The sequence below is a fragment of the Gallinula chloropus genome (assembly GCF_964237585.1).
Source record: "Gallinula chloropus genome assembly, chromosome: 13".
Lineage (NCBI taxonomy): Eukaryota > Metazoa > Chordata > Aves > Gruiformes > Rallidae > Gallinula > Gallinula chloropus.
The window spans coordinates 21,311,205-21,379,166 of NC_140098.1; the positions used below are offsets into that span (position 1 = coordinate 21,311,205).

At 56.7% G+C, this 67,962-nt stretch overlaps 3 protein-coding genes across 5 annotated transcripts in view; 1 reads left to right on the plus strand and 2 right to left on the minus strand.

Annotated features, from left to right (window-relative positions):
- The first annotated feature begins 567 nt into the window (after positions 1-567).
- ATP6V0D1 (ATPase H+ transporting V0 subunit d1) lies at positions 568-32,371 on the plus strand. Its single transcript, XM_084269991.1, has 8 exons — positions 568-726; positions 10,384-10,555; positions 22,747-22,925; positions 25,900-25,979; positions 29,272-29,349; positions 29,980-30,156; positions 30,446-30,523; positions 30,995-32,371. The coding sequence occupies exons 1-8, from the start codon at positions 597-599 to the stop codon at positions 31,154-31,156; spliced, it is 1,056 nt and encodes a 351-aa protein (XP_084126117.1). The 5' UTR covers positions 568-596; the 3' UTR covers positions 31,157-32,371.
- Positions 32,372-32,656: 285 nt separating this feature from the next.
- Positions 32,657-48,518, minus strand: HSD11B2 (hydroxysteroid 11-beta dehydrogenase 2; the record flags this gene model as incomplete). The annotated part of the gene is made up of 5 exons (XM_084269988.1): positions 32,657-33,548; positions 33,885-34,034; positions 34,274-34,459; positions 34,701-34,913; positions 48,248-48,518. 5 exons carry the CDS (start codon positions 48,516-48,518, stop codon positions 33,193-33,195), a joined length of 1,176 nt encoding a protein of 391 aa, XP_084126114.1. The 3' UTR covers positions 32,657-33,192.
- Positions 48,519-55,856: 7,338 nt separating this feature from the next.
- FHOD1 (formin homology 2 domain containing 1) overlaps positions 55,857-67,962 on the minus strand; it is a 15,162-nt gene continuing 3,056 nt past the window's right edge. Inside the window, exons 2-25 of one of the 3 annotated variants that reach the window (XM_084269970.1) lie at positions 65,045-65,151; positions 64,794-64,858; positions 63,466-63,533; positions 63,263-63,368; positions 62,989-63,083; positions 62,574-62,685; positions 62,387-62,481; positions 62,155-62,298; positions 61,860-62,074; positions 61,687-61,788; positions 61,402-61,425; positions 60,878-60,931; positions 60,265-60,431; positions 59,924-60,039; positions 59,132-59,311; positions 58,693-58,845; positions 58,352-58,534; positions 57,960-58,079; positions 57,612-57,773; positions 57,321-57,511; positions 57,043-57,235; positions 56,805-56,958; positions 56,543-56,719; positions 55,857-56,285 (exon numbers count right to left, since the gene is read on the minus strand). In XM_084269970.1, coding sequence (XP_084126096.1) covers positions 56,203-56,285; positions 56,543-56,719; positions 56,805-56,958; positions 57,043-57,235; positions 57,321-57,511; positions 57,612-57,773; positions 57,960-58,079; positions 58,352-58,534; positions 58,693-58,845; positions 59,132-59,311; positions 59,924-60,039; positions 60,265-60,431; positions 60,878-60,931; positions 61,402-61,425; positions 61,687-61,788; positions 61,860-62,074; positions 62,155-62,298; positions 62,387-62,481; positions 62,574-62,685; positions 62,989-63,083; positions 63,263-63,368; positions 63,466-63,533; positions 64,794-64,858; positions 65,045-65,151 — 3,066 coding nt within the window. In that variant the 3' untranslated portion in view covers positions 55,857-56,202. Of the gene's footprint in view, positions 56,286-56,542; positions 56,720-56,804; positions 56,959-57,042; positions 57,236-57,320; positions 57,512-57,611; positions 57,774-57,959; positions 58,080-58,351; positions 58,535-58,692; positions 58,846-59,131; positions 60,040-60,264; positions 60,432-60,877; positions 60,932-61,401; positions 61,426-61,686; positions 61,789-61,859; positions 62,075-62,154; positions 62,299-62,386; positions 62,482-62,573; positions 62,686-62,988; positions 63,084-63,262; positions 63,369-63,465; positions 63,534-64,793; positions 64,859-65,044; positions 65,152-67,962 lie in introns of all 3 variants that reach the window. The other 2 variants (XM_084269968.1, XM_084269969.1) reach the window with 2 other exon arrangements.

Below are 67,962 nucleotides of genomic sequence, written 5' to 3' on the forward strand. Positions count from 1 at the left end.
AATGTCTCAGCAAAAGTGGTAATCCAGGAGGTGGGAGCTTTACTTGTGTCCTTCTGACAGTACCACCTGTGGTGACCCCAAGCTGCTTTTACACCCACGAGCTGTCACCTCCACGACCTGCATCCACCTCAAAACCTCCTCTGCCACTGTTACGCCACCAGGAGGTTAAAAAAAGCTCCGTGGAGACCATGAAAAACCCCTACAAACCCCACAGGCGGGGTGAAAGCCAACTCAGGCTGGGCAAGGGCACTGTGGGGGAGATGAGGGGAAGCATCACAGAGGAGTGCTGGGCTGGAGAAGCCAGCAACGGCGGGGAGGGGCGGTCCCGGGGGCGACGCAGGGGGAGTAGCGGCCGCGGCGGCCGCTACTCCCCCTGCGTCGCCCCCGGGACCGCCCCTCCCCGCCGTTGCCCACCGCCGCCATCCCACTCCCTCCATCCCTCGCCTCAGGCGGCTTTCCCGCCCTCGCAGTGCATGTCGGGAAGGGAAGGAAAAGGGCGGGAGCTAGCTGGTGTCACGTGAGGCGGCGGGGAAGGGGCGGGGCGGAGAGGGGAGTGGGGGGTGGAGTTGTTCGCTCGTTCGCCTCCGCCGGCCGCCATGTCGTCTTTCCCGGAGCTGTATTTTAACGTGGATAACGGTTACCTGGAAGGCTTGGTGCGTGGTTTTAAGGCGGGGGTGCTCCGGCAAGGCGACTACGTGAACTTGGTACAGTGTGAGAGCCTGGAGGGTGAGTGGCGGCGGGGCTGCGGGGCGGCCGGGTTCCCCCTCCCCTTCCTCCTCCTCCTCCCTCAGCGCTGAGGGGAGGACTCGCCTGACGTGAGGGTGGAGGGCAAGGCTGGGGGAGGCGAGGGGATGCGCGGTAGCAGGGGAACACAGAGCTGACAGCGGGGTCCCCTCGGCAGAGCAAGTACTTGATCCTTCCCCCCCCCTTCTCATATCCCCGGCTATTCCCGCCGAGCTCAGCTGACTCCGTTTCCCGGCCCTGTGATTACAACATCGGACACGGTGGTTTAGGGAAGCCGGAGCTCGCACTGCTTTCTGGAGGCTGCCCGTAGAGCTGCGGTGCGTGTCCTGCGGTTGTTGGGAGTCAGGCGGGTTTGTCAGGCGTTTGCTGGTGAGTCTTGGTCTGTGATTTCTCTTCCCCCCCCCCCCCCCCCTTCTCAAATGGCAGGCAGCGCAGGAAATCACTTTAAAGCGAGGTGCTGGGGGTAATCCAGCTGAATTCTTGGTCCCTGCGATCAGTTTTTGAGGAGATGGGGTGCCTAGGGACGTGCCAGCTGTTACTGCAGGCTTGCTAGTGGAAAAAGAGATCCAGCACAGATCTTCATAAATTCGCCGGTGGATTACCCACCACCTGTCATCTCAAATTCTCTTTGAGGCTAATTTCGACTTCCCAACTACTGTGGGGTTTTTTTACACAAACCCAGAGAGCCGTGTGGGGTTTGTTGTGTGGTTCTTGTCAACTTTGATCAGCTCGTATTCTTCGTTAGCCAGTGCTAAACTCTTCCCCAGTGCCAGTGACCCACCTAACAGTTTTCATTCCATCATGTCGAGGAATAATGACTAGCAAAACCAGATCTATATTGAAATAGGCTTGAAAAATATGCTGGTTGTTTTGCTCAGTGGGACTGTAATTACTGATTTGTTCTTTCATCTAATAATACTAGTTAAGCATCAGCTTTATAGTGATGGTCGTTGCTGAGCGATTGAAATGAATACTGACTGTCTAGAGGGATCTCTGGCCAGCTGAACCCTGGATGCATGTTACCTGGAGTTGCTCATACAGACATCAAACAACAGAATGGGAACAGAGTGCTGCAATGTGCCTCAGTATCTACCTCAAAAACACCCAGGATATTTTTGCTTAGGTCAGAAGCCTCTTGTCAGCCAGCCTTTTCTGCAGCTCTCCACTTGCAGCGGTCTCTGTCGTTCTTGTTATGGAGCCCAGGGCCTGAAAAAGGGCGGTGGGAGTTACTCCTGCTCATCACAAGTCTTGGAATGCCCCACACTATCACTTTATTACCTTCCCTGCAGATAACTTCTTTCAAGACTTTATGTATTTATAGCTTCTCTCTCTTTTTTTGTTTTTTTTCTCCCCTTTCCTTGCCTTCTGAACCAAGTTGCATAAACGTAGCTCTCCCACTGAGAGTTGGGAATGAGTCAGTTTGCAGTTCCCATATTGGTCTTGGTATCATTGCTGTCCCATCCCTGACAGCGGTGACAGCTGCTGCTTTGCTCTGTGTCAAACTTCATTTGGAGCTTGAAGGCTCTTCTAGGCTTACTGCGAATCTCATTCTTCCTCCACATGGCTTCCCGTGCCTCTCTCTAGTGTGCTCTTGTAGAAGGATTTTCCTTCAAAGGAGTGTGGCTCTTGATCACTTCCACAGGCCCTTGGCCAGGCCATTTCCTCCCTCTGTCCTTTTTACCTTTGATTTTCCCATTTCAGTGCCTCTTTTCTGTGCTCCACAGGCTTTTGTCATGTGCCCTTTCTCTCCCAGGTGCTCCTCTGCACTAAATCCGACACTGTCTAGTTTATCAGCAGCCATAATAAACACTTGGGTGTAAAAGAATCCTGTGTCCTTCCCTATTTCTGTTTTTTTTCTTCGCTACTGCCTCTTGTGTGTGAGTCTGGCTCTGCAGTTAGTCCCGGTCCTGGATCGAGTGATCACCTTGGCCTTGGAGAAGTCCTGAAGGAGCAGGGCTGTTCCGGGGCTGGCCCTGGGAGTCGGGTGTCTGGCTGGTCACTGGTACTGACGTGGCTTGGAGGATGTTGTGCTTCCAGGTGTGGAACGCTGCTCCCTCTTGTGTGCACTTGGATGCCTCTGGAAGCACAGAGGAATTGACTGCTCTGCCTCAGGACTTGTTAGTGCTGCGGGAAGAAGATCACACTTTTCTGAGCGGTTCTTTGTCCTCTCCCCTTGCCTGATCACTCACTAAGCCGATACGAGCTCTTGCTGCTTGGAGAGTCAGAAGCAGGCTCTCTGGATGCTCAGGCAGATGCTAGAGCTGGCTTTAAGAAGGGGCAGGAAAGCATGACCAGGGTGGAGGGTAGGGGAAAAGCGCTCTTTTAGCTAAGGTTTCCCTTGAAATCCTTGCCAATAATGCGATTAATCCCCCTTTTCAGCTCCAAAAGCGCCGGCGCGTCGGTTGTTTCCCACCCGGAAGCCCTTGTGTGCTGTACACCTGTGCCGGACGTTGCTTGGAACCTGCTCCGCCCTCTGCAGCCAGTTCCTGCTTCTGACACCAGGTGTCAGTGAAGGACTTGGAGCTGTTTGCATCTGTCTCGGTGGTGTGAGCACAGATCCGTTCTTGGGTAGCATCTGTCTTGGGACAGCCGAACTTAGGAGTCACACGGGTTTCTGCTGTCAAAAGGATGGCGAGCTGTCTCCAGCTCCTGAAAGCCGCGGTAGCCTCTTAGAGGTCTGGTGGTATCTCTGGAGAGTAAAGAGTTGTTGATCCAGTGATACAGCGATGCTGCTTTAAGGAGTTCAGTCTGGGACTGGAATGTAGGTTATCAGTAGGCTTTTCTGTCAGTCTGCAACGCTTCCTACTGCAAAACGTGTATGGAGCCTGCGAAGGGCACAAAAGCATCTTCTTTAGGAACAGGAATTTCTTTACCTTTGAGCCTCCTGTTGCTAATACTCCTCTTGCTTCCACAGCAGCAGTGTAGGAAGCAGATTTCTTTCTCTCCTACCAGTGTGATAAAGGCGATTGCTGTGGTGAAAATCAGCAGCAGGATGTGCCTCCTTCCAGCTGGGTGCTCAGGCTGTGAAGTGGCCCACTAAGTGGCCAGTAGCTGGCTCAAGTGTGGATGTCTTATTGGGAGGGGCTTTCCCAGTGGCTGTACGTTTCCACCACCAGCTCTCTGTGGGTGCTGGTGCTTCAGTCTCTGCAGTTGGCTTAGCTGGGGACTTATGGGAACAGTGGCATGCATGTGGAGGAGTGGGATCCATCGTGTCCTCAGCTTAAGCTGTGTGTGGAACTAGCCCTGTGCCTCCACAGGGGACTGTCAGGTTTTAGGTGTGCATCTCAGCCTCTGGTTTATCAGTCTGCTGTGCACTTGTCCTGGGAAAACTCTGGGGTTTTTCAGTCCTTGTAACCCCGAGGTGGTAGTGCCATGTCACATCAGCTTGGGGAAGAGCAGAGTAACCGTCTGAGCCCCAGAGATGCATTTGGGATGTGGAGAGTGGCTAGGAGAAGAAAATAAAACGAAAATCCTTTCTTGCTAAAAGAATCAAGACTGCAGTGTTCTTTCATCTCCTCAGTTTGGTCCCTGGGGACTCCATTTTTAGGATGCATGCATATCAGCTGTAAAATCAGAGAGCTTGAAGCAATGAGGTCACACTTGTCCTACATTGCCTGTCTCCACACCAGCTGCAGGGCAGGGTGGTCTGCCCGAAAGGTATCCTCACCCTTGCCAGAGCCCTGCGTCCTGTCAGATCCATCTGTAGCAGCACATAGCAAGCACTGAATTCTTCATGTAGGGTTGGGTGGTGTGGAATAAGCCAGGACTGGGCAGGCTGGTTGTTCTTGAGTGTTGAAGAGTATTTCCAGGGTTGCCCTGCATAGCCCTTGCCACCCAGAAGGGAAGTGCTGCTTTCAGTCAGCTCGGGAGTGGATTGCTAAATGCTTGCTGTCCTAAATGCCTCTTCAGTGCAAAGACCTCCAGTTCTCCCTCACTCTCTTCTCTTCTTTCTCTTTCCATGTCAGGGGAGACAATGAAATATGTGAGTGTGTCCTGAGCATGCAGTTGAGCTGCTGTGGGGTGAAGTGTGTCTGTCTTTCCACTGCCAAGCCACAGGTTGGCTGGATGCACTGAAGTGTTGGCCTGACACAGCTCTTGCCCCTGACAAATGGATGTTGGGAAGCGTCCCCTCTGTGCACCCTGCTTCTGCTGAGTGAGAGCTTTGGCTTTCATACTCCCAAGGACTGACTTATTTTTAACCTCCCCTGGAGGCTGCCTTTGCTTTATGGTGTTACATACTGAGTCTTTCCCACACCTCCTTTTGCTGAGAGAAGGGTGGGAGAAGCTGTGCTACCCTTCTCTCTTCCTCTTGGGTGTTTGGGCCCTAGAAGGCTGGAGCTGGGCTTTTCTTTCAGCTTACTGCACAGGCAGTGTGTCTCTTGTGCAGAGGTGCCGCGCTGCTGTCTGAGCTACAGGCTACTTCCAAAAGTGCTTTTGGCACTTCGGGCCGTGGTGGGGCCCACGGCGTTCTCCTGGGTGTGGGAGGAACAGGATAGATCTATTGCTGTACCACCAAGCGAGCAGAGGCCACTTTGGTTCTGAAATGTGGCTGTGCTGGGATGTACCTCGGATGGGGCTTGGCAGGGCACGTGGGAACGGCGAGGCTGCGTGGGGCTATAGACCGTTCCTGTCCCGTGAACGCCGGCTGCTCGTGCAGCAGCAGAGCGGTAGCCGGAAGGCTGTGCTGCTAATCTCTGTGCTTTGTCCTGTGTCCTCCAGTGTGACCGCTCGCTGCGGCTGGGTAATCAGCTGCCCTGTTAAAATAAGCTCAAGGAAAACATTATTTATTGGAAGAAAGATGGCACTTGCACGGCCTGCTAAATCATGGTGGCAAACAAACACTGTGGTCTCTGGCTTCCTGCAGGGTTCAGCAGAGGCTCTTTGCTGTTTGTTCTGGACTCCTTTACTGGGCAGAGACCTGCTTCATAGCTTCTCCTAGCTAAACTTCAAGCTGAGGTCAGCTTATTAGCACTGGTGTAGCTTCAGCTCTTGTTTGGGTCCTGCTCCTCGTTAGGAGATGCTGGTGTCTGGATTTCCTGGCAAGTATTCCCACTCGGCAGCCTGTCGGTGCTTTCGCCGTGTTGTTTTTCCTCTGCTGTCGGCTCCTGCAGTGTGAGACTCCCTTCTGCCGTTTTTCTCAGCTTCTGAATGATTTGTTGCCTCTCCCTTTAAACTGCTGTGCTGGGCCAGCGTCCTGTTAGTTTATGGACCTCTGAGGTTACAGCTGTGACTTAGCCCAGTGAAGCTAATTGGAGATACAGGCAGATTAGGAGGGGTTACCTTGCCTTTTGGAAGGAGCAGGAGAGGGCTGCTAAGGAAACAAGGCCTGTCTGGGAGTGAGTTCAACCCCGGGAAGGGCTGAGCTAGAAACACAGGCTGCTGTTTGGTGCTGAGGGCACCTCAAGCAGTTGTGAACAGCAGTTGTGGTGAGACTGGTGGGGGAACGGGCCAAAGATGACACTTCTGTGTGTCCAGCTGTGGCATGGAGGAATGTGACAGCAGAGGAAAAGTGGTATGTCATGGCTGGTGGTGTGCAATTACAGAAAAGGTCATAAATTCTGTGGGGAATGAAGGGTCTCTGGGTGCTTCTCAGGTGATGTTTCAGAGAGTCAGCTTCAGGAGCATGTGAGGTGGCTGCAGCAGATGGCAGCAAGCCAAAGGCTAATGACTGCAGCCTTCCGAGGGAGACATGGGCAATGTCACTGATCTGCAGACCACTGTGTAATGCCTCTGCTGCTTCACTGCCTCAGGCCTGAGAGATGGCAAACGCTATTTTAATTTTTATATATATGCAGTGACGGCCCTGGGTGCTCTGGAGTGAGATCACAGCAGATGATTGTGTGAAAACATCAGTTCAGCTCGGAAGCTGTGCAAGCTAATTGTATGTCCGTGGGCGAGAAGACAAATCGGTCTTTGGAAGTGCTTGAGCCCTTAACTTGATTCAGAGCTCTGCAGTGCAGCAACGGGAAGGTGCTGGAGATGGAAGGGCTGGAAACACGACCCAGTGGGGCTTACAGGGCAGGCTTTGATGACAGGCAGATGTCTGAAAGACTGAGTAACAGCCTGATTCCTTGCTATGACAAAGCAGGCTGGCAGGAGAGAGTGGTAATATTGCTGCAGATCTGAGGTGTCTCAGGAAAATGTCATCTGAAATGTCGAGGTGTGGTGTTGGCACAGCGGTGTGTTGAACTAAGCTTCAGCTGTGCTGATGCCTTGTGTACAGCCAGCTGCATCGAAACCAGAGGGCCTGATCCAAGAACTGAGAGGAGGTGGCTGTAAGTACATGTCATGATGATCTTGAGCGCTACCCTACTTGACTGCTCAGCAGAAAAAGCTGTCGTTTTTACAAGCTGTTGTGCTCTTGCACGAGGCAGCTTTCTGGGAACTGTGGCCTGGCCATAATTTACCAGCTTTTTTGCGGGGGAGAAAACAAAAAGCGTTGTGGTAATTGAAGTGCTCCCTTGCCAAGGGCTGGCTCAGTCTGTTCCTTAAAAGTGCGTGAACCGCCGGGGAGGATGCCGGAACAGGCAAATGTGCGTCTCGAAAGCAGTCGCTGGGCTGAGGCCCTGTGCTGCTGTTAGTCAGCATCTGGAGGAGCTCACTGGGCCCGGCTGGGCTCTGGGTGCCGGTCTCTCCGCCTTTCTGCAGGCGGCAGAAGATCGCAGCCAGCGTCTGGACCATGTGCAGTGTGTGGGATCTCTCACAGCTGTCCCTGCCGAGGCGTTGCTGCCCCTGCCCCTGCCAGAGGCCGACTCCAGCTCTGCCTCAACTTGTGTTAGGAAATAGGAGCTTGAGCTTTTGGAGAGCTTGGGGCTTGCTCAGCAATGGGGCCACTTATTAGTCACCGTGCTACTGGGACAGCGATTCTGGCAGGGGATTTGTGAAACCACGGGATTAGCCTGTTCTTGACTGAGAAGTTTGACACGTGAATAGTCCTCCTAAAAAACTCCCAAACCCGCTTGGCTGAGGCTCGGTGACCGGCCCAGTGGCTGGAGGAGGACAAGCTCACATAAGGCTCTGGTACGCTGTGGGATGCATTGAATCAGGGTTTAGAAATCTGGTCCAATTTTTAGAAAATATGTTCTGTTCTGTCTGCTTGGATGCTGAGAGATGCAGAAGTTTCGTTCCTGCAGTTTGTGGCTGGCCTTCTCTGTAAAAATTAATTCCAAGTGTTATATAAACATGGCCCTTATTCCAGTTGCAACATAATGTTGTGCTGGCTCTTGTGCTGTGGGGCTGGGGCGGGGGCAGCCCCCTCATTGAGCAGGACAAATGCTCTGGCCAGATGCCTCATGGGAGCATGCTCAGAGCTGTTGAGGCAGAGGCTGCAAGGCACAGCGTGCAGTTTGTGTGATTCTGGTCTGAATGCGATGCAGCTCCGATTTCCTGGAAGTGGATGGCACAGCAAGCTGTGTCATTGGGTCTCTGGCATCAAGACACATGGTATGTTTGAGGCTATAAGAAGCCACCTTGCTAAGAGCAGAGCTGCAGGCTGTGGTGACACCAAAAGGAATGGATGGGTTTGGAGTAGCAGGATTGGAGTTGAGGAAACTAGCTGAAACCTTTGGAAGCTTCCTTATTGAAGTAGGACATGGTAGGATATGCAATAGTTGCTTCCTGCCCTGGGTCCTGTAGAGCTGCAGAACAGCATCACATGCCTTTTTGGGCAGGTTTGGTTTCTGGTAGAGCTCCATACCCTTACAGAGAACTGAAAGCAGGAGGTGTATGGATGTGGCTACTGTAGTCCCCTGTGCCTTCCCTTGCAGCCTGGCTTTGAGTGTTCCTACCCTTGTATTCATTGAGCAGCTGCTCTATGCTTTCTCCAGCCTCTGCTAAAAACAAACTGGTAAAGCCCTTGTCTGCCAGGGGAACTTAATTTCCACCTGGACTCCAAAGCATGTTGTTCAGTAACTTTCAGAAGATGGACGGAAATGCATTGAAAACATCAGGACCATGTTCTCTCACCTGAAAGTATGAGCATAAGTTGATAATGTTTCAGTCAGATAAAACAGCTGCTTAGCTGCAGCATAGCCTGAGGACCATGGATCTAGGTGATGTTTCTGCTTTGCTTCAACCATGGTCTGTTATTGGGCAAGCAGCTTGCTGCTGCATCTGGGATACTTAACAAAAATTAAGAGTACCACCAAACCCTCCTGTAAACCACTGAGAAACATGACAGTCCCTGAGTGCTATTTACATCTCTGGCCTTCCACCCTCAACCACCATCTGTTTCCTGTGAGACTTAGCAGTGGTAATATTTTCATGACTGAAGAGTGCTGGGTCAAAAATATCTTTGCTAAGACCCCCTTGGAAACACCCAGAAGAGTGAAAGTCTTCTTGAAAGCTGTTTTTATGCTTCCAGCCCTTGGGCTAAGGGCAGTATTTCACATGTACAGGCTCAGTTTGGAGGCCAGTGCAGAGGATGCTCTCCAGCTCATGCCTGGGGTTTGGTGTAACGTCCAAAGGTCAGACTCCTCAAGCTAGGCTGAATCCTTGCTCTGACCTCATGCAGCGAATGCTTGTGCCATAATGCTGAGGACTGGGGTGGTTCAGTGGAAGGGAAAGGCAGTGTCAGTGCTCGTGCTGCAGAGAAGCCAGGGAGAAATGTCTAATTTTTGTTGTTTGCTTTGTTTGCTCTGGATGGTGTGTTCACATCTGCTTTGACTAAGCTCTTCCAGCTACTCTCCTTTCCCCATAAAGGTCTTCAATCCCTAGGAGGGTGCTTGCCTAACTGGTCCTCTGAGGTGAAGCCGAAGGGAGATGAACATTATGTACCACTGCAACTAGTAGAGTTGGATTATATGACATTCCTCAGTTCTGGATTCAGTTTTTCCATAGAGACATTTAAATGCTTTTGGATCAAGGAAGGCTTTTATCTTGACAGAGCTCAGCATGTTGTGGTTGCTTGTTGGCCAGGACTGCAGCTTGGTTGGGCACCTGACCTGCAGCAAGGGTAACAGAGGAAACAAAGGTTTCCTCTACTTGAAACTGGAGGAGGGAAATGCTTCTGAGCATGGTCCTCCATCCTGGGCACTGGTTGTCTGCCATACCAGATGGGCATTAAGAGGTAGAGAGGGGCTGGTGAGGAGTGAGGCCACGGAAATGTGACTTCTCTTTATCTATGCAATTAGCTGGGCAGACTTGATAATGTAATACCTACCTGCTGTATAATTTCAAGGTTGTTGTTCACAACTCTTTGACTTGGAAAGCTTTTCAGATGCTTCCACATCACTAGTATCTGAGAAGACTTGCTTGTGGGTGCAGAGGAGACTGCAACCAAAGCCCTTTTGGCTGGATGAAGTGCTGAAGCTTTGGGTTTTGTTAGAAAATGCATAACCTTCCAGGATGATCAAGCACAGTGGACAGCTGGCACAGTAACATAGTGTCACAGTTTCATCTTTAGTATGGGACAAGGCTGGTGTGGTGAAACACTCAACTCATACTGTGTTTGGATTGTCCATGAGCAGAGATACCAGGGTCTGACTTAACACATGGGTTTTGTCTAGGTGACCTTTCAGAGAGGAGAATGCCTGAAGAATTGCCAAGCAGCAAGTCTTGGGTGTGCTCAAAAAGCCCAAACAAAAACCAACCCAAACCCAACACAGACCCTCTAGAGTGGAATTGTTCTTTCTTTTTCAGACTTGAAGCTGCACCTCCAGAGCACAGACTATGGGAACTTCCTGGCCAACGAAGCCTCCCCGCTCACTGTCTCTGTCATAGATGACAAGCTGAAGGAGAAGATGGTGGTGGAGTTTCGTCACATGAGGAACCATGCATATGAACCCCTGGCAAGTTTTCTGGACTTCATCACGTGAGTACCAGCTGTTTGTGGACACCATCTGAAATGTTTGTGCTCTTCCAGACTTGAGGGCTTTCAGACCAGCTTTCCACACTCAGCCCTGTAGCTGCTGTGTTTTCTACAGCTTCTCAAATGGAACTCTTTTGGTTGTATCTGGAGGTCTTGAACCAGACATCCTGTGTTGTTAAAGGCTTCTGCTCACAGGGTGTGTGTGCTTCATTGGCACAGCTCCTTCTGCTGCCTTCCACTGCAGAATCAGAGCTCTCACCCTTGGGGATTTTAAAACAAAGAAAAGGTCCTTCTGTAAAACATATGTGCATGACAGCAGTTGCCTGCTAGTTGTAACCCACCAAAGGTGGTGGAGCTCTCTTGCAGAGCCTTTTGTGCACAGAGTCCAAGCGTTGTGTCTTGGTGTGGTTCTGCACTGATGGAGGGGTCTCCTCTGGGCCTGCACTCATCACACCAGTGGAGTGTCAGTGAAGTAAAGAAGGTGGTAGGAGCTTCAGCTGGTCCAAGGTGGGAGTTGCTCTCTGTATTAGAAGCCCAAATAACTTCTAGGGATGCTATAGACAAGTTAAAACAGAAGAATGAGGGTGCTTAAACACAGGGAGGTTGGAAAGGGTGCTGGTTTTGCCCAGTGGGTCTTAGTATCTTCTGTTGGTAATCCTAATGTTTTTAGTGACTGGGTTAGTAGGAAACAGGGTAGACTAGATGTGGCTTCTAGGGCAGCCTCTTGGGCTGCGTGTTGTTCCCTGAAACTGTCCTGTAGGTTGTAGTAGGCTTTTGCATTCCAAACAGTTGCAGCAGAGAACAGCTCTGTTCAGAGGCTGGCAGCACACGCCTGTGCCAGGAGCCTTCATCTCACCCAGGCTTGTGCGTAGGCAGCATTGTAGAAGTGTTCAGCCAGTGGATGTTGGCAGTGCTGGGGAGTTGTGCCTCTGCCCAGAGGTGCTGTGTCATCCTTCCTAGCTTGGGACAAGCCTCTGCCACTTGATCTTCCACTGTAGACACACAGATAGGTGTAATAGGGTGATTTATCTTTCCCTTTTGAACATGACTTATTTCCCACTCCTTTCGTTTAGGGTACTTAATGAAACTTGTGCAGGAAATGGTAACGACCTCTCTTGGTAAACAGCTCAGGGCAAGCAAGGCACCAGGTGGTCAGAGGAAGAAATTGTACCCAACTGAATCTGTCTCTGCTAAAACTACGGGCTGAAGTGGAATAGAAAATGGTAGAAAGATATGGAAAGTTTGAGCAGGGCTGGCTTCTGCAGGAGGAAAGCTTGAGTTCACTGGGGCTCTCAGGAGAGAGGCACTGGGCTGTAAACAGATTTTTAAAATTGAGTGGGATTGTAGGTGGTGTGTCTGGCTTAAAATGGAAGGAAGTGTTTTATAGCACATCCAGTTGAGCTCCGAAGCTTATTGCTGCCGGACGCCCTCATGTTTTTGGCCTTCTTAGAAATACTGGATCACCTCACACAAGAGAGGCCTATTGAGACCTGTTAAACTCTGCAGTACCACTCACTGAGACTGGCCAGGGTGCAGAAAGCTCGTGCCTGGAGGTGGATCCAAGCATTTAAAAAAAATCCCACCAAAAAAATCCCCAAACAATAATCAAGCTTTCTCTATCACAAACATCCTTCTGGACTCTGGGGTGGCTTTGAGTTGATCCTCAGGTGGCTATTGTGCTTGATTTGGAGGATGTTCAGACCTTGACCTGGGGCACACTGCTGAGAAGATCTAACAACTGTCTGATCTTGGGAGCAGCTGTAGCCCTTGCCCTTTTGTATTGCCAGAAGCCTACTTGGGGTCATTCTTCATGGTTTCTTTTGCCTCTTCTAAGCGGCCCACGAACTAGGTGAGGACGTGGGATGGAGAAGCAGCAACGGAGACGCTGTGGGGACTCCTGGTGTCCTCCTCCCTTTTGCCCAGCTCCGGGGAGCTGAGGCAGCGCTGCTGCGACTTGCCGGAAGGTGGCACTCCAGCCCCGTTACTGCCTGTCCCCAGGTGGGCACCTAGTGAGGTAGGCAGAGTTAACATATCCCCTCCGCTTAGGGAAAAGGACAGTGGTTTTAAACAAAAAAACCACGCAGACCAAACCGACCCAAGAACACAGCAACTTCAAAGCAAGGTCTTAATTTGTTAAGTCATTTGCTACCACTGTTTTTTGTCATGTTGTGCTCCTTTCCTGGCACCATGCTGACTCCTTCCTGGCTCCTGTCCTCTTCAGGAACTCTTCAATGGCACATGTTTCATTGTTAGTACCAAAATATTGAGGAAGTTGGCTGATTTCCCTTTTGTTTTTTCAAATGGTGGCTGTAGTTGGTGGCCTCTGCCACTGCGTATCATGGCAAGGAACAGCTCCACTTGTTGAACTTCCACAGCCTCTAATAACCACCTGTTAGCTCTGCATCTTGCCAGGCAGCTCCTTGCTGTCAGGCTGCTGGTGCTTCCCTGTGTTTTTCAGCCAACCGTAGTAGGTTCTGACTGATAGGCACAAGTTGGCTGTTCACATCTCTGCTCCAACACAAACAATAGAGTGTTTGGCTGGGGGATTGCAGTGATGTTCTTCTGTAGGGCAGCGACAAACAGGTATTAAGTGTACTTGAAACAGCAAAACCCACTTCCTGAATTCAACAAGCACATATTGACTTGTGGGATGGAAGTGGGTTTTAGGCTCCTCTCGGTGATGTGCTGCCCTGCCTTTCTGTAAAGGCTTTGTTCTTTGTTAGCCTGACATGGTGCCATGTCCTGTCTCTCCTTCCTTCCAGTGTTCCTGTATATGGTTTAGGTAGAACCCTTTATCTGTGGTTCCCCCTGTCGCTCCTGACTGTAGCCTGATGGGATTGTCAGCTTTCATATTTTGGGGGGCAGGAGCAGGGGTTTTCTTTGCTCTTCCTTTGGCACAGTCCCTTCCTGCTCCAAAAGCCTGGTGTCACAGCAGGCTGACCTGAGGGCTCCAGCTGCCGATGGGCCCCTTGAGCCCTTGCAGTGAGCTGATGGGCAGAGACAGGTTCGGTCTTGTGCTCAGGTGGGGGAGCTGCTTGTGGAAACTGAGGCCCCTGTACGAGTGAGGTCTGAGGGGAACCTGGCTCAAAATATGTTTTCCAAACCTGTCATCAAGCTCACTGTCAGAGGACAGACAGGTCGTCCTCTGTCTTTACCTTACCAGTCTGCTAGGGTTGGGAACTGGGTTCTTTGTTGCCCTGAGGATGCAGCCAGGCACTTGACTTTCAGTACGTTTCTGTGGTCACAAGACGTGTTTTTGATGAGGCTGCGTGTACCTCTTCCCCTCGCGCATGCCTTGTCTTAGCTGACACTTCCCTCTTACCCAGTCCAGCCCTGCCTCTCCCTTCACTGGATAGATCTAGTTTCTGCTGCACAGCTTTGAGTTCAAACTTAATCTTGCAGCAGTGGTTTTTCTGAAGCCAAGTTGTTTCAATTGCTATTTGAGCTGAGGAGCAGTAATCCTCTGGAGTAGGAAGTTGCCCATCTTTATGTGTACTGGAGCATGCAGCATCCTGATGCAACCAGGGAGGTTATAAAATAGGGCTGCATCCTTTTTGAAGTCTCTTCTTGCAGAAGAAAAAGCTCCAAATGCTGTATGTTAGACACTTGCAGTTTATTTGGAGTGCAGCAATCTGCAGGGTCTCTCTTAAAGCTGCTGTGGTTAGCAGTATGCTATACTATTTTCAGTTAGTTGTTGACTCTTGGTGGTGGTGGGATGGGGAAGCACAAATTGCCATAGCGGCCGACGATCCTGCAATAAAAGGTTTATGAGGCTCTTTCTTTTCTTTTCTTTTTTTTTTTTTTTTGGCAGAGAAGCCCAGGTTTCTGACAAACAGCTTCCCTGTTTGCAGGGAGTGCAAAGTTGAACTGATAAGCCAAGTTCTTGGAGGCATTATGCAATGTTCAAAATAAGAGGGCATGTAACTGACGGTCTAGAAATGATCACAGGCTTGCAGGCTGTGGGCGGTAGCATTAGAACTGCATCTGTTCTCCTCCATACCCAAAGGATACAGATCTCATACCAGTTTCCCAGAACCAGTGTCTAGAAAACAGACTGGGTCGTATGCCTCAATGGTGGCCATGGAAATCAGTCCTTTTCCAAATGGTGTGACCGTGGGTGTCTTCATCAGAAAGGGACCCTGTGAAAGGTCTGTTACGCTGAGGGTATGCTGCTTCTCCACAGAACTCTAGTCCCTGGAGAACACTTCATATGGCCACTGGATTTGAACTGGAACAGCCTAACCCTCTTTAGGGTTTACTGACCAGTGCTGCTGTACTGTCTGAAGGTGTTAGTATGATGCCTGGCAAGCATGGCAAGCCATGGTAATGTTTGGAAAACAAATGAGCAAAACATTATCCATGGCAGTAAAGAAGCAGGAAAATGCTACTGATGAGCTCCAGGTGTAGGCCTGTGGCTCACTAGGAAGGAGAAAACTTCAGTGAAACTCTGCAGCCCTGAGAAGGGGCTCTGGCATGCAAACTGTGTGTGATGAGGTGAGAACATATTGCCCCTGGGTAACATCCCAGTCCAAGCTGATGCTGGTTCATCCAGAGGCAGCGCATTGACTTAACTGTCTTCTTGGGTTTTGTTTAAAGCTGAATCCCTTGGAGATTCTGCAGGTTGCAGGAACAGTCCTTCCACTTCCCTCGTGTTCCTTCTCACAATCTTTCCTTCTGCAGGCTGGACAGCATGTCTGTTAGAGGCATAAAACAGGCAGGGAAGGAATATGTTAGAAGGTTATCAATGCTTCTCTTATCAGGTTGTGTGTGGCTTCAGCTTTTCTGGAGGACAACCTGCATACAGTTGGATGAATGGCCACTGAGCAATTCTGTCCCCATGTAATATGCTTTGCTCCTTGATTGAAACTGTTCTCAAGGGCTCAGCAGCCTTCATTTTCCTTTTGCCTTTCTACCAATTTGTCTCTCCCAGGGCTCTAGGCTGGCAAATTCAGCCCAGGGAAGACCAGGGCCTAACAGCACTGATTATGAAGAATATTTGAGGGCACCTGGGGTCCTAGTCCCCTCTTCCAGATCCGTTCTGTGTGCTATGTTGAAGCCTAGCAGATACTTCTGTAGAGCTTTGTGTCATTTGGGAGGCCAAGCAAAACCTTGCATCTACCCCACATGGCTTTTTGCATGACAAGTGGGACGGTGACTTTTTTTTCTTTGTCTCCTGCTGGCAGCAGGTCTGTGTGCACAGTGATGTTCTACATGTTGTTGTTAGATAGAAGGAAGAAATCCTCCCTGGGGAGGGTGGGGAGGCCCTAGCACAGGGTTCAGGGCCAGGGTTCAAGGCCAGCTTGGATGGGGCCTTGGGCACTCTGGGCTAGGAGAGGATGTCCCTGCCAATGGCAGGGGTGGCACAGGGCTAGGGTGTGTTGAGGCCCCTTTCCACCTAAACCAGTCTGGGATTGTGATATCTAAGCCCAGCTCACACATTTACTGAGAACTGGGTAAGATTGTTTGCACTGTTTAAACTCTCTCAGCTTTCTTTACTTCAGGCAGTTTTAGGGACAGTGTGAGAGCTTGAATGGTGCAGCCTCCAGTCTTTTTATATCCATGGAATGGGTTTGTATGGTTTTCCTTCATAGAGCAAGGTAAGAAAAGGGTATATGCAAGTTTGGCCTTTCCAGCTGGTCTGTGTGAAAGCAGTGTAATTAGATGTTTCTGGCCAATATTTAAAATGTAATTAGTGCTGAAGTTTCCTTAGCACAGAGCCAAGTGCCTGGACTCAGCCTTGCCTACCAGCCTAGTGTTTCTCAAGCTCTGAGGTCAAGCGTTGAGGCATCAAGTTTAAGCAACCAGAGACTCTTGCATGAGGCTCTGAGGTGTTCAAAACATTTCCTGGTGTTTAAAGTGGTTTGTAGGCATCCAGAACACAATGGCATACGCATGAAGCTTCAGAATTAAAAGTACTTCATCTAGCTCTTTTTCTCATTAGCCTTCAATGCAGCTAACACTGTGTGGCTGCTCATGAGTTACCGGATGATACCACTGGAAAACTGAGGTCAGTATCCCAAGAGACCCAGACTCACTAGAAGATGGTAAAAGTCATGTGGAGATGCAGCTAAAAATAGATGGATGCTGAGAACATTCCTGGATACTTGGATTTGAAAGGCTGCCACTGCCTCTGTAGTGCTGTGAAGTTACAACTCCTTGCTGCGAAATGGTCCCGTTGATCTAAGTCAAGCAGGGCACCCACTTATTGGCTGGGTGCCCTTGGTTTGTGGTGGCAACCATGAAATTCTCAGCTTTCTCTTTGGCAGGTTCACGAACCTACCACTTAGGTGTGGTTTTTTATTGGTGTGACTCTAGGAAAGACAGTGTGTAAAGATAGGAAGAGATTGGCGCTCCTTGAGCTGAGGCAATCGAGTGCTGCAGCTGCTGTTCCATGGACTGCCTAAAGCTCAGCTGCAAACAAGGGGCAAAACTGCTCCTGGTCTGACTTGCTCTAGTCTGAGCTGAAAAACTGATGGAAGGATTTGGCTGAGTTCATCTACTATCACTCAAACAAGCTTCAGCACAGCACTGAGGTCTTCCTAATGTGCAGCATCCCTCTCCTTTTCTGTTCAGGACAGCTATACTATTATTTACTGAAGATCTTAAAAGGACCCATCTCAGCTGCTGGCACTATTCTGAGGACCAGCTACTTGCTCTTTTGTGCTTTGGAGGCTGTGTGTTGCTTTCCCCTGTGACTGCTTATGTTGGGAGCTTGAGAGGGGTGTGTCAAGTGGCTCTGCATAATGGCATCTTTCCTCGGATCTTGAACCCAGGGGGATGTAAAGATGGGTCTGATACTTTCACACAAACCCAAGGAAGCAGTGATGCCACCAACCTGAAACTCTTTCCTGAAGTTACTTTCCCCCAGGCCCCTGAATGCATGAACTGGGTATAAGAGGGAAGCGCTAGATGATAGACTATAGTCAAAACAACTTCATCATCATTTAAAGCTGTCTCTGGAATTCATTCTGAGTTCAGAACACTGCTCTGATCCTGCTGGAGATTTCCCTTTTTCATCCCAAAATAAACACATGCTTCTCCAGTAATCTGAGTAACTGCCCGATGCAATCACATAGTGACTTTCTCCTTGCTAGCATTAGTCTGCATTAAAGTCTAATGCTGGTTTTGGAAAGCATTAAAGATGCCTGAGCAATGCAATACCTTAACCCATCCTGGCATAACCCCCCAACCACAGCCCGGTTCTTCCTTGCTGTGCACTTCTGCATCAGCGCTGAGACCAGGGCTGTCCTCATGACCCCTTGCAGAGCAGCTGTTAAACTACACTCTGGCAAGGCTTTCAGAGGATCCCTGAGAAACGCAGGTCATGCAGTGTTCTGTCATTAGTCATGCTTTGTGATCACTTGCAGTATTGTTTACGGTTTCTCTAGTATCCTGGAGCAGAAAGCAATAAAAACCCAACCTATCTGCTGTAGGACAATGACTCCTTATGATTAGATTAGGTTAGTAGGTGGGGGAGGGAGCAGTCCTAACTGCGTTGGGGTCGCTGCCTTGCAGGGCTCTGCCTTCAGGCCAGGTTGTAAATGCCCATTGTGATGAGCTTTCATGCATTTTATGGGCTTTCCTGCTAAAAAGCCTTTCCCGATATTCACCAGGCCAGCCTAGTAACCTTTCTTGCACTTCTGGTTTATCTCTGGCTGTACTTAAGTAACTCCAAAAGGAGGAAGATGTAGTCAAAGGACTTGGCTTTTGCATGTGTACTCTCCTCCCTGATTCTTCTTGATAGTGACTGGTTTGGAAGTTAGCTCCTGGGGCCCAGCTCTCCCCGTTGTCTTGGAGAGGTCTCTGCTCTGCTTGCCTAGAGACATCCCAAAACCAGCACTGAGAATGATCTGCTTGACCTGCTGCTGCTGCTGGAAGGAACACTTTGCCCCCACCCCTATCTTAGCTTCTCCAGGCATATCATAGCCTGGCTTTGTTTTCTTTATCCCAGTGTGTATTGTGCTGAACTGAGCATCACTGGAGGGGCTGAGATGCTGGTTCTGGTTGTCTTGGACCTCAGGAAGCTGTCAACCATCATCTCTCTTCTGCTGTGGATGATATTTCTTGCTGACTCTTTCCTGTCCTTTAATAAGAAATTCTACTCTTGTGTGAGGTGTTACTGATGCTTCTCAGTATCAACGAAAATAATCTTTCTGTGAAGGTGAATTTCTGGAATATGCCACACCTCAAGTCGGTGGGTAACAGGAAGAGCGAGGCAGGGCGTAGCTGTGCACATCAACCTGGCTGAACATCCACTCTTTTCATGTCCATCTCCCTGGGCGGGCAGACTGCAGCTCAAAACAGGAGTGAAAACATGTTTTTGCCCAAGAGTCTTGCGACAGTCTTTGTGGAGGCAAGGTTGGGGGCTTGAGATAAGGTGCCATTTTATCACTTAATCAAATCCCAGCCACCCCCTGCCACTGGGTGTAGTCTATACAGAGCCTCCATGTTGTACTTCGTCCTCTGAACTCCTACTGAGTGTTCCCAGTTGATCTACTGCAGGGGATTGTCCTTACCAAGGAGCTTGTCCACCCTTCTACCAGTCTCCCACCAGACCATCCTATGTCCTAATGGGCTCTGTGGTAAGACTTTACGGTGTGGGTAGTGACCTGCTGCTCCTGCTTTCTGAGGTGTCCCATAGCCTGGTTCTCACAGTAGCTGTGCTGAGAGCTAGCAAAGGCTTGCCTGCTCTTGGAGGGTAAGGAGCTCACATTGACTGTGAAAGCTGAAACGTTTGAAGCTGGTGAGAACCTAAGAGAAGATGGGGAGGACGGTGATGAAAGCCACTCTGTTAAACAAGTGGTTGGAGGTTCCTAGGAAAACTGCTGCCACCATAATAAATCTAATCCTTTGGGCCTGGAGGAAATGCCAGGGCATCCAGGACCTCTGCTGTGGTCTTAGTACAGCTGTGCTAATGGAAGCAGATGAGTTCTTACTGGGACCTGGCACAGGAGAACAAGTGTTGCTCCTTCCACAGATAAGAGGCTTTTCCAGCTGCCTGGCACTACAAGACTTGCCTCAGTCATGACTGCTTTTGCTGGGATGAAGCAGGAACTGGTTGTGAGTAAGCATGGCCTGGGGTTGCTTGAAGGGAACGGGAAGTATCAGGAAGGATTAGGTAGTGGTGCTGGTGTGTGCCACAAGACCTTTGTCCTGCTGCAGCTCCTTTGCTGTCATAAAGGTTTGAAAAGCTGTCACAGTGGAAACTTGAATGAGAAATTTCCCCTCTCTCTAGCACATGGTAACTCCTCTTCCTGCAGGGATTAAACCTTATCTGGTGACAAGATTTAAGTAGTCTCAATAAAGTAATTTTAAAAAAAGTTGCTGCTGGGCCTCCTTGGTGTCCTTGACATTTGGTCTGTAGATTGGATTTCCAGCTTCCCCAAAGGGTGAGGAGACAAGCAAGGTAAGGGGTATGAATGAAGCGGGGAGAGCTGTGCTTTGCCAGCTGGGTTGTCTTTCCTCGGACCACCAGTCTGAAAGCAGGAGCTTGTCACACGTGAGGAAGGTCAGGTTTGGGCTGCTCTCCCTAAACCTGGCTGTGGCTTTCACCCTGAGTTGGGCTGTGAGGGCATGGATGAGCTTAGTGTGACTGCAGCGAGCCAGGAGCTAAGCCGCTCTGAAGACCTGCGAACAGAAAGGGCTCCGGGCGCTTCCCCTTAGTTCCTCTTGCTGGTTGACTTTGGCCAGGCTCCGTGCAAGCTGCAAATACCTGGTAGGGAGTGAGATGTGTGGTGAGCTGGGGATGGGAGAGAGGTGTGCTAGCATGCTGTGCAACGACCGTGTTCCTTTGCTTCTTTCTTCTCTGTAGGCTGAGTTGAAGAAATAAAATTGGCCTGGTCCTGTGTTGTTGCCTTACTTTAGTGGTCCTGTTTATGGCTTTTCCTGAAAGCTGCTGTGTTGCACTAAGCAAACTTGCATGTTTGAGGGCAGATGGTGGAGCTGGGAAATGATCTGCTGAATCCTTGGTCTGGCCCACCCGACGGAGATGCATCTACATGAGGGTGCAGATGCTTGTATTTACCAGGAACCAGCTGCTTACTGCAAGGGACTTGCCCTCAGCTCTCATAAATAGGCCCTTCTTGCTGTCCTGGAGATTGCAATCATCTCCATGGTGAGAGTTGCACAAATAGAAGGCAGGATAATGACCTCGTGGATTAAAGGGCAACAGGAGTTTGGTTTCCTAGTGCATGAAGCTTGTGCTGGCTGCTGTGGTGGTTCTAGGTTGAACATCCCTGGAAAGGCAGGCTGCTAATACAGAAAGGGTCTTTGCAGAAATACTGGGGCCAGGAGGTACGTTACCAAGCCCTGGAGCGTGGAGAAAAAGGAAGCACCTGTTTGAGGAACTAAGGTGTGGATTTGTTCATGGACGTGCCCTTTGAGCATATTTGAGAGGCAGTAAGCCCATCTAATAAAAACTACCGAAATCTGCCTGTAACTGGCTCTGCTTGCCTGCCTTTGATGCGGTTCAAAGGGAGACAGGGCTGCACTCTGTCCTCCTTGTTAGCTCAGAAACACAAAGACTGGCAGCATCCCTATGCTGGGCTGACAAAGGTGTGGGGAGCCTTGCCGTCCCTGCCCCAGTCCCAGTGTGCTGGCCTGAAGTTCCCTCTTATTTTCAGCACTCAAGTACCTGGGGGAAGCCTGAACCTCAGCAGAGGTGCAGCTCCAGGCATGCACAGCGCCTTCTGCCATTCAAGTTCAGGCCTGATCCTGGTTGTTTTGGAGCAGCTCCTGCCAAGGAACTTCTTTGGGTCTCTTCCATCATCTAACTTTGTAGAGTTAGAGCTCCAGCAGGAAGAGCAGGGGAGTGTAAAATCCCAAATACCATCTTCTGGCGACTGAAAAGCAAAAAAACCCAACCAAACAACAAACCAACCCACAAAAACACCAATAAAACACCTCATTTCACTTGGTATTTTTGAGCTTCTCAGCTTGGTTGGTTTATGGCTCATCAGTGGTGAAAGTGCCTGAAGCACCACTCCTGTTCTTGCTGGGGATGCTGCTCTTCTCGTCTCCTTGTATTTATGACTTGATGCCTTGCTGGACCTTCTAATTGGAGAAGGCTACCAGCCTTTCTTGTATTCCCAGTCTTAGGGCCAACTGTGTCTCCCTTCTCTGGCTGGACTGGGAGAACTAGGAGGTGATCTTTCCCTCCCCTCTACTAGGTGCTGGCAGATACCTCACCCAGAGAGCTGTGCCCAATTCTGGACTCTTTAGTACAAGAGAAATGTGGTTCCTTCTCTCCTGTATGTCCATAGAGGACTTGGGTTGGTGGAACTTGTGCTGAGCACCATGGTTACAGATTGAATGTCCTGTTGCTGCTGTGCCAAAGACACAGTCTGCTAATCCTGTAGAGCACAAGCAGAAGATTTGGTTAGGGCTGATGCAAGAAACCACGTACCTTTTAGTGGTGGAGTTGTGATAAGACTTGTGTGCTGTTTTGAGGGTGTGAATGAAGGTTGTGCCAGAGCTGCTGGCCCTGTTGTTTTTGGAAGGGAGCAGGGATGCAGAAATGTGCCCCTTTCTCCGTTGCCTTGCCAGGGTGTGGAGCATTGCTGGAGGGGAAGCTGAGCTCAAGCCAGGCTCTCTGCAGATCACCTTTTGCTGGTGTCCTATTGCATGAGCGTGGCGATGGAAGGGGAGCAGTGGGAATACTGGAAGGACAAATGTTCCCAACTATCTTGTGGGAGGGTATGGGGAAGGCGGAGCCAGGCTGCTCTCAGAGGTGCGTGAGGTTTGGATGAGAGACTGATTAGCTTTTCCTAAAAGCCTTTTCATTACCACTGTGGTCAGACACTGAAGCAGAGCCCCAGGGAGGTCAAAGGATATAAATCCTTGTAAATAACTCAGAGTTCAGCTGGACATAGCCCTGAGCAGCTGGAGCTGGTCATGCTTGGAGCAAGACACTGAGCCAGAGGCCTCCAGAAGTCCCTTCCAATCTAATACTTTTCAGTGGTAGGTAGGAGATGCCCAGATGGTGTGGTTCAGCTGTAGCATAAGTCACAGCCTGGGATTATGCGTGACTCCCTCATCCCTAGGCTGGCATGATAAGGAGGCGCCTTATGAGTTCTTTGTGGGAAAGGTGCATCTCTCTGGAGATACTTGTGGGGGCTGAAGATATGTGCCTGTGGTGCCCTGTGCTGTTTTTGTGTTAGTTGTATCATGACAGGCTTCCTCTTGTGTTCTTCCAGATACAGCTACATGATTGACAACGTCATTCTGCTGATCACTGGGACCCTGCACCAGCGTTCAATCTCTGAACTGGTGCCCAAGTGCCATCCTCTGGGAAGTTTCGAGCAGATGGAAGCCGTAAACATCGCTCAGACACCTGCAGAGCTCTACAATGCAATCCTGGTGGACACTCCCTTGGGTGAGTGGAGCCTTCCAAAATACCTCTCAGCTGTTTATGGAGCAGATGTCCCTTTCCCCCTCAGTCTAACTAGGTTCAACCAAGTCTAAGCTGTGCTCCAGGAAGACAAAGCAGTGGGTAATGCACAGATAGGGTGCCTGTGGTGCCTGGGCTTGAGTTCAGGTTTATGCTTGCCCTGTGTTTTTCCTCCTGAGGACCAGCTAGTTCTCTGGACGCTTCAGCAGATGTCCAAGCCAGCACGCTGGTAGTGCAGATTGCTGGGGAGTTTGGTTTGTGCAAGCCAGGCCTTGAGCTCTCACAGCAGTGCAAGCGTAGCTAGATCTGATCTGCTAGGTATGTCCCTTTACCAGCTTGTCTAGGAATCATCACCTGAAATTGGGGAGGAAGGAGAAAGTCTGAGGGGTCTTAACCCATGTGGTCTCTTTAATTGTCATGGGACCCATGTACAAACACTTCCTTAGCGAAGGGCTCTTGGGTCCTCTGCTGGAATGTCTCAAATTTCCAGCACTTCTAGCTGGCCCATTGAGCAGCGTCTCATTGGCAATTTTGCTAGTTAACTATAGAAATCTGCATGTGCCTAGTCTTGTTCTGAGACTGATAAAATGAACTCTAGATCAAGGAAAGCTCTTTCAAACAAAAAAACCTTAAACAGTAACAGCAAAATCCACCCCAAAATCTCTGAAAGCCTTTCAGAGCTCATTGTATAGCAGGATCCTGCACTAAGTGATACTGTCTCATGGCTACAAGCCTTGACCAGGAGGGACTTGACAGTAAAACCAAGTGTCTTATGAACAGTCAGATATGTTCTTTAAAGATAAAAGTTGTGAGAAGTGGTTTTGGAGAAAATATGGAAGTGTCTTTGCAGCAGTAGGAGAGGTAGTCACAGGAGACTTCTTAGGTTAGCATCTGTGGGCAAAAAAGTACTGAGGTACGTCTGAGTCAGCGATTAATCATTCTTTTGGGGTTGCTAGAAAGAACAGAACACTTGAGATCATCGTATTGTCTTTGATAGAAATAGTTGGTTTTGGAACTGAAAGTGCTTTTGCAAATGCTCTGTGTGGGGCAAGTGAGGTGGTTGTCATGGAAAGATGATTTGCCAGATAGAGCCCAGCAAAGGAGGGAAGACGTGTCTCGAGGGATCTGGGATGCAAGGCAGGGCAGCAGCGCAGCAGAACAGAGTCGAGCCCACCATAGGGGTGATGTGTGGGAAGAAAGTTCTCCCCAGGAGTCAGCAGGAATGGGAACCTTCCCATTTTGTAAGTAAGATAGAGATCAAAGTATTTCAAAGGTTCTCTGAGACCTTAAAACTCCCAGCTGCATATGGAGTGAACATACCCTGTTACGCTGGCAAGGTGGCTCCATTGAGGGTCTTTGCCTCTTGTGATCATGCACTTTTATGTACGTTCTTCAGACCTTTGCCCTGGCCATGCCTTGAGGCTGTGTACCATCTAGTGTGGCATTTCTTCAGCAGGAGAACATGGGGAGTAGCTGTGTTGCCTAAACAAGCAGGCATGCAGGCTCCAGTTGTTTAACTTGTGCTCCTTCCAGTGACCACACGCAAAGAAACAGCAGCTTTATCTCCTAAAAGTACTTGAGTAGCTACGTGGCTTGGTAGGAATGCCTAACCCCAAATGGCTTTCATAGGTTAGCAGGGCAAAATAGGATTTGCTGTTAGCCTAATTTGGGATATTGGAGGGCCAAGAACTGAAATAACTGTGTTCTCATTCCTCTGCTACTCTGAAGTAGCCACTGCTTAGCTATCCAGGCCAGCCAGCAAGTCCTGCAATGAAAACCACTGGCACACTCCAATTTCACTTTTGCCAGTCACAGGGAGAAGTGTTCCTCCAGCTACGTGGCATTGTCTCTGGTGTCACAAAGAAACCTCTGTGGGGGGTTAACGCCTGTTCCGGACTCTCTGGCCCCTCTCTGAGGCTGCTCTTCATGCTGGGGAGCTCATGCTCCAAGAGTGGTGCCCACTAGAGGTGTGAACCTGCCTTGGACCTGGTTTGTCTCATGAAGTAGAGCAGTGCTCAGCTCTCAGTGTGAGTGCCGTGGGCTTTACCTGCAGCTGGACTGCGTGAGCTGAGAAAGAGATTGTATTTCTCTGCATAGCAAATCCAGAGAAGTTGGTTGCTAGGTGAGAGTTGAAGAAGTCATAGAAGTCCTGTCAGTGGGGCTTATTGCACTCTTGTTAATGAGTGAGTGGTAGGCACTAGACTTACCTCTATCCACAGCCCACGGTACCGTGTGGTAGGCCTGAAACCTCTCTGTGGCAACAGCTTCTCAAACTCTCTCCCAGAGATCCTAAAGCAAAATGTGTTAGGCTGAGTTTCCTACCAAAATGCCCTAGTTCATCCTATCTGCTGTTGCTTGGCTCCAGCTGGAGAAATAAAAGGCCTCAGAAGAAGTGGGAAAATGGGACCGATGGACCTAACTAGGGGAAACAGCTCCTGGCTCCAACCATGGAGCGTCACAGGTTGTGGGAGCTGCAGCACCCCCATGCCTCCTTAATCTGACGAAGGAATTGGAGGATGAGGGAGAAGCACAGCACCAGCGTCCTCTGGACTCAGTAGCTGCTCTCTCGCAGATGTTTATGCGCTGCTGCCATGCTGTAGCAGGCAACTTGGAAGCTGTCTTGTCACCTCCAAGTGCCTGCATCTGGGAACAGTTTGGGTTTTGCTTGTTTTTAAATACAGGGTGCCCTGGCACTGATGCTGGGGGCTAGAGCTGAGAATTTCTGCTGAGAATAGGCTGGTGTGAGAGCCCCCCAAAATTACTGTGGCCTCAATAGCCATGGTGGAGCCTGAGGTTTTGAGTCATGGCAGTTTGGTGGCCACTGAAGATAAGGGTCATGCCTGGGAGGGACAGGCTCAAAATAGGGTGTGCTTCTGCCTGGTATTGTTGAGGACTCTGGAAAATGCCAGGCATGGGTCTGGTTAGGGCAGCGCTAACCCTGTCTGTGGCTCTGTTTCAGCTGCTTTCTTCCAAGACTGCATATCTGAACAGGACCTGGATGAAATGAACATCGAGATCATTCGAAACACGCTGTATAAGGTAAAGGAGTCCCTAGGAAGGGGAAGAGATGTTAACTTCCCTATTTATTCCTATGTTTTCCTCTTAAGAGTAGTTTTTAAAAGTATATTTTCTTTCCTGTTTTCTTCACTGATAGAGTGAATGTGACCAAGAATTGGTTGCATCTGCTGGAAGGTAACGTTGATGCTCTTGGAGGGGCCTGCTCTGTGGAGTCAGGGTACTGGAGCTAGGCAGAGTGACTTCTTTTAGAGCTGTCATTCCAAGGGCTGAAGCAGCTTGATCCTAAAGTTGGTTGAAGGACTTCCATGGGCTTGTCTCTTTGCCTTGCGCTCTTTCAAAAGAACCTCTAACAGTCTGCTCAAGCCTTCAGTGGCTGTGGTTGGAGTTAGATGCTCCTGGTAGAGCAGTGCAGGTGCAGCTGGGGCAGTCGAATCCTGTGTGCTGGGGAGCGCAGGGATGTGGAGGGGCTAAGGATCTCCTTGTCCTGAGCCCACACAGGGAGCTGTGGTCTCCTCTGCAGGCCCTGTCTGGTTTGAGCTGGTGGTATCAGAGCGTGTGTTTATGTGCAGGCTGTGGCTATCGCTCCATCTGAACTCTCCGGATAAAGGGTGGGATGCAGATTGTATCTGCCAACCTTGTTTTGGCCGGTCACGGCCGGCCTGGTGTCAGCGTGACCTCTGCTTCCCAAGGAGGCTGCAGCCCGTTGGGAGAGGCAGAGAACAGGTCAGGCGTGGAGAGGAGAAGGCAAAGGGAGGGGAGAAGGAGCTGTATGTCACAGTCATGCCCAGCGCTTGTGGCCTCTGGCGTGTACTGGTCTCTTGCTGTAACGGGGAGGTACGCCTGTGTGCATAAATACCTGCTCCTTCACGCCGTGCAGACCTCTGAGATGAGGCAGGGAGCAGAGTAAGCGTGGGGTGAGCAGCTCGTTGGGTTGTGGGGGGTGAGCAGCTTGTGGGGTGCTGTTTCCTTGGGTCCCAGCTGCCACCTCTGTTCCCATCTCCCTTTTGAGCATGGATGCTGCTTTGCATTCTGCTCTTTCCAGTGTCGTCGTCGTCCCCAAATTGCAGTGTAGATGCCTGGCATGCGTCCTTGGTGTGTGCTGGGGCAGGCTCTTGTTAAAGAGCAGCCCCCAGGGAGCACAGGGGCTCTGTCAGTAGCAAAACACAGGGATGCAAGGGTGGAAAAGGTAACTGCTGCTTCCAGGCTCTCCCTTGAAGCCACCTCTCTCCCTGGAGGGCTGGAAAAACGTGTCATGCAATGCAAATGGCCTCCACAGGCAAATGAGGGAAGTGAAATCAGGTCTGAAATCTGCACAGAGCTGCTCAGAAGTAGCGGGTGCCTGTGCTCAGGAGGAGTTGGCACGAGAAGGGGAAGCACTACCTCCCAGGAGGGTTTTTTCAAAGGAATCTCTTAAGTGTGTAAAAGTTTGAACAGGATTCACAGGAAGAAAGCAATTGTAAGGTTCCATGTTAGCCATGGTAAACGAGAAGGTTCTCAAATGGAAATACAGTTAAGATGGGGAGCAGAGGCTAAAGTAAGCAGTCAGCTCTTGGTGTAGGGAGTGGTCAGCAGTGGAGTCCTGCAATGGAGGCATGCTGGCTTTTTCTTCACTGCTTGCTCCCTTTTTTCCCCCCTGCCTTTAATGGATACGTTGGCATGAAGCTGGCTGACTGTTGGCCTTTGGTGATCTTCTTGTTGGGAACCAGCTGAAGGAGCTTTGTGACTGGACAATAAAATATAGCAGGCAAATCAATAAATATGGAGCAGTGCATAGGAGAGGCGTCCTTTCTGCTGCTAAATGAAATCCTGGGTTATGATTGACCTAAACAAGCATGTCTCTACAAGGTGATCTGTTCCTAACAGGAGAACAACTGCACAGACATCGCTGTGCTGTTGTGTATGTCTGGGGGGCATTTGTCCTGAACGCTGTCTCACTGCCCTCCTCTCTCCTCTCTGATATGAACAGCACAAGTTGCTGATGAGGACATGATTAAAGGTTTGGGTGCAGTGACCTCTCTGTGGGAAACTATGAAACCAGTTGGGAATCCTCACCTGGAAGAGGAGTGAATCAGAGCTGTGGTGGTAACCACAGTTAGTGTTGGAGAAGTTAGTGTGGGTGAAGAGGCCACAGGTCTCCCTTCAGGCTGGATGTGACAGGCAAATAAGGCTAGCAGATGGATTTGGGGAAGTAGAAGTCTGTTAAGGTTTATGACATGCAAAGGGACTGTTTCTGGGGTGAAGGTTTTGGGACACTGGGGAGCTCCTGTAAATAGCTGTCATCTCTGGAGGGGTTCTGTTATCCAGGTCTTTGTTCCAGTGGTAACTGCAGACTGGTGCTCTGTGCTCTCCTGCACTCAGACAGTGCTGGGGGTGACATTTCTCTGACAGGTGATGCTCTTGCACTGTGTGGTAACAAGTATTTGCAGGGCACCATAGTCTAGGTGCTTTCCTAGTGCAGAGGCTGAGGGTGTCCCACTCATGCATCCTTGGTCCAGCTTCAGCCCTGGAGTTGTTGTGACAAAGCAGAGGTTTGTGATGTCTCAGCATCGTTTTATTCCATCCCTTTTAAGTGGTTCTGGTCGCAGCTTTCCATCTAGGGAGGTATTTTGTCACATGTCTCCTTCTGAGAGCGTTTTTTTGCTGAACAGCGCTTTTAGCCATGCACTGTCTTCATGGACTCCCCCTGGGAGGCAGAGTCATCTTCCAGCTGGATTACGGTACATCTCTGCGAAGGATTATGTTTCCTGGAGGCAGTGTAGCTCTGCCTAGCCTTGTGTGTTTTCTGCAGTGCTCCAGTTGGGATGCAGACCAGGGGGCTGCAGTGTGAATAGAGAATTACAGAGCAGGGCCAGCTTCCTTCGCAGATGTCCCGTCTCATCTCTTGACTCTGCTTACACAGCGGTACTTTCTGAGCGTAGGTCTTGCAGCTACAGTTGTGTGGCTTGGCATGTGTGTGGAGGCCAGAGAGAGGTCAGGAAACCATGTGAAACTTCAGCTGAATGCTTTGGAGTTAAGACGACTCAACGGAGCAAAATAGGCTGTAACCTTGTTGCCCGGGGATCTCGCTCGCAGTAAACTCGTGCGGTCGCTTGAGCAAACCCAGCCACCACCCTCCTTGTCTCCAGCTCCGGGGGAAGCGCTGTCCCCTGTGTGTTTGGCATCCCAGTTCACGTGGGGTCAGAGTGCCTGTGCCGGGTTATAAAGCACCAAGGAGCAGTAGCCCTGCTTTGCTGTTCATCCCCTACCAAACGGCCCTGTGGGGCAGTGGATGGAGCTGTGTAGAAGATGTGCTCATCTGCCATCTCTCTTCCAGGCTTACCTGGAGTCCTTCTACAAGTTCTGCAAGGTGCTGGGAGGTACCACAGCAGATGCCATGTGCCCGATCCTGGAGGTAGGTCAGAAACCCCTGTAGCTGGGTGGTCTGGCTGTGATACTCACTGCTCTCTGCTCAGGCCCAGCCTGTCTGCCAGCATTAAAGGACGCTAAAGGTGTTTGTCCATGTCCCTGTGCACACTTTGCCTGCTCATTGGTAGACGTAGGAAAACACTGCCTGCACATCACTCTGGACAGGTCTGGTTCTCCAGTCTTCATCTTGCCTGATGCTGGCATGCCTGTACTCTTCATGGCGACTTCTTCATCCTCTCATGTGGATAATGACCTGGAGAACCACTGGAGCTGTCCAGAGCATGGCCCATCTCTGTGCTGAGGCTAGCTGGGAACTGTGCAGGGCTCAGGGGTGGTGGGTAAGAGAGGCACCAGGGCCTGAGCAGGGTGCTGTCAGTAATTTGGCTTATGTGTGGGTTGGGAACTTCCTCACCCAACTGCTGCCCAGGCATTGGCTACTGGGCATACTGGGAGCCAGCATCAGTAGCCTGCCCTGGGTGAGCACTGGGTAGCTGTATGTGTCCCAGGCAGCTTGCTTGTGCTGCCCTCTGACGTGGCTGTGTTCAGAGCAGCATTGGTATCTGCTGGCCTCTGGTAAGGATGCTGCATCCCAAGATGAACCGTTCTTCTCCTGCAGTTTGAAGCTGACCGGAGGGCCTTCATTATCACCATTAACTCCTTTGGTACTGAGCTGTCCAAGGAGGACCGAGCAAAGCTGTTCCCACACTGTGGCAAACTCTACCCTGAGGGCCTGGCTCAGCTGGCCAGAGCAGATGACTACGAACAAGTGAAAAACGTTGCTGACTACTACCCTGTGAGTGCTTTGGGGTGAGGGCTGGGGTGAGGACCTGCTCTGGATCAGAGCTTCTTGGGCATCTGGGGGAGCTTGTGCCTGGTACACCCCATCCCAGGGTGTGGGGGCTGCCCTCACCACCAAACCTATGAGGTATGGGTGAGGCAGTACTGACAGTTTCTCCTTTAGGCTGCTGGGGGTGGAAATGTGTCTTCAGGGAGAAGTGGTGTGCCATGTCTCCAGGCCTAGGGGGTTCAGTTGCAGGGATTTAGGGCTTTGGGCTCTATCCTCCTGTGATGTCTTCCTGCAGGAGTACAAGCTGCTATTTGAAGGGGCCGGCAGCAACCCTGGAGACAAGACCCTTGAAGACCGGTTCTTTGAGCATGAGGTGAGTGTGCCCCAAGATGCTTCTTGCCATGTTTCTGCCTGTGCCATAAGCAAAGCTTGGGGTAGTGGCAGGCTTGTCTGCTGTGCTGTGGAGGATCAGAGTTTGGGGGAAGGAGGAGGATGCTGACCCTCTGCTCCAGCAAGGGAAGGGCTTCCCAGCATGCTGCTCGGTCTGTGTTCTCACCCAGATACATCAGAGTGGTGTGGGAGTTTGGGGCTGCCAGTGGATGTTTGGTACATCGATAGCAGAACCAGAGTGCAGCTACGTGGGAAAGGATGATTTTTGAGTGTCAGAGCCTGTCCTGGGCTGTGTGCTGTGGGTTAGAGCTGCTCTGAGGAGCAGGAGAGGTGCCGAGCAGGATGCCTGCGCTGAGCCCTCCAGCCTGCTGCAGTCATGGGTCCTCCCAGGCTGCCCTTGACCAGATCTGTCTGAGGTGGACAAGTGACGTGTCCTCCTCTGGGCTTTCCCCAGGTGAAGCTGAACAAGCTGGCCTTCCTCAACCAGTTCCACTTCGGAGTCTTCTACGCCTTCGTGAAGCTGAAGGAGCAGGAGTGCCGCAACATCGTGTGGATCGCCGAGTGCATCGCCCAGCGGCACAGGACCAAGATCGACAACTACATCCCCATCTTCTAACCCCGCTCTGGCTCCTCTCCAACCCTCCCACCGCTGTAGTCCGGAGGGACCCCTGTCTTAACTCCCTGAGTTACCCCTTGCCCAGGCTCCAGGGGTGTCCCATCTGCGGAACTGGCTCAGCTGAGGAACCTGTACAGCTGCAAGTTAAATTATTCACAAGCTGAAGTTTGTGTGTGCTGTGAGGGGTCCGGGGGGACCAGTGGCACAGGCCTGGCCCTGTGTAGCGCGACGGCCTCCTCTGGTTGTGTAATAGTCCCTGTGTCACTGTACTAATCTGCTGTATGCGCTTACGCTCCTAGAGCAAGTACCAGCTGGGGGGGGAGGGAGGGTTTGCCACCTCCAAGGGGTTCCTGCTGCCGCAGAGGCTGGGGCTCCCCTGTCAGCACTCTGCACGCCTCCTAGTCAGTGTTGTTCCTGTGAGGTTTAGTTCCGGTGTGAGTTGTAGCGTAGCCCCTGCTGCTGTGCAATCCCTGCATCCCCCTGTAGCTAACCCTGACCTGGGAGAGACCCAGCAGCCCTGGCCGGGGCTGGGACAGCCAGGGCAGAGCCAGGGTGTTGCTGGAGCACACTCCTCCCCTCTCCACTGGCATTTGCACTACTACCACCTCCCCATGTCCTCAGGAGCAGCTCTGGTCAGCCTCCCTCCTGCTCCACAGCATGAAAGGGCTCCCTAAGATGGCTTGGCTCCTTCCTCCCCACTGTCACAGCTGTGTGTGAGCCAGGGCTCTGTTTCTGTGGATGGTGCTGCACTCCCTGGGGTAGACATCCAGGAGGGTGCAGCCTCTTCACCCTGCACTGGGCACCTTGGTGGGTGCTGCTGTAAGGTGGAACAGGCACAGCTGGCCCTGGGGCAGGACACCCCTCAGATCTGGCACCTCTCTGTCACACTCAGGAGCAGGGAGGGTGGCTGGTGGCAGAAATGTCCCGCGCCCTGGCCAGGCTCTGCTTGTCTGTGGTTAGGGGGTAGGAGCCAAGCCCGGGGCATGGTATGGCAGCCCTGCTCCTTGCCGCTCCCTGTTCAGGCTTGTTCCCACTTGCACTCGAGATCTGGAGGGTTCCCTGTGCTGGTGGGACAGTGGAGAAGCCTTGCTGGTGGGAATTGTGCTTGGTGCTGCTGCTGGGAGGGAGGTGGGGAGAGCGGCTCTGTCCCAGCTTGCAGTGTTTGTTACCCTGTGGTCCCCATCTCTCCACACCAATAAATATCTGCCTCCTGCACTGCGCTTTCCCTGCTTACTCAGGTGCATGCTTCCCCAGCCCAAGAGGAGCCCCTGTCAGCCACAGGGCCTCTAACCCAGGGCCTTTAGTACCTGTAGTCGTGCAGCCTGGGTGGGTCCTGCATGACTTGGGCCTGTGGCTTCTACCCCAGGCCCAGGGCCTCAAGACATTCACACTCTGGCCCAAGCTCTGGGTGCTGAGTGCCCAGGAGCTGTACCCCTACTCCTTCACCTGTACCTCCCTGCCCATGCATTGCAGACAGAGACTGCCAGAGCCCCGGGGCGTATCAAGAAGAGATTTATTTAAAAAGTGACAATCACGTAGCTCATCTGGTGCAGAGTGCTGCAGCCCGGCCCCCGCGCTCCCCGGGAGCACGCGGGGCGTGTGACGAAGAGCGGGGAGGCGAGGGCTGGCCTGGCAGCAGCCACAGGATCCCAGGCCTGACCCAGCCACCAGCTGCTGGAGCCCAATGTTTCCTGCTCCCCCAGCAGTGAGGAAGAGGCTGGGTGGCTGAGAAACACCCCAGGTCCATCGCAGCGCGCAGTGCGGAGCTGCTGAGGCAGGCAGGGGCGGCCCCCTCTGAGGATGCACGGGTAGAAAAAATACAAAAACGAGGTCTGTAGAAAACGTTGATTCTTGCAGGATAGAAAATAGATCTGCCTGATTTGGGAAAGCGATTTGGCTTTTCACAGCTAGTGCCGACTGTTCCCCCGCGGCGCAGCGGGGCGATGCCGAGGGCTGCGCACACGCTCGGGGGCCAGCGTGCCTGGGAATCCCGGGAGAAGGCTCCCTCCCGCCCCGCGACCGCATGCGGGCCGGGGTCAGGCCGCCTTGGTGTCGCTGTGCTCTCGCTGCAGCGCTCGGGGCAGCTTGGGGTTGATGAAAAATCCTCTTAAGAAGTAGTCTCGGACGAAATAGGGCAGGTAGCGGTGTATGAAATACATGAGCCCAAGGCCCTGCCCTGGGTAGTAGCGCACGGCTGGGTTGGCAGCCAGGAGCCCGTCCGTGATGCTGTTCACCACCGCGCTGAGGTCCTCCACCGCCACCTTCATGAACTGGATGAACTGGCGGTTGATCTCCTCCACGTAGTCCTCCCCGTAAGCCTGCAGCAGTTCCCGGGGCAGGCTGGCCACCAGCTGCTGCTTCTGCAGGTTCCAGAAGGCAGGGTCGCATGTCCCTGCAAGGACGCGGCCCCCCCAGGTCAGCTGTGTTTCCCCCCCACCCTCAGCCCCCAGTCCCCTCCCAGAAAGGTCCTGCTGAAACCCTGGCAGAGATCTGCCATGGAGAAAGCATGATGGGAGCACTGTGCTGGCTCTTCTTAGTCCAGGGATGGAGCAGAGGTCTGGGATCCTGCCAGCAGCTGTGACAGAGTTGCCACAGCCCCTGCACCCCACACCAGTGGGGCCCCGAAGGCCACAGGAGCATCACTGTCCCCAGGGAGACAGCCTGGGATACTGGGAAGATGCATCCTGCCCCATCTGCCACTGCTCCGTTTCCTGCCTCACTGGGGTACTGACCCTCTTACCTGTTTTGTAGTAGCCAGGCAGGACCAGGCTGACTTTGACGCCCCAGGGCTGGAGCTCGCTGCGGAAGGTGTCCATGAGCAGGCTGAGGGCTGCCTTCGAGGCCCCGTAGGCTGCCAGGCAAGGGAAGGGCAGGTCACCTTGCAGGAGAGAAAGGACGAGTCAGCGGGCAGGTGGGCAGCTGCCTGCATGGCCAGGGGCAGGCAGGGACTTGGCGTAGGGCTGTGCTCCCCACTGCTGCGCCAGGAAGGGGCTGAGGGTGCCAGCCTGATGCAGCTGGCTGGGGGAGCAGCGCTGGAGCCCTGCCACACCACAGGGATGCTCGACCCCCCCTCAGCGTGCCAGGGGGCTGGCGGGCCAAGCTGGAGGTGCTGCTCACCTGCGGGGCTGCTCACGGTGACGATGCGGCCGCCGGCGGAGCGGAGCAGGGGCAGCAGCCCCTTGGTGAGCTCCAGCGAACCGAAGAAGTTCACCTCCATGCAGGTACGGAACTTGCCCAGCGGTGACAGCTCGGCGTCAGCAATGGTGTCGTTGAAGCCAGCGTTGTTCACCAGACCCCAGAGCCCTGCGGGGATGGGATGCTTGAAAGGTGACCCTCAATGGGGGAACCCCCCACCCCCACCCCGGGGATCCCAGCTGCTCCCTGGATCCCGGGAAGTCCTGTGGGGGGGGAACCAGCCCCATTCACAGAAGCTGTCAGCAGGGATGAAGCTTTCGGGGGGGGGGGGGGGGGGGGGGGGGGTGGGGCACATGGAGGCTGCAAGCTGAGGTCCTGGGGAGCTGTGTGGGGTCCTGAGGGCTCCTACCTGTGCTGTTGGTGTGGGCCTGGATGTGCTGCAGGACGCGCTGGATGTCCTCTGGCTTGGTGAGGTCCATCTGCAGCAGCGTCAGCCTGGACGAGCAGCTTTTGCGCAGCTCCTGGGCACCGGGCCCCTGCGGGTCCAGCACGCTGGCGAACACCTGAAAGCCCATGGCATCCAAGTGCCGCGCTGTCGCCTGCCCGAAGCCCGAGTCACAGCCTGCAAGAGCCAAGAAGAGCCCTGTGGTGACTGATGACAGATGCTGGCTGGCTATACCCAGCCCCCAACAACCCTCAGCTCCCATTTTCCATTCCCAGGGACCAAAACCCCTGTGCACCAGTGCTTGCCACTCCGGCTCCACGCCTCTGGGGATATGACCTTGCTCTGGGGCACTGGCAGGTTGAGGAGCTGCTGTTTTCTCACCTCTTTCACACAGGAGGAAGAAAACACTTGCTTATCTGCAACCCCATCACCCCAAGTGCCTCTCTGATGCGAGACGCAGGTAAAAGCATGGGTACAGTGTGGTGAGGCACAGGGATGGCCCAGAGCCCAGCAGCAATGCAGGGCTGGAGCCATCCACCCCTGCCTGAAATATCCTCCAAAAGCTCCCTTGGGGCTGTCACATGCTGCACCCTCCTGCCTGGCACCTTTGGGTGCTCCTTAGGACATCCCTGAGAGGCCTCTACCCAGCACCTGCAGCAGGATGGATGCAGTGGTGGCCATGGGCACTGCCACTTGCTCCACGGATACCCCCGAGGCCCTGGACCCCTCCCAGCATCCTTTCTGCCAGCCCCGGGGTGGGCACAGGGACCAGCTGCCCCCTCAGCTCCCGCACCCTCAGGCTGGGTTCAGGGTGCTATTGGCTCCAGCTCTCAGGGTGCCAGCTAAGCCGTCCTGGGCTCAGCATCCACCAGCCAATTTCCCACCTCAGCTTTACTTACTGCTGCGTCAGAAAGCCATAATAAAGCACCTGGCTGGAGGCCAGAGCGATAACACACCCAGAGGTGCTCAGCTGGCAGGAAGGGGCTGCAGAGACAGCCCCCTGCACACACCCCCCCCCCCCCCCCCCCCACCTTTTCCCAGCTGAGCCCCCGAACACCCAGCACCGACCACGGGTGGACACCAGGCTGGCTCAGCATCACCCCAGCATCGCCCCTGGTGCCACAGGGGATGCTGCTGAAGGTGCCGCAAGCTGCCGGCGCGGCACATCCGCCTCTCCCTGCACTGGGAACAGGCCGTGCTGCCAGCAGCCGGCCAGATAAGGTGCATTTCGCCTTTTCCCAACAGGGCAGGAGAAAACTGCAATAAAGATAAGGTTTAAAATGAAAAGTGCTCGCAGCCACGACCTCACCGCACTTCAGCCCACTCCCTGCCTGCTGCCACTGCCAGGACGCGGTTACCTGCGCTGCTCCCGCCCCAGCCGGCAAGAGAACGCTTCCAGTCCAAACACGAAGCTCTCCATCACCTCCTGAGCCTCAAAACACCGGGAAACAGCCCAAAAAAACCCAAAAGAGAGAGATTGGGGTAGGTTTCCTGGCTTGTTTGGGTCAAGCCTGGCAAGGGAGAGAGCAAACAGGGCCGGGTGCTGTCCGAGCCAGGCAGGTTTGGGTTTGCACTAGAGGAGCAGGGCGGTCGTAGGGTTCGTTTCGGAAGTTTGAATTTATTCACACACAAGGAAAGAAAAAAAAATATAATAAAATATAAAACACCTCCTGGGAGGCTGGCCACAGGCCCGGGGCCAGCAGGGCGAGGATGCTCTGGTGTTATTTAAGGTCTCCGGCACTGCTCGGCTTCCCAGCCGCCTTGCTCAGGCCCGGCCAAGAGCAGAGAGAGGGAAGGACAATTAAACCCTCCTGGGACCACAACACGTGGCCCCCAAAGCACAGCGGCTCGCCCAGGACCGTGCTCGCTCCCCGTGGCTACCAGCACTCGAGCCGCCGGCCACACCGGGGCTGGCTCGGGAACCCTCACCACTGGCTCGACCCCGCCGGGCGCGCTGGAGCCGACCAGTCTGCGCAGCCCCGGCGAGGCTGGCGCTGGGCGCGCCGCCGTCCAAGGATGCGGCATCACGAGGAGATGCCGGCGCCAGCTCCCTCCCCGACCCCGGCTTCCAGCTTGCCAACCGGTTTTGCATCTGTGCTGGCGGGACGGACCGCAGTCGGACCAAGCGCAGGAGAAGCCGAGCGCAGGGAGTGCGGCGGAGGAAGGCAGGCGGCTCGAACCCCCCATCGCATCCCCCAGCGCGGGCCCCGGGCCAGCAGCCGGAGGCTGCTGCTGCAGCAGGAGCAGAGCCTGAGCCCCGCTTGCAAAATCCAGCAGAGCTCTGCAGCGGGGGCAAACGCTGGTCTGGGGGGCCGGCTGGCCTTTTCCCGGAGCAGCGGGTGGGCAGCATGTCCCAAGGACTTTGCAGACACTCCAGCGGCTCCCCAGGGAGCGGGACACACTGGTTTCCACCTGGATTTCGGCATGATGAGCCCCAGCTTTACCTATCTTGAGCAAACAGGAAAAGGTTCAGCCCCCAGCATTGCCACTGGCTTCCCACCCACTCAGGAAGGGTGAAGAGGACCCATCGCACAGCACCGCGGGCCCGCTGCCCAGAGATGCCCCTTGCCGGCCACGCTTCATCTCGCCGCTGCTGGGAGCCAGGCTGGGCTCAGGTGCCAGCAGCTGAAGCCACAGTCCCGGTTTGGCACTGGCACGTTTCTTTGGGGTGAGTCAGGCATGGCACAGCACTGGCTTTCTGCTGCCTCAGGGAGCCGCGCTGCTCCTGCAGCCAGCACCCCGGCTGCGGCGCACGGGCACGTGCTCAGCATCAGCACCGCAGTTCGCTGAGCGGAGCTGAGCTGGGTAATAATGTGGCTGGCACCCAGGAGCTGCCCAAAGCACAGCCACCTCCTTCCCTTCTGTGCCCAGCACCAGCATGGTATGTGATGGAGGGCCGCTGCGACGGGTCCAAGGCGCTCACCCCGATGTGATGCAGGAGGGACTCCCCCTTACCTGAGCCGGGCATCCTCACCCCCAAGCCGTGGAGCCACAAGCTGCGCATCCTTATCCCCAGCCACGCACGAGGGGAGAGAACCAGCACAGACCAGTGAGACCTCAGCAGGCAGGAGCATGGCTCGTCTCCCTCTGCAGCCACGTCCCCATCCCAGGACAGAGCAGCTGCCCCAGGGTTATCCCTGGCAGCATGGGCAGCCCCAGGGGCACCAGCATCCTTTGGGGACACTCCATCCCCTGCCACATCAGCTGGGCCAGACATCTGGAGCAGATCGTCCCCATGCCAGCCATGCAGGTCATTGCCTGGGTGCCCCACGTGTCCCCCGCAGCCCGGACACCGCTCCCTAAATCCTGGGCTCTCAATCCCACATCCTGCACAGAGCTCCTGGGCTGCACGTCCCACCAGCCTGCCCACAGTGCCTCACCAAGAAGTGACTGTCACCGGCCTCACAGCACTGGGGCAGCACCGGGCTCAAGGACACTGTCAGTTGGAGGGGGGCCGGGGCGCCAAGGCCGAGCGGATTAACACGCTGAGCTGCTTGTTTCCATAGGCTCCAGCTCAAATCCTGCCTGGGATGCCAAGCTAAACACGGCTGACATTTTGCTGGGAGGTGGTGCCTTCTGGACCCGGTAGGATTCACCGCCGCCGCCTCCGAGCCAGCTCTGCCGGGTGCGGGACGGGGTCCAGCCCGGCTGCACCACAGGGACACCCCGCTGGGACGGCACCTGAGGGATGGATCCTGGCTCGGCTGCTTGGGGATGGGCATCCCAGCTCCATCCTGGAAGCACCATGGGGCCCCTGCAGATGAGGTGGCAGTGGAGGGGATGGGACACCCTGAAAGTGACTGGGAGGGAAGAGGGGTGTCTCCTGCATGGTGCAGATCCAGGCAGGAGGAATCATCGAGCCCGTGCAGGCAGGGCAGGGCCTGGTGGCCAACACCTCCCGGATGCTGCACACATGGAGTGAGGAGCGATAAAGGGGGTGATGTCACCCCAGGCAAGAGGGAACAAATTCTTGGCAGGGTGCTAGGGAGGGAGGGAGGGAAGGATGAGAGCACCTGTGCCCACAGCAGCTGAGCCACCCCAGCCATCCACCGGCTCTGGCCACCCATCGCCTACACCCCAGGTCCTGCTGCTGGAGTGGGGCCAGGCAGGGGCACCAGCAGCCCTCACCCCACTGATGCCGGTGGCATCACTGTCAACAGGAAACCGCACCCCAGCCCGCGGCTGGCACAGCAGCGTGCTGTGCCCGTGAGGGGGTGTCCCTGCTCCCCATGGAGCCCCCCAGAGCGGCTCCCCCCCATGCCTGGGCACAGGAGATGGCAGCACCCCGGTGATGCTGCTGGTCCTCAGCACTTGGTTTTGGGAAGACACGAGCCTAATTAAATCAAACAGAATGAAACTAACCCCAGGGAGATGCCTTCAGGGATGACCCTAATGCCATCCCCAAATCCCCGCTCCCACCCAAGAAGCCTGGGGAGGGGGGTGGACAGGATTTGAGCCAAGGTGGGGGCACACTCTGCCCCCCAGGGACCCTCCCATGGCACAGCCGGCACGAACAGTCGGAGGCAGATTACCAGCCAGGATGCTGACAGCTCCTGCAGCCTCAGCTGACATGCTGCATCCCTGGCCCTCCAGCAGCTCCTATAGGGCAGGAGCCAGGCAGACCCCCAGCATCGCCCCAGAGGGACCTGTGGACCACAGCAGAAGGCAGAGTGGGGGGATGCCCATCACCATGGGGGGGGGTTACAGGAGTGACCCGACCCCCTCCCTATGCCAGATGGTGTGAATTACAGCGGATTAGCCAAGTGCTTCTGAAGCCTCACACAGTGTCACCTCCACCCTGGGAGAAACCTTGCATGGAAACCAAACAAAAGGGGGAAGAAAACCCTCATTCTCCACCCAGACAACCCAGAGCAGCAGAGGAGAGGCAGCGAGGACGCCCGAGGCCAGTGCGGATGCGCTCCCGGCTCCTGAACTAAAGCCTGTTTCTCAGGAGCAGGCACCAGCTCCAGTGATCAGTATCAGGGAGACCCAAAGGCACCACCAGAGCAGCTGGGAGTTAACTCAGCATGGGGACCTGCAGCCCTCCCCGGCACCGCCACTGAAAGCCACCCAGATGCCTTATCCACCCCCCAAAGCCAGGCAGCAGATGCTGCTTGCAGCCAGTGGGGCTAATGAAGCCAAGAGCTCGTTACAGCACAGCCAGGGCAGAAATGAGCCCAGCCACCTTCTGAGATGCTTGAGGGGGTCAGGAGCCCCCCAAGAGCTGACAGTCAGCCCCAGCACAAGCGTTAAGCTCCAGGGATGTCAGCTCAGCACCCTGACCCTGAGGGTTTGCACAAGCAGGGGCCATGGATGTGAATACACCGGAGTCTTCCTCAGATGCAGGAGGAAAGCCCCAGAGAAAGCCCAGCCCTGAGGACTGACCCTCACACACAGGAGAAGGGGAGGAAGTGCCGCTCCTCCCAGCAGCACCGCAACACTCCAGGGTTTCACAGGAAAAGGGTGCAGGGAATTCCCTAGAAGCACCCGCTGGGCACATCCCAGGGCTGCACAGCAGCTTCCAGCAGATGCCATCTCCACCAAGGGTAGGGGGGGTAGACTCTCCAAAAGGAGCAGCCAGACCAGCACTCAAGGATTTCAGCTTCCTGGGGCAGGGATCAGCAGGAGAAGACAGCAGCACAGGTATCAGCTGGGAAAGGGCACAGCCTCTACATCAGAGCTGATCTGGGATGGATGCATGGATGGATGGATGGATGGATGGATGGATGATGTTCCCTCGAGAGGAGGAAGTTGTAAAGAGCTGCAGCGATAACCGGGTTAATAATCACCTTCAGAGGGAACACGGTGAACCAGGAACATGGTGCTGCCGAGCCACAGAAGCCATCCATCAGCCAGAGCTGTCACTGGGAAGGACGCCCATGGCCTGGGGTCGGCTCAGCTGGTGCCTGGCCAGCACCGGTACCACCTGCCCAGGGAGAGGCAGAGCCTGGGTGGGAGCTGGGCTGGGAAGCTGCACCAGCCCCGGCCAGGGCAGCCCCAGACGTGCTCCTGGGGAGCACGGTGGTGGCAGCAAAGCCACGGCTGGGGAATCTGCTGGGAGTCGCCACAGACCCCTGGCTGGCTGGAGAAACCCCACCAGCCCCAACCCCATCTCTCTGTGCTCCATGACAGCACATCAGGCCCCAGCAAGAAGAGGCAGCTGGTCCCACCAGAGGTCTGCTATGGGCAGGGCTAAAGCTCTGGCAGCCAGGGGAAGGGAAGACCAGCTCTCCTACACAGACCACCACGAGCCACCACCGTGCCAGGACACCTTGGGGAAGGTGTTTGTAACCAGGACAGAAAAGCACCAGCAGGACCAGGAGAACCACAGCAGTGGGTCAGGTTCTGGTGGCAAAGAGCCCCAAACCTCCCCCCAGGACTGGGTGCCACCCACCTACCCACCCTGGAGCTGGACAAGGCGCAGGATGTGGGGACAGGCTCAGGGTTTGCAGCACCACAATGAAGCTCCAGAGGTTTCCATGGAGTGGCATCAGTCCAGCTGTATTTTGGGGATAGACTCCTACTTTGCTCCCAAGGTGCCACCCCCTTGCTCCCCCACATCCTGAGTCAACTCCCACCATGTTACAAGCCCAGGCAAGCAGAACATCAGGTGCAAGCCCTGCCCATCACCACAGCCTCGGCCATCCTACTGAGAGGATCTTCTGCAGCTGCCAGAACCACACAGGACCCAGCTGCACTTCAGGTTTAGAAACTGAACAAGGACCCCCTGAGCTTCAGCCACAGCACCTTCTCAAACACATGGAGCTGTTCAGGCCCCTGGTATAAGCCATAACCCCTCCACGGCCACCTCAAGCCACACCAGCCCCTTCGACACCCAATTGAAGTTGTCCCCTCCCCACCCTCCACCCACAGCTCCCACCAGCCCATTGATTGGCATTTGAGTATCATGAGACTATTTTGGTGCCTTTTCCCCCAAAATACAGGCAGGCAGGTGGCCCTCCAGGCTGATGTGCTGACCCACAGCAATGCAGAGCCCAGCACCCACACGTGCCCCTGGGGACAGAAGTCACCATGGGATGGTTGCACACCCATCGAGCTTGTCCCCACCTGGTAACTGGGACCCTGGAGAGGAGCAAGGATTGGCCATGGTGTCACCAGGCAGCATCATGAGAAGCAGATGTGCATGGTGATGTGCACGGTGATGTGCACGGCGTGATGATGACACCAGACTGGAGTTTGGCCACCAGAAAGAGAAACAAGGACAGAGAGGGATTTGGAATGTGTTCACAGGTATGTCTGGTGGAAGCTGACCTGGCATGAGATGATCACCACCACCAGAAGCAGCAGAGAAAGGCTTGAAAGAAGAGGCCAGGCATTCAGAGCATCCGCAGAAGACATGAGGGGGGGGGTATTTCCTCCAGGACCTCAGCTCACCAACCCATCCCTCCTCTCCATCCCCAGCCTGCCTGGGAAGCACCCACCATCTGGCTCCCTGGGGTCACCCACCCAACAAGATGCTGCAAAGCCTGTAAAGCCCAAAACTGCTTTGCAAGATTATGGCCTTAGAGCCAGCAAATCCCAGGACAGCACCATGGGCGATGGGGAAGCCAGCTCCCACCAGGAATGTTGGTAAAGCTCCAGGGCTGGGAGCTCTCCAGGAGAGAGGGAAGCAGAAGCAATAGGCTGGTCAAGGTTAAAACACAAAAATCCCAAATTATTCCTATAGCAACACACCAACAGCATGAGGGCAACAGCCTGGGGCATCCTGCCCCCTGCTCCACCCTGGGGAGGCCTCATAGGGAATGGGGGGTGGGGGTGGGGTGTGTTGGGCTCCCCGGGGCAGGAAGGACAGGGAGCTCCTGGAGAGGGCACAGCAAAGGGCCAGGGAGGTGCTGAGAGGACTAGAACATCTCTCTGATGAAGAGAGGCTGAGGGACTTGGGGCTGCTCAGCCTGGAGAAGAGAAGCCTGAGGGGAATCTTCTCAGTGCTGAGAAACCCATGAGGGTTGGGCTCAGGAGGAGGGGTCAGGCTGTGTTCAGGGGGCCCAGGGACAGGCCAAGGGGCCGTGGGCACAGACTGGAGCAGAGGAAGTTCCACCTGAACATGAGGAGGGTGGCAGGGCCCTGGGCCAGGCTGCCCAGAGAGCCTGGGGAGTCTCCATCTCTTGAGACATTCCAGCCCCGTGCTCCTGGACACGGTGCTGTGCAGCCTGCTCGAGGGGACCCTGCTTGAGGGGTGGGAGTGGGTGATCTCTAGAGGTCCCTGCCAACCTCACCAGCCTGGGATTCACCCTCCACAGCAAGTATCTCAGCTCTGAGATCGCAGGAGGGACATCAGGGCAGTGATGAGGTACGAGAGCCCCACAGCATCTTCTCCAGAGGTTCCCCAGCACAGAAAAGTGCCAAACCTTCACCCAGGCTTAGGCAGAGGCACCTTGAAGATTTCCCCCCACCCCATCCCTACCATAGCAAAACCCCAGCTGGCCACATCCACCATCCCTGTGTGTGAAATCAGCAGGGCTTTTCCGTAACCAGATCCCGGCTGGAGAGCAGCTAGACTCAACAGCGGGTAACACAATCCCAGGCCTCATTAAAGATGTGCTGCTCATTGGACTAGAGGGCAGCAGCAGCCTACACTTCTCCCGAAGCATCCGTTCCCATCTGACAATCTCATTTCTGCAGGGAAGTCTCTGCTCTGCTGCTCTCATGTCCCCGCGTAACCCCGAGCGTTAATCAAGCCAGCTTGGGTTTCCTCTCCACCAACTCCCTTCTCCCACAGCACGCAGCTCCCATGCGCTTCTCCCCCTCCAGATCAGCTGCACTCCCTGGGTTTGGGGGTTCACAGTGCTAAGGAGGAGTAGGAACCCCAAACCCAACCATCCCAACGGGTCCCCAGCGTTAGCAGGCGCTGGAAGTGCTTGTTTGGTAGCTCAGCACCAAGAGCGGCAGCAGTGAGCAGGGGCAGGTGTTACTCCTGGAGAATCCTAGGGAGGGCCAGGAGAATCCTGACACCATGGAGGGCTGCTGGGTTTCAGCCCTGCAAAGGGAAGCAGGGTGGGGTTTGAGGTCTATTTTTGCTCTGCTCTGGCAAAAAACCCATTGGCAAACCCCATAGCTGGGGTCACACATGCAAGGGGACTGCTGGGAACCCAGGGTTCGGGTTTGGGTATTCAGTTTTGGGGTCCATTCCCCTCCTCAGCTTGAGTGAGCTCGTTGTTTCTGCTGTTCATTTTGAATGGATCCCAGAATGAAGGGAGCAGCTCCAGGGAGCCAGCAGATTCCCAGCCTGGGGAAGACCCTTCGGTACCTTTTAGGGCAGCACTGATGCTCCATCAGCAGAGCTGAAGGCGCCTGTGGAGAGCTGGAGCATCCTCACATGACGCTGTACCCCATGCAGGGCTGCTGGCAGGCTCAGCACCACACACGGGCTGGAAGCCACCATGCCCTGGAGAGGAGGTGCCCACCCCAGAGCCAGCACCCAGTACTCAACAGCCTCAAAAATCTTGACACCACCCCCATCCCCTGACATCTCCAAGCAACCGGTTCAGCAGGAAAACAGGTCTGAGCCAGAATCAAAGTCCAGACCGGAGCGCCACGGCCCCGCTGAGCGAGGGAGCGATTCACCTTCAGAGCAGCGAGTCCCCACATCTGGATCACATCACCACCCCGCTGTGGTCACCAGATGCTCCAACATCTGCCGGGTCCATGGGAAACACGGGAGCCCCACTTGCCTAGGGCTGAGCTGCAAAACCCCTGTTAACCTTGAGCACGATCCGGAGCCCTGACCCGTTTCGGGTGGTTAATGGGGCATGAGACTAACAGGAGAGCCTGGCTGGGAAAGAGGAGTTTCCCTGCAGCAGGGCAGGGGGAGGAGAGAGAGGGGAAGGCAGCAGGTTCGGCGCTGGAGCAGCCTGACCTGCTGACTGGCTGGGCTTTTCCCCCTGCCACCCCACAGAGATGACTTGCTGGGGACAGACAACTCTCTGCAGGCGCCTCCCGGCGTTGTAAGTTACACCGAGGAGGAGGGAGGGTGCAGGGGACCCAACTCTCAGTGCCCCCCATGGCTTTGGGCTGTCTCAGAGCTGTGTCAGTCGGGTGTGACCCTTGCAGATGGAGCAGCAATTCACTGCTTCCAGCTCCTTGCCCGGAGTGAAGCATCGACACCACACAGCTCGTGTCTTCCCTCTGCCCTGGGACAGCCCCGCAGGCGTGGGGGAGGGGTCTACAGGCGGGTTCACATTTCGTCCTGTCCCAAGATCTGCCTAACTGGGTAATTAGATCAATTGGGTGATGAGTTTCTGTCTGCAGCAGCCTGGGATGCTCACAGCCATCCCTCCATCCCCTCCAAACACTCAGTTCGGTGTGCTGGGCTGTTCCCCAGGGTTTGTCAAATTTCAGAGGCATCAGGTCAGACCACAGGGACTAAAGGATGATTTAGGCTCAGGTCTAAACTAACCCAGGTCTAAACCAAGCCTCACATAGAGCACTAACCCATCTGGAGAGGCCAGGCAAGGACAGCTCATCACCTGCCCCCCCCCCGCCAGGCTGCTCTCAGACCACCCCCTTGCACAGGCTGGGGAGCTGCTGGTATCAGTTCCCGATAGGAAGGAGATAGGGGACACAAGCAGCATCCCTCTCAATTCACCTGGCTCAGAGGACTCCAACGGACCCAAGGCCACCCAACAGATTGGGGAAGGGGCACACACACACACACACACACACACACACACAAACCAGCCCGTTCACACTCAGAGCAAGGATGCTCCCAGCACACACATGCACCACTGGCACCGACCTGCGGCATCAGCACCCCAGGGTGCCCTGGTGACACCCCAGCAGTGAGGGATGGATGCTGGGCATTGGCCACCCTGCAGCTCACTGGTGATGGACTGGTGTCAGGTCAAGCAGCTGCCCGTACCCCATCTGCCCACACTGGGTGCTCCACAGCTTTCCACATCAGCCAGAGCCTGTGCTGGACCACAACCTTGTCCAAGGCGGGTTTGGACTGACAGGCTAGCTCAGGACAACACAGCAGCATGGAGACCGCTGCTGTCCCCCTCCCAGCGCTGGGCTGGAGCAGCTCATCTCCGCTCCTCTCATCCCTCTGGGGCTGACCTCTCCCAGCCCAAGCTGCACAGGAGGGCATTCTCCTCCCCACCACCGCACACAGCTGTGACCTCCCCCAGCAAGGCAGGATTAACACTTTCCTTGCGCCTGTCCCGGGAGCTGGATCTCAGGCAGGATGCTGTGCGAGCCCCGAGGTCACAGCGGGGACCAGCAGCCACCTGCTTTACTAGCCCAGGGGATGCAGCACGGGAGACCACAGCATTCCCTGCTCCCCTCCAGCCGTGGGCAGGAGCAGGCAGCTGCCCATTCCTGCTCTGGCCAAGCCCCAGCACAACACCCAAAATGCAAACCCTGCAGGAGATGGGAAGCACCATGGCTCTCTAGCATGGCTGTGAGCACCTGCTGCTCTGCATCTGCTCTGTGGCCTTCAACCCGAGCTGCACAGCCCTTCCCATCAGCTAAGCCTTGATTAGCCAGCTATGCCCAAACCAGCACAAGCATCAGGAGCTCGACTCAGGCTTGCTCCCTACAGGGGAGGGGGTGGGGGCGTGGAAGGGTGGGCAGCTGGAAGAGCTGAGACACCTCAAGATGCAGTGGGTGAACCTGTGCAACTCCCTGCTGCAGGATTAAGCCAGTGGTCAAGAAGTGTCTGGAAGAGAAAATGACAACCAAAGCTTTTTTGGGCTGGGACCTGTGCTCCATGGCAGGAGTTCAGAGGGGACTTCGCTGTGTTTCTTGGTTGAACACGGGTCCAGCATGACACCCAGCATGGCAGGAGCCCTCTCCCCGTCCTCGCACACCTTTGCTGATGCCCAGAATAGCCAAGAACCCAACTCTACGCTTCTCCCTCTGCCATATTTTGCTCCTCACAGGCAAAAGAGGAGGAAGACCATGCTGCCCTTCCCCTGCCCACATCCTCTCCCCCAGAGGAGACACCCGCAGCGACTCCATACCCAGTTGCCAGGAGGTGTCCAGAATTAACCCACCAAAGAACCAGGCTAATTACTACGCAAATACTCAAGCAAGGGATGCTGTCCTGGGCAGAGCACCCTTCACATCAGCCCCTCAGCAGGCACCTGCTGGAGCAGCAGCAGGGAAACACCAGACCCACACCGCAGGCTGCGCCTCCAACCTGTAAAACCACAAAGTATTTACAGCCGAGAGCAAACACACCAGAGCTGCAGAGGTGTCACCTCAACGCACCAGGGCAAGAACACCTTGTTCCAGCCACTGACTCACTAATTATACAGGCGATGCCACCGAGCCCGGGCTGGCTCAGCGTGCCACGGGGCACCTGCGAGCGCCCGGCTGTCAGGCATGTCCTCCCGGGCAGCCCTGCCCCACCGCCGCTCTGACCTTCACTCAGTTGAATCATTCATTCATCTGCTGCCTTGCTCCTCCAAGCTTCCTCCTCTGGAGAGGTCTCCCTCTGCTTCCCAGTGGCACCACGGAGCCCTGGGAGCTGGATGGGGCACCCAGCTCTTTCCTGCCCTTCACACAGGCTCAGTTTTGGGGGAAACACACGGAATCCCATCTCCAGCTTGGGGGTCTCCAAGCCCAGACATTTCCACCATATACAGGCTCCCATTCTTGGGGGCACCACCGAGGGGGAGCCTGTGGGCACCTCTCCCCATCTGCACCCACAAAGGGCTGGCAGCACCCTTCCAGCAACAGCCACCCTGGTCCCAGTGCTTCCTGCTCACCCTGTGCCTGCTGCCATCGCCCCATAGCAAAGCCCCCAGCTTCCATCATCATCCTCCAGCCCCACTGCCAGGAGGAAGGGGAGGTTAAAGCGCTTTGATACCCAGAGGTTCAGCATCTTCCCAACGGAGCAGCCCTGTGCCAGACAGCCCCAATGGGAGGCGGGCAGCAGCTGAGCAGAACTTCCCAAGGACACCCCCACAAAGAGGGAGAACGGCCTCGCTTGCCCCCAGTGGTTCCGAGGACAGAGCTTGGGATGAAGCAGCCATGCTCAGCCCCAAGTAGCAGATTCCAGTGTAACCTCTAGAGATGCCCCACGAAGCTTTCCAAGAACACACATGGCTCCAGAGGGGAGGAGAGGACCGCCGAGGTGCTCCCAAACCAGCAGCCCAGCTCTACACCAGCCCCACCACGTGTCCCACTCAACCTCTGGGCTTCCAGGAGCAGCAGCTCCCAGCATCACTCGTGGTCCTCGAGCTGCTGGAAGGGGCTCACACCCCCCCCCTTTAAATCCTCCTGGCTTGAAGGCAGGGGCAGCAGCGGTGACAGCCTGGCCAGGTCTGCTTGGGCACAGGGAAGCTGGGACGAGCAGAGGGGCTGGCAGCCGTGCCACCGCCCCAACCCGGGCACAGGATGGCACCCCCTGGGACACACACACGCCCACACGACACCCCGCTCTCAGCGCCGGAGCGGTGGCCGCGGGACACCCCGCTCCCCACCGACCACCCGAGCCCTCGGCGGGGCCGTCGGGGCGTCGAGGCCGTCCGTGCCCCCGCACTCACCTGTGACCAGGACGGCTCTGCCCGCCACCGGCAGCAGCCTGCGGGGCGATGCCCGCCACAGCAGCAGGCAGGCGGCGGCGGCGGCCAGGGCGAGCCCCAGGGGCAGCGGCAGGCAGGCGCGGCACAGGCTCTGCAGCCCGGCCAGCAGCGCCAGGGGCAGCACCAGCCCCCGGCCCGGCCCCAGCGCCCGCCGGGCCGCCCGCAGCGCCAGGCTGCCGGCCAGCGCCGCCCACAGCGCGCCGTACGCCCAGCGCTCCAGCCCCGGCTCCATCCCGGGCCCCGGCCCCGCCGCTGCCGCCGCGCCCGGCCCCGCCGCGCCCGTTTATAACCGCCCAGGCGGTGGGAAAGGGGCGGGGCCGCGCCCGCCCCCGCCAATGGGAGGACACCGGGCCCGCGCCGGGGCACCGGGCACCGCCGGCACCCACCGGGCGGCGGCGGCGGGCGGGGGGCAGCGGGGATGGGGCGGCGGCGCGGAGCGCGGCAGGGCAGCGGCAAGGCGCGGGGCACCGTGCCACCCAGGGAGGCTCGGCTGGGCTAAACCTGGCTCAGGACACCGTGCCACCGAGGTAGGCTCGGCTCGGCTCGGCTCAGCCTGGCTCGGCTCAGCTCAGCCCAGCTTAGGACACCGTGCCACCGAGGTTGGCTCGGCTCGGCTCGGCTCAGCTAAGCCCAGCTTAGGACACCGTGCCCTTAGGGAGGCTCGACTCAGCCCGGCTCGGCTCAGCTCAGCTAAACCTGGCTCAGCGCACCGTGCCGCCTAGTTAGGCACGGCTCGGTTTGGCTCAGCTCAGCAAGGCTTAGGACACCGTGCCACCTACAGCCTGGCTCCACTCAGCCCGGTTCGGCTCATCATACCGTAGCCTAGGTAGGCGCAGCTCAGCTGGGCACGGCTCAGCTCAGGACGGCTCAGGACACCATGTCCCCTAGGCAGGCACATCTCAGCTCAACTTGGCTCAGCCCAGTTCAGCACGGCTCGATGCAGCACGGCTCAGCACAGCTCAGGTTTGCCCAGAGCAGCTTTGTGCTCAGAGCAGGCTGGTAAGGTGTGAATCCCTTCCCAGCTGCTCCCAACATGAGCCTCGCAGGGCGGTCCCAAACCATTCCTCAGCACCCCACCGTTGGGCAGGCAGCATCCTGCCACCCCCCGTTACTCTGGGGCTGTGGCACAAGCCATCCTGGCAGCTCAGCTCCTGGCTCGCCCCGGCTCCAGGGGTGCCCAGCCACGCAGCGCTGTGCACCAGGTGGGTGCCACCTCCAGTGAGCGCTGGCAGGAGCTCCCTGCACTGCCCCGGCGGGGGGGACAAAGTCCTCTCCTCTCCAGGTTTATTAGGTGGGGTAATTGCTGCCACTGGGATCGCTTCATTCAGCACCTGCTTCAATAGTTCACTGAGGCTCCGTGCCTGGGGATCCTTGGTGCGTCCCTGCCACGCAGTGCCACCGGCTCTCGCCACGGGCCTGACTCTCAGTGCCCTACATGTGGAGGGTGAGATGGGTGCCAGCATTGACACCCACCTCCCATCCCCACGGAGCTGAGCTCTGCCAACTGGGCTGCCACCAGTGCCGGCTGCCCCTGCCACACCCCACCCACGAGCCTTGGTGGCACAGTGGTGGCAACGGCAGCAGGTGCCTGTGCCACCCTTCTTGGAAACACCCCATACACACACACACACCCCCCTCCACACACACCTCCCCGCTCCCCGATACAGGCGGACAAATACGTTTCATCAGCGGCGACGGTGGCAGCGGCAGAGGTGCCGCGTCAAACAGGCTGGGGTGGTTTTGCAGGGGTGTGGTGGTGGGACCCGGCTGGGTTCGGAGCCCTGCTCTTGTGGGTAGGGGAATGCTGGGAATGCCGGGGAGGTAAAGGAGGAGGAGGGATGTCCCTAACAGGGTGGCCATGGGCTCTCCCGCAGGAACCTGCTTGCTTGTGGCACTGGGCTGCTGAACTTGGTGGGAACGATGGAGGTGGCCACAAGGCAGAATCTCGGGGAACTTGGGCTCCCAAGATGATTGAGTTAAAATTCCCCGTCCTATCACTTCACCAGGGCCTGAAAAGTCCCCTTGGAGAAAGGTTGTTTTCCAAAGGTGTGTCCAGAGAGAGCATCCCTCGCCATGTGGGCCAAGCCTGAGTGGCTGGGGCAGCCAGGGAGCGGGCTGAGGGACACAGAGTTTTACAGAGACCACCAGAAAGTGGAGTCCATATAGATGCTGGTGCTTTGGTGGGGGCTGATGTGGCCGTTCCCAAACCACAATGTGAATTCATGCATCTCCTTGGGATCTGGGTTGAGTGTCCTTTCATCCATCCCTTCCAGAGCTCCTCACCCCCGGTCTCAGGATGCCCTTCTTGTGGGATACCTCAAGGTGAGCTGTAGGTAACCAGGGTTTCCTCTGTTGGCCACAGTCGGGACTTTCCACTGATGCTCTCCCCAAGAAGTCGAGTGAGTTGAGGCTGGACCACCAGCACCCTTTGCCAGCCTTGGCTGTCCCCCAGCTTTCCTCAAAAAAAAACCAAGCTGGCGTGTGGTTAGGGTGACCTTGGTGGCTGTTCCCTCGGAGACAGCGCCTGGCCTTGTTCATCTTCCCGTTGCTCAACACCCCAGGGTGCCTCCCCGCCGTGCCGCGGTTAGGAAACGCTGGTGATAGCCCCATTACCTTTTGACCCACTCCCGAGCTCTCCCGTGCCCGTTCTGCTAATTACAGCTCACCTTTTCCAGGGGAACATGGGGCTGGTTCCACCTCCCACACCTTCTGGGGCTGCTGGCTGCCGGTGGGGACACACACCGCATCTTCCTAGTGCTCCCCTCGCCCCAGGCTGTTCCTCCAGCCCAGCGGAGCCTCCCATGACTAACAGGTTTTGAGATAATTGTTCCACTCCCTAATCTCATCTGCAGGAGATGCATGACATTGTTTTCGAAGTGCCATGAGCCATTTCCAGGGGCTCTGAGCCCATGAGGGATGTGATTCATCCACCCTGCTCCCACAGGTACTTAATCTTCTCCAAAACAGCGAGTCCTTCTTCCATGGCTATTATCTCCTTAGGAAACACCACCCAGGCGAGTGCCTGACAGGGAACTTTTGTCTGTTCAGCGCTGACAGACACTTGTGCCAGCACTTGCTTCCTCCTGCAGGCCACAGGCTGTGGTCCTTCCGGGGGAGCGGCTGTCCCAGGAGAGGGGCCCATGGGGCTGGGGTCCCCTTGGGCGTCACTGACAGGCTGGGTACCTCTACCATGGACCTACAAGCCCATGGGAAAGGGGATGCTGGAGATGTCCCTCGCTAACTAAGGCAGGTGGGGCTCCTTCTCTCCTGTGCTGTGACCTCAAAGAGCCCTTGGAGTGGGCAGGGGTCTGTCCTGCTTCACGGTGAAGATGTGGGACCCCACAGCCCGTCAGCATCGGGGGCCACAGACAGTTCAGGGGTGACAAAGACCATTAACTCTCACTTTGACCCCAAGCGTCTTGCAGAGGACAGTGATTCACTACTCCCAGCATCAAATATTTGTGCCCTGCCACTGAACTTGTGCTGTTCTACAGGTTCTGGTTGGACTTTGCAGGTGGAGCCAGAGCTCTCTGTTACCGTGTCCCCTTTCTTCTGCTGGGAAAGCAGATCCTCGGGTGACTGTGGTTCAGCTAAGCCAGGCTCAGCTCCAGGAAGACTTTCTTCTGATGTCCCCCTGACCCTTCCCCAAGCCCAGGGCATGGAAACCCAGTCTACCAAAGCCTAGCTTGGGGACACTTCCCATGGCATGGCCAACCTGAGCCACAGATGCTCAAGGAGCCACCTTGTGCTGGGATCTTCTCCTCCTTCTCCCCCCCAAAGACTTTCCACCCCTTGTTTCTCACTTCAGGCCATGACCAAGGACTTTTTTTGGAGGTTTTCCTTATGTTTTCCTTCTGTAAAACACAGGCAACCACCTGTGCCCATCATCCCGAGCATCTGATGCCACGTTGGGGGGGATGACTCTGAGATGCAGGCTTTGATCCTCCATCTGTAGGGAAGGGTTTGGATGATTGGCACTGCCCAAACCTCTCCCCAGCTCCTGGTGGGACCTCTTTGCTCCCAGGGTGCTGCAGCTGGAGCAGCTCCTTCAAGGAGCACTAGGGCTGCTCCCCAGGACAGCATCCAGCCGAGCTGAGCGCTGACCCGGGACCTGGCCCTGCAAGATCCCCTCAGCTCCAGGAAATTCCTGCCTCCGACTCGTTTTCTGCTGGTTGCACAGGAGCTCCAGGTGTTTACACAACACAGCGCCGCTTCCAGCCGCATCCGTGGCTTCGGGAGAGGTTTCACCTTCTGGGAAGCCGCTCCCCAGCCTGACCCGGAGCGTTTCCGCCCCGGTGAGGCCCCCGTGTCACCGCGCCCGCGCGGTTTCGACAGCCCCTTCATCCAGCAGGAGGGCTTTCTGCACCATGGGGTCTCCCAACGGGAGCTGCTTTTGGGCTGTGGGGACCTTGCTCCTTTGCTGTGGCTGGGAAGGGTCAGTGATGCTCCGAATTGCTGCTGGTGCCTCTAATGCTTCATACCCTGCACCCCACATCTCCTCCGGCACCTGCGCCAGGGTCGCTTTGCCAGCTCAGCATCACCCACACTCCCATCACCCATGCAGGGAATCTGCCTCAGTATTAGGGGATGGGGACAGGGGAAATGTGGCTCTCCCCTGGGCAGGAGACAGGTCCCGGGGCGGGGATCCAGCTAGGCTGTGCTCCAGGTGACATCCTGCCGCCTCTCTGCCCCCAGGGGAGAGGGCAGTAGGTCACAGCAGCTGTGACCTGGTTCCCATCCCACGCCTCCGTCCTGCTGGGAAAGGCAGTCGCAGAGTGGAGCGTGTCACCAGCCCCGGGTTGCTCAAGATTGCAGCCAGGAGGTAGAGGAGGAGTCCTCAGGCTGAGACAGGAGGAGGAATTTGGGAAGGGGGCCTGGGGAGATGATGGGGATGCTTCTGGAAGGTGGCCAGGGCTCATCGGCTCTCGCAAGGATCCCTGTGGATGGCTCCGACCTGGGAACACAAGAGAGGTTGTGCCGGCCCAGGTGGGAATCACACTTCTCATGCAAGGTGGTGGGATTTCAGGGCTGCCATGAGCCTGGGACCGTGGGTGGCACCCCCCCGAGCTCAGGGACAGCAGTGGAGACGTGCCCACGGGGCACTGGGAACCCACCTCGGAGCACAGGAGCAAAGAGGACCCCGCGCCGGGCCGGTCCCAGGCTGGCAGGGTGGGATGGAGGATGGGGACACACAACTTCCAGGCTCCATCCGGGGTGGGAGCGAGTCCCCGCTGTAAAACACCACTCGGAGTGACAGCAAGTGGAGCCGGGCTGGGCCCCGCTGTCCCCTGCTCACCCCCCCTCCCTCCCTGGAAGGGGTCAGGGCGAGATGGGGGCCAGGGCTGAGCGCTGGCGGGACAACCGAGCGCGGGGGGACAGGAGCCTGTCCCCGCCAGCCAGACAAACTGCCGGGACCAAGGACGCGTCTGTCACCGCACCAGGGACACGCAAGCGGCAGGACGGGGTGGGGAGCAGGATGTATCATCCCCCCCCCCCCGCCCCGGGTGCCGGAGGGTTGGGGGGGGGAAGGGGGCCGAAGGCCGGCCAGTGGCACCCACGGAGCCCCGCGGGGTGCGGGACACGAGGCGTCGCTGGGGGTGGCCGCGCCGTGCGCGTGGCCGCCATGCCCCCTCGTGGCAGCAGCGACACAGCTGGTGGCCACGGGCTGGCGGGGACAGGAGCCACGCAGGGGCTGAGCGCGCCACGGAGGCACCCGGCCAGGTCACCCCATCCCACCCGCAGGCTCCCCCTGGGGATGCAGCAGCCCAGCCCTGGCTCCACTGGGGATGCTGAGGCCACACGTGCCCCTGGGCAGCCACCAAACCTGTGAACCTACCTCAGCTCACATCCCACCACCCCATCTTCTTCTCCAGGGTGGGGGGGGGACATGTCTGCCCAGGGTGTTTCTGGCATAATCCACTTGCACCGTGGCCAAGCCAAGCACTTCAGGCGCCACTCAAGGGCAGCATGTGCCCAGGGCTGGGCCAAGAGTCCTGGAAATATCACCAAGGCTGTGAAGAAAAAAAAACAGCTGGGAAAAAATAAACAGGGTTGGTGGAGGCCACTGCGGAGGACACGACTGGCACGAGTGCTGCCAGACACCTTGGGGTGATGGGGGGAGGCATTCCCCAGTACCCTGCCTCAGTTTCCCCCAGTGACTCCTCAGGAGCAACAGGCCTGGGGCTGGCACATGTATGTCGGTGCTGCGGGTACCTGGGGCAGGCAGATCTTTTCCAACCCTTCCTCCACCAGAGCTGCTCAGGACTGCCTTCTGTGACCTCTTTGTCCTCATTTTAGGGACCCAGGACAAGCACATGGAGAGGAGGAGAGCCAGATCACGTCCTGGGGCACCTCTGGGACACCCCCCAGCTCGTGGCATGGCAGCCCCCTGTCCCCAAAGCCACGCAGGGGGCATTACAGGCACCTTGCAAGCTGGGGCGGGTTGGTGCTGCCCAGCTCCTCGGAGGCCACCAGCATGTCTAACCCCACAGGAGAGGGACAACCCCGGGCAGGGGCTAGTTGGGAGGAAGAAGCTGTCCTGCCCGATGGAGTTTTTCTTCATTCCTTGAAAGCCACAGAGACCTGCTGTGCGGGATTCAGGGCTGGAGGCAGCGCCGAGGTGGAGCTGCCGTGATGGATGATGACATGAGGTCGGTCCCAAACAGCTCTGCCATAGGTGATGGTGCCCAAAGCACTGCAGCGGGCAGAGGGGGGTGCTGGGAGGCTGTACCAACTCACCAACTCATCTAGCATGGGCTGGGAGCATCACAGCCAGTGCCCATGGTGGAGTTTAATCTGTGCCTGGGGTGACACAGGGCTGGAGGTGGCATGTTCCTGGCTGTCCCTCTCCAGGGCTCAGGGGGGACAGAGCGAGCTTGGCTGGCAGCATTTTCACCGTGAGGCAGGCTGGCTCTGCCAGGCACAGAGAGATGTGTCCAAGGCTTGCAGCTTGGCCAGGTTTTAGACAGGACAATGTTGCTGTTGTGCTGTGTGAACAATCCCACCTCAGCCACAGGTCCAGGTCTGTCTAAACTTCTCCAGAAGTTTCTAAGGGATTGATGAGGCTTGGGCTGGGACATGTACTTTACCTCACCACAGCCTTGGGCTTGAGCTGCAGCTCTCACCCTTGAGCATGCAGCCTTGAGTCTGGCAACAGCCCCCACTTCTCCTTCTGGCAGGGTGCCCCTGGGCATCCCTGTGCAGAGGGGATCATGCTGTCCCTGAGAGGGACGATGGTCCCTGCAAGCCATGGGGCTGGCTGTTGCAGCCACCGCTGCCCCGGGCAGCAGGAGGGATGCTGGCTTGGCCCAGGGTGGGTACCACATCACCCCAGCTGTTGCAGGCTCCTCAGGGGACACGCAGCTCCCTGGGGATGTTGCTGGCAGCACCCAGGTCCTGCTCAGGACCACAGTGATGGCTTCCCCAGGGCTGCAGAAGAGACCAGCACCCTGTTGCCCCTGCCACCACCCTCAGCATTGCTGGCTCCAGCCCACAGTGTTGAGAGCCTCCAGCAGCCCAGCCCAGCAGCGAGGTGACCTGGGTGCAGGGATGAGGGACACCAGCAGCGTGACAAGTCGCTTTATTGCTACAGCAGCCATGGCCCAGACCCAGGTCACCGAGAGGGTCTGGGTCCAGCCCCTTGACCCCTCCAATACTGTTGAGAAGCTGAACCCCACATCTCCATGTCTGAACCCCGAGTCTCTGTGTCCAGGCAGGGGCACTGAGCATCCTCCATCCCTGCCACCACGGAGCAGTGCTCCCATCCTGCTGTCCCCACCTCTGGGACCTGGAGGTCAGCAGGGCAAAGCAAGGCCAAGGGTGCAGAGCGTGTCAGTCCTGGAGCGGCAGCGGCTGCCACCATGTCCTTCCCCAGGGGCTGCTGGCGGTGGGGAGCAGCACGAGCCCCCTCAGCCCTCTCAAACCTCCATGCCAGGGGCCCTCCCCAGGCCCAGCGCCTGCACCAGATCGTCACTGAGCCCGCTCTTCAGCGTCCGTCTCACTGCGGGAAGAGGAGAGGGGGGCAGTGGCACTGCCTGCCCGGCCACGGTGCCCATGGCATGCAGGAGAGGGGAGGCAATGGGGTACAGCAGCAAGGTCTGATCTCCATAGGGGACATCAGGGGTGGCTGGTGGGGAAGGAGCCAGGCAGGACACGGGGACAAGGACACAGAGGTGAGACAGGGCATAGGGATGTAGATACAAAGATGGGACAGGGCATGGGGACGGGGCAGAGCTTGGGGACAGGGATGGGACTTACAGGACTTCCTATTGCCGCGGGACCTCCTGCGCTCCTTGTTGGCGCAGGGCCGGGGGTTGGCGTTGTGAGTCACCGATTTCACCAGCCGGTCCATGATTTCATCGGAAGCATCATCTGGGGAGCTGGGAACGTCTTCCTGGGCTGGAGAGCCCTGGGCCGGGGTGGTGTGCCCTGTCCCTGCGCAGGGACAATGGGGACACCGGCATGAGCCGTGACCAGGCAGCCAGGCACGCCTCCGCTGTCTCCACCACCCCGCTCCTACCTTGGCTGGCCCGACTGCGGCGGGCAGGGCCATCCGTGGGGGAGGTCAGCAGGCTCTTCATGCTCTCATGACCCGCTTCCATCTGCCTCTCAGGGCCAGTGGACACCACAGCAGGCGGCAAAGCAGCTTCGGCGATGCCAGAGAACTTCTCGGTCTGCAGTAGGAGGAGAGGGGGGGGTGTCAGGGACCTGGGGGAAGGGGGGCATCACCTTGGCAAGCCAGCCCAGCACCCCCATACCTCAGTGATGAGGCGGCCCCGGGTCTTGTTGCGCTCGCGGTGGGCGGCCCGTTTCTTCTGCTGCTGCAGGACCCGCTCCCGGCTGGTGCGGTACTCCAGGGCGAACTCCCGCAGCAGCTTGCAGATGGGCGTCACCTTCACGTCCCGCGCCACGCTGGCGGGGTACCCCAGGTACAGCAGGAAGGAGTGGAACCTGCAGGGACAGCGGTCACAGCCGGCCACCAGCGGGACCCCCCAGGGGTTCCCCTCACGTCCCCAGGAGACCTCAAGCCACCGACCTGTTGAGGACGCGCCTGTGAACCACCTTCAAGACCACAATGCGCTGGGTGCTGTCCTTCAGGAAGTCTGTCAGTTTGCTCTTCAGCACCGGCTTGGTCTCGTGCTTGGCAATCACTTTCAGGTTGTCCCAGGAGGCCCTGCACCTCCGCTCCAGCTGCACCAGGCTGTTGGCCAGCTCATCAAAGTCAACCTGGAGGAGTCAGACGTCAGCTCCGGGCTGTGCTGGTGGAGCTGGGCAGCTGTAGGACCCACCCTCTGGCCTTGCCCAGGTGTGGTCTTCCTTGCCTCACCTTGGCAGAGCGGGTGATGGAGGCGATCTCTGAGTAGAGGTCAGTGGTTTCTGGGAACTTCTCTACCACCATCTGGCAAAGGTGGTGGAGCAGGGACTGCCGGTGCACCGTGTCCTTCACTTCCGAGACCTTCTCCAGGTAGCCCAGCTCAAAGCCTCTGCTCTGAAACCCCAAAGGACTGAGCAGACCTCCGGTCTGCAGACCCACCAGGCCCCCACCAGCACCACCCAGCTCCAGACACCACCCCAGGCTTCTCACGGTCCCTCTTGGGTACCTGTGCACCGTGCCTGACCCGGTCTTGCAGTGCTCAAGACAGGCCACTTCCCCCCCACACCCTGCTCCTCTCACCTGGGAGCCGTTCAAGAAGTTGCCCATGGCCAACAGTGTGGCCAGGATGCACTTGAAGGTGTGATTTCTGGCCAGCTGCTCCATGCCCACCTTCAGATCAAAGAGTGGCTCTGCAATCTCCTGGGTGAGGACAGAGGCAGGTGAGACCCCCTTGGCCACCTTCTTCCTTGGGAGCTTCAGCATTTTCCCTGGCCCATGAGGACAACCACCTCATGGCCAACCCAAGCCCATGCTTGCCTTGGGGCCCTACAGCCTGTCCCCGGCCAGGACAGCACCTCCTGTACCTGGACATGGCTGGTCCCCACCAGGAACACGCTTGGCTCAGTGCTCAGCACCACTGGGGCTGGCAGTGGTGGGAGGGCAGAGGGCAGATGGACTACATGGCTCTGTACCTGCTCTAGGCTCTCATAGTCCAGCTTGAAGGCCCAGAGCTGGAGCCTGGCCGTGAGGTCGCTGATGGAAGACAGAGCGAGCAGGAACTGCTCTGCAGAGCCCAAGGGTACGTCAGGGTTGGCCAACTGGGCCTCCTGGATCTTCTGCTTCTCCTCCTCAGTCGGGACCATGGTCAGGATTTTCTGGAGCAGGCAGAGACGTGTGTCAGACCCCAGACGTGCCACTGTGAGATGTGTCGCCTCAGGGCTGGCATCACAGGTGCCATGGCATGGAGTCCTCCTGGCCAGGGGAAACGACCCACTTGATGACCTTCGAGGGGCTGAGCTTCTCTCACACTCACCTCAATCCCTTCCTTATTGACTGCAAACTCATCGAAGTTCAGCACAGCTGTCTTGATGATGTGCACGGGTGGCAGCACCGTGAGGCCAATATTGATGGCGTTGCTCCTCTTGGGATCCAGCACCACCACCACCTTCTTCCCATCGATAGCCTTCTGCAAAGAGGACAAGATGGGTGGGGACAGACAGGCAAAGGGCTCGCCTTCCCCAAAACCCTACAGGCAGGGGAAGCTGATCAGGGACCTGGTGGTGGGTCAAACTCACATGTTGCCCATCACCACCCTCACCAAGCCTCTGGGCGTGAAATGTGCAGGTTTGACCCACCACCAGGTCCCTGATCAGATGGGAACCCATCCTCAGCACAGTGTTGGGGGTGACAGTGCATGCCTTGGGTCCCCACAGGAACTAACAGCCTTCCTCCCACCCCTTGGCTGATGGTACCTTTGAAGCTGGCACTTCCTTTGACCGTGACTCGAAGAGATGCTCTAGTTTGGCAGTATTGACCTCAACATTCTGCAGGGTTGCCCACAGTGTCTCCTGGCCAAACCTGCCTGGCCCCACAGAGCCATGCAGCTGCTTCAGCTCCTTCCAGAAAAGCTTCACTGTCCTCTTCTTCTTGGCCTGGGAGGGACCATCTGTTGCTGAGGAGCCTGGCAGCCCTGGAGGTGGTGGGCAGCCAGGGACTGCAGGAGGTGGGGGTGGAGGTGGTGGGCAGCCGGGGACAGCAGGAGGTGGGGGTGGAGGTGGTGGGCAACCAGGGACTGCAGGAGGTGGGGGTGGAGGTGGGGGTGGAGGTGGTGGGCAGCCAGGGACAGCAGGAGGTGGAGGAGGAACTGTGAGAGCTCCAGCGCTCGTTGCTTCAATGCTAGGAGGGAGGAAGGAGCCATTGGCCACGGGCCCCGTGTCCAGGATGTCAAAGTCTTCTTCTTCCCCCAGATCGGTGAAGTCCAGGTCCTTGATCTTCAGCTGCACAGGGGTGGCCTCCAGGCGCTCCCACGTCAGCTCCACATCCTTCTTGATGGGCATCATCCCAGTGTTCTCCAGCTTCTGCTTGTGGGCCTCAGCATCTACGCCGGACACGGCACGTGCCAGCTTGGCATGGGCACTGGCCACCGGCCCGTCCAGAGTCCTGCCACAGGGCCGGGCACCCTCCTGCTCCCAGCTGCCACCTCCTGTGGCATCCACCTCCACCTCCCCCTGGACCAGGGAGGACGGTGGGATCTTGGAGAGGACCTTCTCTCTCCTTGGCTCCGAGGAGCCCTTGGCGTAGAGCATGTCCAGCATAAACTTGGTGTCGGAGGAGATGGTGCTGCAGGAGTCGGTGGTGTCTGGCTGGGCCAGGCTGGACCCTGCAGGGAGAGAGGGGAGGCTGGGTAGTCCTCTCGGAGGGGCTGGCACGTGGAGCTGGGGTCAGCTGGCACACCAGTGCTCCACGTGGGACAGAGAGGTACCACACAGCTCCACCGTGGCTCTGGGCGTTGTAGGTGTGGGCTGGGGACAGAGGGGACACTAATGACCACCCCAGGGACCCCGATGAGCCCAGAGTGGGGAGCATGCACCCTGGCACCACCTACTTATGTTGGGTGGCTCCACCCCAGGCGCGGGGGTGCCGCTGTCCTTGTCCCACGGGAGAGAGGTAGGACGCTCCAGCACAGCATCACCAAGGACATCAAGCCGTCCCTTGGCCATGGAAGAGATCTTCTCCTTCTGGGCTGCGGCCAGGTTCTCCAAGAAGCGAGCTCTGCAAGACAGGGGCAGACGTTGGCTGGGAGCGAGGGGGAGGGATGGGGACAATGGGCACACCACGCCATGCCACACCGCACAGCCAGCCCCACAGCACAGAAACCCCTGGCACTGGCCACCTCACATCAAGGACCTGGAGGCTTTGACCTCCTCCAAGCCCTAAAGAGAGACCAGCGATGCCACCACAGCTCAGGGACAGGAGCACCACGGCCCCACCAAAGGCTCGTGCCATCGGGGTGTCACCATCACCCATTGGTCCCAATGGACCCAGCACTCCTTGCCACCCTCATCCAAAAAGCTGCAAAACCCAGGAGGGGTCCCAGGCAGAGACCCGTGGGGACCCTCCTGCTCCTCATGCCCTGTGTGACTGGAGCCCAGATGCCTCCAGCAGGGCACCAGCCCGAGGAAGCGCATGCCTGGAGACACACGCATGCCTCTACTTACTCAAACCTCCTCAAAACAGGCTTGTCCCCATGCAAGGAGGGGTTATCCTCCTGCCTGAGGGAAAAGAGGGGTTAGCCCCCCCCCCCATTGCCAGCTGCCCCCTCCCCTGCACCCCAGGAGCTCATGCGTCCTGCACGCACCACATCTCTAGTGTGGGACCCTTGTCCTGCCATCACCCCACATCCCTGGGGAGCACAGAGAGCCCCAGCAAGTCCTCTCCTGCCTGGGTGCTGGTGGGGCTGGGCACTGTCTATCCCACCGGTACCACCCAGTTTTCCACCAGGATGGTGATGCCAGCTCCATGGTGGGCTGTACCACCCCCAGAGGGGACAATTCACCCCAGGGTGGGGGGGATCAGAGGAGGGATGAGAGGGTGCTGTGACCCCATGGGAGGTGCTGGCGCTGAAGGGGAGCAGATCGAGGTCCCGCAGGCAGAGCTTGAAGGATGGGGGGCAGCAAGGTGGGCGCAAGGAGCATCGCGCCGGGAGGGAGGGAGCACACGCATGCAGAGCCCGGGCACTTACCATTCAGGGGCAGCTTGGTGCAGCCTGCAAAAGGAAAGATAGAAAGAGTGGGCAGAGGAGAGGGCAAGCGTGGAAAACGAGGAGGAGCAAGGAGGAGCAGGAGCAGAGCCAAGTGCGCCTGAAGGATGCCCTGGAGCCCCTGGTCGGACCCTCTCTGATGCCCCCAAACCCTCTCCCCCACAACACCTCTCTCCAGTCCCAGTGCCTGCCCAGACCCTCTTTCTCCACGCTGCCCCACAGCCACAAGGGACCCCCCCCCACACTCATCCTCTCCTGGCTACTTACTTGTAGACGCTGCGCTCGCCTGGGCCCGGGGGCTGCTCCTTCTCAGTGGGGGGGCAGGCCAGGGCCAGCCGCACGCTGCTGCAGGCGCTGCCAGGGCTGGGGCTGAAAGATGGGGTGATGGGGATCAAGGGTGGGTCCCACAGCGCTGCCCCCGCCCCAGCCCCGGCACTTACGCTGCTGGGCTGCTCGGTGCAGGGACAGCTGGGGTGTCCTCAGTGGGTGGCTCCTTGGGGGTGCTGGGGGACCCCAGCAGTGGCTGGGCATCAGGGCTGGGCTCCGGGCAGCTGCCCTGGGATCGCCACCCGCGTCGTCCGTCGTCCGTCCTCCTCCGCTCCTTGCGTCCTCCCGCGGGCGGCTCTTCCAGGCCATCCTCCAGCTTGAGAGCACTCTGCAGAGGGGCCAGGGGGACATGGCACCAGGCACAGCCCCCCCCTGCCACCCCAGGACGTGGCACGTGGCCCCACTCACCTCATAGAGCATGAACTGCTGCTTCAAGTCGAGGTCGGTGCCCTTGCTGCCCAGGTACTGCTGGACCACCCGCTCCATGCCCTGCTGCTCCAGGCAGTCCGTCACGTCGTAGAAGGTGTCTTGGTCTGGGAGAGCCGCCAGCGTCTGAGCAGGACGGGAGGGACACTGCTGGGACCCAGGCTGAGCCCCACCAGCACGGTGTCACAAGGACATGCTGCCACCCCCCTGGGACCTTGTTGATCAGTGTCATGGCGAACACCAGCAGCTCCGTGTCAGCCCCGTTGCGTTGCTCCAGGATGGACATCAGGTTGGACCATGGGCACGTGCCTGAGAAAAGCCACACACAAAGGTGACAGGCGGGCCATGGCTGGGGAGGGGACACACTGCTTCCCAGCAAGGACCTCTGGGTCTGCACCCACCTCTTGCCTGGTCCACGGTGTTGACAGCAAGGATGAGGAGCAGGGCATTGGGCTCCGTGTACTCCACGAACACCAGCAGCAGCTTCAGCGCCATCTTCACCACCAAGCGAAACTGGGAAAGGGATGGCAGTGGCTGCACCTGTGCCCTGGGGCTGGGGGCTTTGTTGTGGCAGCAGGGACCAGCCCCCAGCTGTGATGCTGATGGCCAAGGTGGGGGGATCCTCATAGTCAAGCTCCATGCCCAGGAGCAAGAACATCCCATCACATTGGGACAAGGAGCTCTGAGGACCCCATGTGACTTCCAGGTGGGTGGGAGTGGGACTGACCACACCCAAAAGCACCAAGCCTGAAGGCAGAGGGTGGGGTAAAGCATAGTGGGGAGGGCAGACCCTCAAGGGCAGCAGGGGGGGCTTACCGGGCTTCCTGACAGCGTGTAGAGCCACTGGACCGTCTCATTGTGGTTGATGACACCCAGCATCCCGTCCACAAAGAGCATGATCTGGCTCAAGGCTGCAAGGCAGAGAGTGGGTAGGGTGACAGCAGGGGTGTGGCAGGCAGGGTGACAGCAGGGCATCACCATAACAAGGACAACGTCTGGCAGCTGCCCTCAAGGTAGCCTGGGCAGACTTGTCCACTCACACCCCCCACCCTGAGTGCCAGCTGCACCCATCCCCCCAGGAGACACCCACCCCGCAGGATGTAGTTCTGGTAGTTCTGGTCGGCCTCTGCCCCCACTTTGATCAGACACGTCAACCCCTCCAGGTTCACGAACTCCGGCACCAGGTCCTTGTCCTCCTGTGAGGTGAAGACCAGGCGTTACCACAGCGTGGGGAGCCAGAGGGGTGCAGCCAGCTCCCCCCCTGCCCCAACCCTCCCGCTGGCATCACCGTACCTGGAAGAGCTGCTTGAGGGAAAAGAGGGATCGCCGCAGCTCCGGCCCCTGGGAGTTGTACAGCTTCTCTGGAAGGAAAGGACAGGAGAGATGCGGCACAATGATGCTGAACCGGGGCTCTGAGACACTCCCAGCTGCCTGGGAAAATCCAGCATCCTGGGAAGATCCAGCATCCTGGGAAAACCCAGCATCCTGCTCAGGCCTTGCGCTGTCACTGCAGGATGCCGGCTCTGCCAGGCTGTCAGACACTCTGTGGAAGCAGCTGTGGCTCCACAACTGGTTATTTCAGCCCTGCCACCTCCCTGTTTCCTTTTTTTCTTGTCTTTTTTTTTGTGTGTGGCATAAATATCTCTTCTGGTTTCCTGCAGAGAGTACAAACAGGAACATGTTTGAGCTACTTTTAGCCGTCCCTCCTCAAGCACAGCTCCGTCCCAGAGCCCCCAGGAGCTCGGTGGCTTCAGTGGGCTGGGAAGGATGGCAGCGTGATGCCAGCTGCTCGGGGACAACAGGACAGTCACTGGGCTGGAGGCTGGCTGGCTGGACACTACAGCTGGGGCAAGGGGAAGCTGAAAAGCCCTGCTCCAATGAGCCAAGGCCAAAGGCATCAGGAGCCAGCGCTTCCTGCATCACAGACCAAGTTATCCAAGCATCCTGGGGTACATGGGCCAGGCTTTGAGCTGTGACACACTGTGTGAGGAGTCCCCCCGCCACGCCGACCGGGGTTCTGTAAAACACCATGTCCCACCACCCTCCTCCCCTCCCTTATTGGCTTGTCAGAGCAGCTGAGACGGAAAGCAGAGCAGCCTGGAGCTCAGTCAGAGCCTGGGAACTGCAGGCAAAGGGCACGAGCCTGACCCCGGCCTTCCTGTGGGGAGAGGGCTCTGTGCCGTGCCCCTTCCCGCGCGGCTCGGGGAGCCGATGCCCGGCTGGCCTTGCCCTGCTCAGCACCTCTTTTCCTCATCCCACTACGGAGAAAAGAAGGCTGGAGACTCCCAAATATGTCACAGGATCCCCAAAGCCGTGGCAATGCTTTCTGCCCAGCTAGAGCTACCAGTTCCATCTCCAAAGCTTAGAGCTCATCCCAATGACCTGGAGTGTCCCCAGTGGGTTCCCAGCTGAAAAGCCAAAAGTCTCTGCCTATGGACCCAGCGGGTCCCCACCAGCCCTGTGGGGACCATTCCCCCACCTCTGGGAGGGGTTACAGAGACAGGGCAGCCCCGGGCTGTATCGCTCCATATCTCCATGGTGAAAAGCCCAGCCAAAACCCAGCATGGAGACCAAACCCCCAGCGTGTCCAGGAGGCTGAGGCACCAGCAGCCCCGACTCACCGATAATGGCGTGGACTCGGACGGAGAGCTGCGTGCGCAGGATCAGCGTTGGCCGTCTCCCCTTCCTAGAGGGGGGGTGTGTGGGGGAGAACAACACATGAGCACCTGCAGCAGGACCACCTGCAGCAGGACCACCTGCAGCAGGACCACCGTGGCTGCCAGTCCCTCACCCGCAGCCGCTGGGGCTCACGTGTGTGTGTGGGGTCCCAACATCCCACCCCTGCATGGCTCGGGCACCCCACATGCCTCACCTGACCTCCTCATAGAAACCCTCCAGATCATCTTTCTGCTCCAGCAGGGACAAGTCGAGGTCCAGGTAGTGTCCCGAAGGCGAGACCTGCAGCGTGCAGTCTTCCAGCTGGGGATGCAGACAGCCCAGCTGAGCCCCCATGGCCCCCACAGCCCTCCCGGATGATGCAGCACCCCCGGGTCACCCTCCCACCCACATCAAACCCGCCAGGCAGCTGCATCCCGCAGCAGGGTGGCAGGTCCCACCCTCTCCCCTGGCACCCTGACCCCAGCCTGGTAGGTGACTGGGAAAAACACAGAGCCCCAGGCTGGGGAAAGGCAGAGCAAGGGCGGCCCCGCTCCTGCAGGCTTTTTGGCAAGCCCTTGGTCAGGAGCCACTGCAAGAGGCTGATCCACCTCCTCAGGCTCCCCCCTTCAGCAGGGTGTGACCAGGGCAGGATCCATCTTCTCCCAGGGTGGATGAATCGCCTCTGCCTGCGGGCACTGGGTCTGTGGGGAACTGCCAAGGCACCCAGCCTGGGTAGAGACACCCCAAAGCAGGGCAGAGCCTACAGGGACATTCCCCTCCAGCTCAGTCTGCTGCCACATGGCATCTTCCAGCAGGACAGGGAAAAACACAGCCTGGGGCGTGGGCATCCCCCCCAAAGTCCACGTACAGCATCCCAGCCAGCAGGCACGGCACCCAGAGGTGCTCCAGGCACAGCACCCACAAAGCCCCAGAGCCTCCTGGGACCCAGCAGCACCCCACAGCACCCAGGCAGGTCTCCTGGGGGGAGCAAATTGCGAGTAACCCTATTATTGGGCTTTATATAAAACCCTTCCCCAGGGCAGGCCAGTGACCCACTGCCACACTGGGTACAGCTCCTACCTCTCCCTGAGGGTGCTTTCCACGAAAGCCCCATCTCCTGGAGTCCTGGGATTGTGCAAGAGCTCAACCACACGGCTTCACCGTGCGTGGGGCGTTAAAACCAGAGGGCAAAGGAAAAACATTGCCACGTGCATTCAAATAATTACCTTGACTAATGGGCCACTGGGCAGGGCTCTGTCGTTGGGCTGGACGTGGTCGTTAGGGTGTCAGTGTCTCACTCCACCTCCCGTGGGTGCTGGCCGTGCCAGCCAGCCATGGCAACTTGTGCCAAACACAGGCTGCTGGCACCAGGCTCTTGGCCACCAGTTCTGCCTCCACTGTGAGGATCATTAAGGCTGACACCCCCCCACACCCCCTCCAGGGTTTGCTTGCTGGGGAAAGCTTTAATTCCTGCACTGGGAAAGGGCTCTCCTGGGAATCCCTGCCTCCTCCTGGGAGTGGGAGACCTCTCCTGCATCCTCCTGGGCATCCCTGCATCCTCCTGGGCATCCCTCCATCCTCCTGGGCATCCCTCCATCCTCCCGGGCATCCTCCCAGACATCTCTGCATCCTCCCTGGTATCCCTGCATCCTTCCTGGTATCCTCCCAGGCATTCCTGCATCCTTGTGGGCATGGAAGATCTCTCCTGCACCTTCCTGGGGAAAAGAAGCCACAAGAGACCCTTTCTGCTTCCCTCCATCCTCCTGGGCATCCCCACAGGCATCCTCCCAGGCATTCAAACACAGCGAAGAGCCACTCACAGCTCCAGCACTAAAGCTTTGCCTTCTCTGGGCTGCCAGAGCCCCAGCAAACCAGAGTTAACACCCCCAGCTCCTTCCGGGGCTGGTGACATGTCCCAGCTGGTGGGGGAGGCCGAACCCCTGGGCTGTGACCCCGGGCATTTCCCATGTGAGAGCTTGGCAGCACTCCCCACCAGGGATGCTCCGAGCGCCGGGCCCGGGGGTAGCTGTGACCCCCCCTGGCAGTCACCAGCCCCCAGGGACGGATGGGCTGTCCCAGGCTCACACTGCCCTGCCAAAACCCTGGGGCAGCACTTCCGCACCAGAGAGCACTGACTGCCCCACAGAGTTGCTCCCGAGCCCTCCCATGAGGTTCTGACCCATGTAGGATCCAAGTCCAGACCTCAGGGCCACGCTGATGGGGGTGACACGTTGGAGCCAGGGGGTATGGACAGATCCCAGCGCAGGGCAGCTGTGAAACAACCATCTCCAGCCTGCAGAGCCATCCGAAAATGAGCTGGGCTTGGAGGGCATGGGGACTTGCAGGCAAAGTGGGAGAGCACTGTCCCACGCTCACACCTCCAGCCCGTGGCTCCTGGGTGCCCCAGGCACCCCATGACAGCACTGGTGTCATCCATCCACCCTGGGCTGGATGGGAAAGGAGGAAGCACACGGATGTCCCTGATCACACACTCGGCTTCGAAGCTCAGAAAGGACACAAGCACCAAGCCAAGAAAAGACAGATAGTCCAGACAGCCCCAGAGCAGCCCTGCCCCCTCCCCGAACTGTGGGGGAATTATCCTCCCCACACAGCATCCTATCTTCCTGCTCCACTCCCACGCCGGAGGATGCTCCACGGCCGGGCACTGAATATCCTCTTTATCTGCCAGTGGAGGAAACACTTTTCCCCCCACCTCTAACACTCTCATTGCAGCAACCACAGTTTCCCAACATTGCCACAGCCCTTTTCTAGAGGGCTATGGGGAAACCATAGCAAAAATTGTATTGTTATCTCCAGCCGAGGAGCATTTAAAGGCACCGATGGGTCAGAAGCAGCTGGCATCACAAGCCTCTGCTCACCCTCCCAAAACACATGGATGGATGGATCCAAGACACACGGATGGATGGTGTGGAGCAGGAGTAATGCCAGCAACCAAGCAGGGTCACCGTGATTCGGTTTCAGGGCTACGAGGGGTGTTTATTGCTGGGTCGCTACCTCCTGCCAGCTCCTGCCTGATGGATGGCAGCAAGTGGATGGGAGCACTGCCACTGCCTTATCACTGGGGGGGGGGAATAACTAAATGCTCAGGCCAGGAGGGATGTCTGGAGGTGA

Excerpts from the sequence above, each read along its gene's own strand:
- ATP6V0D1 (XM_084269991.1), top strand. The coding sequence starts at position 597 with ATGTCGTCTTTCCCGGAGCTGTATTTTAACGTGGATAACGGTTACCTG. Across the intron at positions 10,556-22,746 it reads AGTTTTCTGGACTTCATCAC|ATACAGCTACATGATTGACA; the intron begins GTGAGTACCAGC and ends GTGTTCTTCCAG. Across the intron at positions 30,524-30,994 it reads ACCGGTTCTTTGAGCATGAG|GTGAAGCTGAACAAGCTGGC; the intron begins GTGAGTGTGCCC and ends GGCTTTCCCCAG.